Raw genomic sequence first — 67849 nt, 5'->3', positions numbered from 1 at the left:
GAGAGGAAGAAGAGTTCTTTCCTATTCTCGGCATTCTTTCCCCAATCTGGCTGCAGGCTGCCAAGCATCTTTGCTTTTTACCTTGGACACTTCTCCCCCTGCAGAGAACCTGAGGTAGCTTTGGAGGAGGCCTGTGACACTAGTATAGGAGAAGGTGGGAGCCAGAGCAGAATAAAAGGAGATCTGCATTGTTGGTGGGAATTTGTCAAATCCCAAAAAACCAGTAGTGGACTACCCCTAAGTTTGAATGAGAAACCAACTCTAGTCTTCCTACCTATCCAGTTTTCTTCCAGGACTCCTCTTTTCATTCTGGCTCCAGCCATCCTTGTTCCTCCCAGAATGTGCCTTCCTCCAGAATTTGTCTCGTTTGCCTGCAGTGCTCAAACTTAGCCTTTTAGAATCTCCACTTTCCTTGAATTTCAGCTCATAGGCCATTTTTGGAAAGAGGCCACACAGCTGCTAATGATTTCTCTTCTAAGGTTACCTTCCATTTACTTTGTACAGATCTTTTGTAGGCCTATTAATGCACACATATCTCTATTAGAATGTGAGCTTCTTGAAGGCAAGAACTTTTTTTTTTTTTTCTATCAGCCAATAAACACGTATTAAGTGACAGCCGAGTACCAGGCCTCTTAAGTAATGGAGATATAAAGTAAGAGTCCCTACTCTAAAGGAGTTTACGGTCTAATGGAGGAGACAACATAAAAACTATGCACAGACCATATATGAGATAAATTTGAAATATTAAACAGAAGGAAGGTCATATAATTAAGGACAACTGGAAGAAGTTTCCCATAGAACATGGCCTCTAAAATTTTTTCTACTCAAGACCTCTTTCTGCCCCAGAAATTTTAAAGTGGAGCCCAGGGATATAAAATTGATATACAAATCAAAACTTTGCTGAAGATAGATCATAATTTTGTGATTCCCACAATCAATTACAGAATTAAAAAAGGTTTTGTCACAGTAGTGGGATTTTAGCTGAAAATAAAAAGAAGTCAGGAGATAAAGAGGAGTAGGGAGAATATCTCAGAGATGAGAGAAAGGCATTGAAAATGCATGAACTCAGGACACGGAATATCTTATTCATGAAACAGCCATGCCAGTGTTGTTGGGTTGCTGACCATGTTGTAGGGTATAAGGCATAAGAAGACTAGAAAGATGTAGGGGGGGCAGGTTAGGAAGAGCTTTGAATAGCAAACAGGATTTTATATTTGATGCTGAAAGTGATTTGGAGTCCGACAATTTACTTAATATCTCCAGCACTTAGCACAATTCTTGGTATGATGTTTTGAGCCCTGTCTCTGGAGCAGAAATCCCTCATGCTTTGACCTGTATATATCACATGGCTATTTGAGAGCATCTTGAACAGTAATTAGGATTGCTGCTTCAGGGCAATTTGTAAGCCCACTCTAGCTTGGGAGTCCTATCTGTTGATCTGCAAGGAGGAGGTACATGGAAGAATCAACTCAGAACATGGAAGTTGCCCTTAGAGATAACCACTGACCCAGGATAAGGAAGCTGGTTGGAACAAAGACTGATGCTAACTTTGTTACCCGTTATATAAACTGACTTTTCAGGAAGTGATCTTTGCCAGATCAATGATGTTGGGGGAGGGCTGCCTTGTAGGTTGATGGGTGGGATGAAAAACCATGATCCCAATTGTAAAAGTCCTAGGAAAACCAGTCCCATTTTATTCAATTGTTAGTCTGTATTCCCAGGATTCAAAAAATTGACATTCTCCCAGCATTTGTTCATCCTAATTCACTTTTCTGCCATTCTTCGAGATTTGCAAACTCCTTCAAGATTCTTGAACAAGTAGCTTGTTCTTCTTGGGAATCCCAGGTAAGCAAGTGGAGATTCTTTTGAGGTTTAATGGCAGATTGAAGATTAGAAGCCATCTATCAAATTCAAGACTTGTCTAAACACCATTTAGACAAGCACTCTATGCCAAAAGTTTTCTCACCCACTCTTAAAATTCCTCATGAAGAATGAAAAGACCACCACTGTCAGATTTTTGAGGGGTTGTCAGATGAAAAATGGACGAACCTATGTGGCAAAAACTAGGTGCAGTAGACAGAAGACAATGAAGTAGATTAGTCTTTAAGGAAAGAGAAAATCTTTCAGGGCTGCCCCCAAAGGAATAGGCTCTTCTCTAGGCCCATGTGGGTTCCTATGCAAAAGAGGAAGTCTTCAGAGCTAAGGCTGCCCACTTCCAGATGACACAGAGGCCAGACCAGAGTCTCCAAAGTCCCTTCCAATTTGAGATTCTGTGATCCTTTGCGGGTGTACATGGGACACTGGTAAATGATGGAGAGGTTTACCTTAAAGGCAAACCAGAGCAGTAAGCAGAAGTTTCAAGGCACTGTGTCATCCCAAGGATGAACTTCTTTGGCATGGGAGCTATTCCAAAGTTAGCATGGGTTGTCTTGGGTGGTAGGTAGTTTCCTTTTGCCTTAAGTCTTCAGGTAGTGGTAGAAAATCACTGATTGAGGGTTTCTTCTCAAGAATAGTTGGTTTTAGAACTCAAAGTTGGGATTCTGTTATCTCAGAGACTCCCTCCAGTTTATTCTAGAAGCCTATAAATCTATAGGGCCCCAGAGCGGAAGCTGAAGGTTAGCTCTGGGCACCTCTTTCAGAATACAAACATGCTAACTCTTAAGTGGTTGTCTTATCACAGATGCAAGGCAGAAGAGAAGGAAGAGGGGGACTTACAGACTAGATCATTCCCCTTCCACGGGGGGTAGTATCTTGTCCCGATCACCAGTTGTCACAACCACTTCCAACCAGCCAGTCATTCCAGTTACATTCATGCCCAGAGTCTTTGGTCCTTTTCCTCCTCTCTCCGATGAGCAGGTTGGTTTCTGCTATTCTCTGCTTTTATTCTTTGCTAGGGACAGAATAACAATCCATAAAATTCTTGGCAGTCGGACATATGTATTAAGATTATCCCTGATAGGTATAAAATGCAAAAGAGCTGCATTTGGGTCCAAAAAGACCAACTGCACAAATATATACACCATGAGGGAAGAGATGACCATACCAGCTGAAAATGGGATTGGTTGGGGGGGAGTCTTAGTGGATTAAAGGTTCACTATTTCCCCAGTTGATAAATGATCAAAGGATATGAACAGACAATTTTTAGATGAAGAAACTAAAACCATCTATAATCAGTATTGATTAGAGAAATGCAAATTAAAACAACTTTGAGGTACCACCTCACACCTATCAGATTGGCTGAGATGACAGGGAAAGATGATAAATGTGGGAAAACTCGGATACTAATACATTGTTGGTAGAGTTGTGAAATGATCGAGGGAGCAATTTGGAGGGTTATCAAACTCTGCATATCCTTTGATCCAGCAGTGCCATTACTGGGTCTGTATCCCAAAGATCATAGAAGAGGGAAAAGTATCCCACATGTGCAAAAATGTTTGTAGTTCTTTTTGTGGAGGCAAGGAAAATGCCCATCAGTTGGGGACTAGCTAAGTTATGGTATATGAAAGTAAGAGAATATTATTGTTCTATAAATGATGAACTGATTTTTAGAAAGGCTTAGATATACATGGACTGATGCTGAGTGAAGCAAGCAAAAGCAGGAAAACGTACATGGCAACAGCAAGATTGTGCAATGATCAACTAAAATAGACTGCTGCTTCTAGCAGTTCGTTGATCCAAGGCAATCCCAACAAACTTTGGATGGAAAATTCCATCCACATCCAGAGAGAGAACTATGGAGATTGAATGTAGATTTTTTTTTTCCCCCTGAGCCTGGGGTTAAGTGACTTGCCCAGGGTCACACAGTTAGGAAGTGTTAAGTGTCTGAGACAGGATTTGAACTCGGGTCCTCCTGAATTCAGGGCTGGTGCTCTATCCACTGCACCACCTAGCTGCCCCTGTAGATTTTTTTTTTCCTTCTGGAACACGAATGGCCATGGAGCCCATCACTCCACTTTTTCATATGAAACAAGCCCAGAGAGAAAGGAAAAGCAAGTCAGTGGCAGAAGAGGCTGTGCCTCCAGTGTCCCAATGACTCAGAGGTCACTGCATTACTGCCCCCTTTAATGTGAACTTTCTTAAGTTCCATTTTGTTTCTCCTTTCTTCCTTTCTTGGGGGCAGCTAGGTGGCGCAGTGGACAGAGCATCAGCCTAGAATTCAGGAGGACCCGAGTTTAAATCGTCTCAGACACTTAACACTTCCTAGCTGTGTGACCCTGGGCAAGTCACTTAACCCCAGTCTCAGGGGGGAAAAAAAATCTCCTTTCTTCCTTTCTTGTTCAATGAAACTGCTTAGGCAGAGTCACTATTCTGAACAATCCAGTCAACCAAACAGTACTGCTAGAAGGCCCAGAAAGGTCAGGAAATCTCTTTTGTTTCCAACAGACAGAGACATTGGCTGGTCCAACCTCTGAAGTGAAGGTCATGCAGCTAAACTGGACAGGACTGTCACCAGCACCTAAGAGGTAGAGGCATGGGGGAGCCCAGGACCCTAGAAAGAGCCAAGGAACAGGGGGAACAAGCTCTAGTTCTGAGGTAGAGGGGAGAGTCTGGGGAACTAGCACTCTGGACCAAATTGAACTAACATCAGAGCTAGAAGCGTGAGAACAGAGAAGATCAGAGCGAGATGGAACTTGGAATATCAGAATTAAGAGGGATCTGAGCACATAGAATGTCAGAGCTGGGAGGGGCCTTAGAACAGGGGATGTCGGAAGTCAGAGCAACATCTTGTGGTCTAATTCCCTTGTTTGGCCTACAAGGAAACGGGACCAGTTAGGAGAAGACAGGAAGGAATGGGGGGAGGGGGGCTCCTGATCAGCCTGGATAGCTAAATCTACCTCCCTTCCCTAGTCTTTTGTCTTTCAACAGAATGGTTGATCTGACTCCCTTGGTGCTGAACCCTGGTGGTTTTCATTCTTCCCGGCTCTCTGGAACTCCTGCCCACAAGCTCCAGTGCTCTGGCTTTCCCTGGTAAGCCCACCTCAAGGTGCAGGGCCCAGCCAGCGAGCTGCCCAGGCCAGAGTGTCCGGCCGCCTCAGAGCCCTGGCCACCAGTCTTGGCGCCTAAGAGACCCTGGAGGCCACGCAGCCCCTCCTCCCCCTTGATGCCCCCCAGAGGGCTGCCTCCAGGTGTCAATCGAAGCCTTTCTGTCCATGTGAGGCAGGCCAGGCCTCCCCACACCTTCCGCCCAGATGCTCCCCTCCGGGCCTGTGCCCCATGCTAAACGGGAGCCCTTCTTTGAGCAGGTCTCCCGGCCTGAATCCCACCACCGATCCTGAGGGCTCGACCACAACAGTGGGGAACGCCTCTGTCTTCACCCCCCCTGTGCTGCTCAAGTTCCAGCCAGTGCAGAGGCCTCAGGAGGATCCAGAGAGTGACTGTGACAGCAAGAGCTTGGATTCTCCCAGGAGTGCCCCTCAATGACGTCCCTTTATCACTCTGAACTCAAGAATGAATAAAGCTCTCCATGGAACCCACTGCCTGTCATTTGCCCATGAAGGCCCGTATTTCTTCCTGGGCTTCAGAGAGGGCAGGGGCTCCCCTTTGGGGCTTGCTCCCTGCAGTAAGACATGAGGGGAACTCTGAAAATGTCCCAGGGAGGTCTGGGAGGGTGGAAAGAGCCCGGGCCTAGGTGGGGCCCTCTCTGCCAGACTCGGGGCACCCTCTGTCAAGTGTATGTGGAGGGGATGGGAGAGGGAGGAGAGGAGCAAACTCTCAATGTCCCAGGGAGCTCTCTGGTGACTTTGGCGACCTCAAAGATCTCTCGAAGCACTAAATCTGTGAGCCTGTTTCTCTTTGAGGAAGACCTGCCCACTCCAGCTGCTTAAAAGGAGCACCGCTCCGGCTTCTGTGGTGCCGAGCACGGGGACTTGTCAGGAGCGGAGAGGGCATCCTGCTGGCCAGCAGCGGCAGCCGAGCCATCCCGGTGAGTGGAGGCCCCAGCCCGGGTTCTGGCCACCTGCTCCGCTCTGCCTTTCTTTCCCAGAGGTGAAGAGAAGTGATCCTGAGATGGTGCTTCCTAGTCTTGGCAGCCACCTTGTGAACCAAAGAGCTCCTGTAGCTCGCTCAGCAGGAGGTAGTCTCTGAATTAATTTGCTGGAGGAGATGGCACTCTCAGGCGGTCGAGCCCTAGTCTTAACTGGCTTGCTATAAGATGCTCTAGGTCTGAAGTAAAAGGGAAATTGGCCTGCTCAGTAGTCCTACAGGATTTTGTAGCTTGATCCTGGAAGTATCAATCTTCTGGGAAAACCTAATAGGGATTATGGGGTATTGATATTTGAAGTATTAATGCACATTGATGAATTTTCTGTGGGCGTTTCTTTTGGGTCAATAAATAGTCCTGCTATTCCTGAGCTGAGTTATATATCGAGCATCTTTCTAAAAGAGACCTTTACAGGGTGAACTGATACACGAAGGGGAACAAGCTTGCATTAAAAAAAAAAAAAATATATATATATATATATATATATATATATATATATATATATTTTAATGTTTATTTATAATTTTAGTTGCAAATTCTCTTCTGCTACCTTTTGAGAAAGCAAACAATGAAATGCCAGTTTTATACATAAAGCCATGCAAAATATTTTCATGTTGACAATGTTGCACCAAAAAATACCCAACAAAATAAAATGAAAAAAAAAAAATCTGCTTCAATCTATGCTCATCAGCTCTCTCTCTGGAGGCAGAAGTATTTTTCAACATGGATCCTTTGGATTTGTGATGGATCACTGTATTGGTCAGAGTAATCATGTCTCTAAACTGCTGATCATGATCATAATGTTGCTATTACACAAGGTAGATTCTCCTGGTTCTGCTCATTTCACTTTGTACCGCGTCTTTTACATTTTAATGTAAATTTAAATTTAATTACATTAAATTTTACATTTAAAAATGTATTTTACAATTGTTCATCCAAGAATATTCTATTACTTTGTATACAGTATGTTTCACTTTGCTTCAGTTTTATGAGGGACTTTCCAGATTTTTTTTTTTTTCTGAGAGCATCCTGCTCATCATTTCTCATAGAAAAATATTTCATGAATATCACGTACCACAATTTATTCAGCTTTTCCCCAACTGATGGGTATCACCTTGATTTCCTTTTTTTTTTTTTTTTTTTGCCCTGAGGAGAGCTGCAACAAATATTTTTGCAAATATAAGTCCTTTTCCTTTTTTTGTTTTTTTAAAAAAATCTCTTTTGGTATTTATATTTAGAAGAGGTATTGTTAGATCAAAGGATAAGCATGAAGTTACAATCCTTTGGGCATAGATCATAGCTTTAGACCATTTATCAATTGGGGTATGGCTCTTATTTTTTTATAAATTTGACTCAGTTCCTTCTATATTTGAGAAATAAGGCCTTTTCAGAGGAACTTGGTTTAAAATTTTTTACAATTACTATTGCTAATTATTTCCCCTCATTTATTCTATTCTCTTTCTCCTTTTACCCTGTCCTCAAAAGTGTTTTGCTACTGACCAATCTCTCCCGTAATATGCTACTGTCTCTTTTATCACCCTTGCTCCTTCCCTTTTCCCCTTAATCCCTTCCTATTTTTCTTCAGGATAAGAGAGATTTCTATTCCCACATTGAATGTGTATATCATTTCCTCTTTGAGCCAATTCTGATAAGAGTAAGGTTTACTCACTCACCTTCCTTTCCCCTCTTTCCTTCCAGTATAAAAGTTTTTTATTGTTTCTTTTTTATGGTAAATAACTTAAACCATTCCACTTCTTTCTTTCCCTTTCTCTCACCCTAATTTCATTATTTTTTAGATATTATCCTTCATATTCACCTTATACCTATGTTCTCATACCATATATACTACTTCGAACAACAATAATAATGAAAAAGTTCTAATGAGTTACAAGTATCCTCCTCCTATGTAGGGATGTTAACAGATAAACCTTATTAAGTCCCTTATGAGATCCCTTTCCTGATCATCTCTTTATGCTTCTGCATTTGAATTCTGTATTTTAAAATCAAATTTTCTATTCAGCTCTGGCCTTTTTACCACAAATGCTTGAAAATCCTTTATTTCATTGAATTGTCATCTTTTTCCCTTAAAAATGATACTCAGTTTTGCTGGGTAGATGATTCTTGGTTGTAATCCTAGCTCCATTGCTTTCTAGAATATCATATTCCAAGCCCTCTGGCCCTTTAATGTAGAAGCTGCTAAATCTTGTGTTATTGTGATTGTGGCTCTACTATACTTGAGTTGTTCTTTTCTGGATGCTTGTAATATTTTCTCTTTCACCTGGAAGTTCTAGATTTTGGCTATAATATTCCTGGGAGTTTTCATTTTGGGATTTCTTTCACGATGTAATCAGTGGATTCTTTCAATTCCTATTTTACCCTCTGATTCTAGAATATCAGGGCAGTTTTCTTTTATAATTTCTTGAAAGATGATATCCAGTGCCCATCAACTGGAGAATGGCTGAGTAAATTGTGGTATATGAATGTTATGGAATATTATTGTTCTGTAAGAAATGATCAACAGGATGAATACAGAGAGGTTTGGGGAGAACTTACATGAACTGATGCTGAGGGAAATGAGCAGAACCAGATCATTATATACTTCAACAACAATACTATATGAGGATCAATTCTGATGGAAATGGCTCTCTTCAATAATGAGAGGATCCAAATCAGTTCCAATTGGTCAGTGATGAACAGAACCAGCAACACCCAGCGAAATAACACTGGGAAATGAGTGTGGGCCATAACATAGCATTTACACTTTCTGTTATTGTTTTCTTGCATTTTTGTTTTTCTTCCCAGGTTATTTTTACCTTCTTTCTAAATCCGATTTTTCTTGTGCAACAAGACAACTATATAAATATGAACAAATATATTATATTTAACATATACTTTAATGTATTTAACATGTATGCGATTGCCTGCCATCTAGGGGAAGGAGTGGAGAGAAGGAGGGGAAAAGTTGGAACATATGTTTTTACAAGGGTCAATGTTGAAAAATTACCCATGCATATGTTCTAAAAAGCTATTTAAAAAATAAAAAGAAAGATGATATCCAGGCTCTGTTTTTTGGTCATTACTTTCGGATAGACCAACAATTTCAAAATTATTTCTCTTTAATCTGTATTCCAGGTCAGTTGTTTTTCCAATGAGATATTTCACATTTTTTTATATTTTTGATTTTTTTGGTTTTGCTTTATTATATCTTGATTTCTCACCAAGTCATTAGTTTCTATTTGCTCAATTCTATTTTTTTTATTAAAGCTTTTTATTTTCAAAAACATATGCGTGGATAATTTTTCAACATTGACCCCTGCAAAAGCTTGTGTTCCCTCTTCCCTCCACTAGATGGCAAGAAATCCAATATATGTTAAATATGGTAAAAATGTTAAATCTAATACAGGCATACATATTTATACAATTATCTTGCTGCACAAGAATAATCAGATCAAAAAGGGAAAAAATGATAAAACAAAATGCAAGCAAATAGAAAGAATGAAAATACTATGTTGTGATCCACAGTCAGTGCCCACAGTCCTCTCTCTGGGTGGAGATCATTGTTGGAAAGAGTCATGTCCATCAGAATTAATCATCATAAAATATTGCTGTTGCCATGTACAATGATCTCTTGGTTCTGCTCATTTCACTCAGCATCAGTCATATAAGTCCAGGCCTCTCTGAAATCATCCTGCTGATCCTTTCTTATAGAATAATAATAATATTCCATAACATTCACATACCATGATTTATTCAGTCATTCTCCAATTGATGGGTATCCACTCAGTTTCCAGTTCCTTGACACTACAAAAAGGGCCGCCACAAACATTTTTGTACATGTGGGTCCCTTTCCCTCCTTTGGGATCTCTTTGGGATCCAGGCCCAGTAGAAACACTGCTGGATCAAAGAGTATACCATTTTGATAGCCCTTTGGGCATAGTTCCAAATTGCTCTCCAGAATGGTTGGATCAGTTCACAATTCCATCAATAATGTATCAGTGTCCCACTTTTCCTGCATCCCCTCCAACATTCGTCATCTTTTCCTGTCATTTTAGCCAATCTGAGGGGTGTGCAGTGGGACCTCAAAGTTGTCTTAATTGCACTTCTCTGATTAATACTGATTTAGAGCACTTTTTCATATGACTAGAAATGATTTTTTCATCTGAAAATTGTCAGTTCACATCCTTTGACCATTTTTCAGTTGGAAAATTGCTTGATTCTTAAATCAATTTCAATTTTTAAGGAATTATTTTCCTCAGTGAGCTTTTGAACCTCCTTTCCCATTTGGCCATTTAGCCAATTTTGCTTTTAATGGCATTCTTCTCCTTGTTAGCTTTTTGTATTTCCTTTTGCACCATTCTGAATTCTTTTCCTAATTTTTCCTTTTTATCTCTTGATTTTCACAATCCCTTTTGACCTTTTCCATAATCTGAGATCAATTCTTAAATTTCCTCGATGCTTTGGATGTAGGAGCTTCAACTCTGTTATCTTCTGTGTGTTTTCATCTTCCTTGTCATCATTGTAACTTCCTATGGTTAGAAAATTTTTTTGGCAACTCATTTTCCTAGGCTATTACTTGGCTTTTAAATCTTTATTGAAGTGGGGCTCTTTTTCAGGGTAGAGGATGCACTGTCTCGAGCTGTTTTCAGAGATTCTTTCTGACCACAAACCCTCTTTTCTGCCCTGGAATTATTAGGAGTGTCCCCACTCCGCTGTAACTGTAAGACCTGGGGTGCTTTGCTAGTGTTGGGTCTGGGGCTAGAACTGGGATTGTGTGCTGGACTCTAATCCTGGTGTGTGAGACCTTTTCTGCTGACCTTCTAAATTGTCTTCATCTGGAAAATGTTCGACTGTCTTTTTGAGTGTTCTGATGCTCTAAAATTTATTCAATCATTATTTAAAGGAATTTGGAGCAATTTGCGGGACATGTTGGGTGAGTTTCTGCCTTTACTCTGCCACCTTGGCTCTACCTCCCAATATTTCCTGTAAAGCAATAATATTCCACACGATTTGCTTAGTTGTTCCCCGATTGATGGGCATCCCCTCAATGGCTAATTCTTGCCACCACAAAGGGAGCTGTTATAAACAGTTTTGTACTTTCGATGAGCTCTTTGGGATACAAACCCAATAATAACACTGCTGGATCAAAGGGTATGTGTTAGGATTCTGACAAGGTACTAAGACAGTGGAATTAACAGAGACAATAGTTCTCTCCTTCAGCATAGCTCAGTATGATTGACCTGATCCTACAAGGAACTTGAAACAAGGCACTAAGTGGAACTGAGGAGACAGTGGTTAAATCCAATTTAGCATTGATTTAATTCTACAGCAAATAATGGTTTCCTAGTGATTGAATGATTGATGTATAATCAGTGAGGGGCATAGAAGGAGGAGACTGCAGGGCCAGGAAGGACAAGCCCGCTACAAGCTCATGCGGAGGGAGCTGGAGGCTGACGCTGGCAGAGGCAAAGGACTGGCGGCAGGAGCTCTCGGAACCAAGGACAGAGACGGGCCCCAGAAAGCTAACCGGGCCCCGGAGAAGAGACAAGACTTGGAAGGAGACAGTAACGGATCTGGACGTTAACTCCTGGCTGCATTTGGGGTAATTACTCTGAACTGAAAGGAAGGCTGCCTCCAGAAGCCCCCCAAGAAACCTGCTCCCAGAGAACACATTTTAGAGAAGAACATCACAGGTATTCAGTCTTTTTAGTCCTTTGGGCCTAGGAATAAGCACCTACTTTGTGCAGTGTAAGTTCTGGGGAAGAAAAGGCAAAAAGCGTCCCCCAGCGTAAAGGGGAGACCACGTGCAAACTAGATGTGGAAGGGATGAATTAGAGGGAACACAAAACTGGTGACATTCAGGGAGTGAAGGAGAGGAAGCAAAAGTGAGAAGGGGGGCGGTGCCCGGTGTGGGGGCAGGGAATGTGTGTCGGGCCAAAGTCCCCTTCAAGGAAGGGATGGAGGGCGGTGGCGCCGCTTTCCTTAATGGGGAGAATTTCTTTAACCGGTGGGTGGATGAAAGCATAAGGAGACAGGAAAAGTTGGGCAGGTTGGCGCATTCCATCCTGGAGGCAGTAGGGAGCCACTGGAGCTATAGAGGGAGGGAGGGAGGCGCGGCTGGACCCCCTTTTTCACTCTTTCCGAAAATCACTTTGAAAACATTAGATGGGCTGGAGGGGGAGGGGCTGGAGGCCCTCTGGGCTAGGACACTGCTCCAGGGGGGCTCAGCGGGGGCCGGGGGAGGGAGCCAGCCGCAGAGTCGGCAAGGCGGCGGAAATGCGGTCCCCGACAGTGAGTGGGGAGTCCCGGGCCGCTGGGCGGGCGGGGGAGGAACGGGCGAGAGGGGGCCGGCTCCGGGGCAGCGACCGCATGGTACACAGTCGGCGCTTAATAAAGCCTCGTCCGTCGACTTCTTGGTTGAAATCCGACTGGACACTTCCCAAAGCAGCCCGAGTCGCCACCGGCCTCTCCCCCACCAGCCTCTCCCTGGAGCCCAGCGCCATACCCCGGTCCAGCTCCTTTCCTGGAGCGTTGGCCCCGCCTCCCCAGGGTTGGGCCGCTCTCCTGCGCATGCGCCTCCGCCTCCGCCTCCCTCAGCTCAGGGCTAGGCTGGAGTGCGCCGGAACCGGCTCTCGAGCATGCGCGGGGGGGCGGGGCTCGGCGGACAGCCTTTGTGGGGAGCGCCGGAAGTGCTCTTGGTGAGCCGGAAGTACCCGGCTGAGGCGATGGCGGCCCCCTGAGCTGCATCCGGAGCCAAAGCCGGGAGCCCGAGTGGGAGCGGGAGCGGTGAGCACGGAGGCGGGGCGGGGTCCGGGGGCGGGGCGCCAGGGAGAAGGGGGAGGATGGGCCGGGCGAGCCCCGGGCTGGAGGGGGCGGTCCGGGGGTACCCCGGAGCCTGCTGCCGGGTCCGAAGGAGGCCCCTCAGCCCTCTCCCCGGGAAACTGAGGCAGGGCGGGGGAGGGGCCAGGCCTTACCCCTGCGGGCCTCCTCCGCAGGGTCCGAGCCAGCATCCGCGTCCGGCCCGAGCCCCCGCCGCGACCATGAAGACGGTGCTGATGGTGGCCGAGAAGCCGTCCCTGGCTCAGGCCATCGCCAAGATCCTGTCCAGAGGTGAGGGCCCTCGGACCGGCTGGGAGGAGGAGGCGGGGGCGCAGCCGGCGGTGATGCAGTGTGGCCCGGGCCGGGGCTCTGCCTCCCTGACCCCTGTCCTGCCAGTGGTGTTCCCCCCAGTGTGGCCCTGGCCGGGGCTCGGCCTCCCTGACCCCTGTCCTGCCAGTGGTGTTCCCCCCAGTGTGGCCCTGGCCGGGGCTCGGCCTCCCTGACCCCTGTCCTGCCAGTGGTGTTCCCCCCAGTGTGGCCCGGCCGGGGCTCGGCCTCCCTGACCCCTGTCCTGCCAGTGGTGTTCCCCCCAGTGTGGCCCTGGCCGGGGCTCGGCCTCCCTGACCCCTGTCCCGCCAGTGGTGTTCCCCCCAGTGTGGCCCGGCCGGGGCTCGGCCTCCCAGACCCGCATCCCGCCGGTGGTGTTCCTCCCAGTGTGGCCCTGGCCGGGGCTCGGCCTCCCAGACCCCTGTCCTGCCAGTGGTGTTCCCCCCAGTGTGGCCCTGGCTGGGGCTCGGCCTCCCCGACCCGCATCCCGCTGGTGGTGTTCCCCCCAGTGTGGCCCGGCCGGGGCTTGGCCTCCCAGACCCGCATCCCGCTGGTGGTGTTCCCCCCAGTGTGGCCCCGGCCAGGGCCGGCTGCTGACGCCCTTCAGAGCTGCCCAGGGTAGCTAGTGGCTGCCTCTTGTCCCGTGACTTCCCTCCGTGGCTGGGCCAGGGCTGCTCGGGCCTGCGTCCGGTTCCTGGAGTAGGTCAGGGCCGGGCCGAGGGCAGACTCTGGGCCTTTGGCGGGCCGTGGGCCCCCTCGCGCCAGCTTCTCCGAGGCGCCGCACCCCGGGGCCACTGGGCATGGCGTCGGGTACCAGGGGCCTGGCAGACCCGCCGGCCTCAGGACACCGCCTGGGACCCCCGCTGCCCCCTTCCGGCCGTGGCGCTGCGGGCCGGTGCCTGGGCCGGGCAGATGTGGAGCCGGAGCTGTTGGCTCCGGGACCCTCAGGCTCTGGGCGCTGGCATGGCGGGCTCTCTGTGGGCCGGGCTTGTTTCTGAGCGGGGCCTTTGGGGCGGCGCGGGGTCAGAGCGAGGCTCGGGCCTCCCCGCCTCCTCCGTCACCGGCACCGTCTTGTCCTCCAGGGAACATGTCCTCGCGCAAGGGTCTCAATGGAGCGTGCTCCGTGCACGAGTACACCGGCTCCTTCAGCGGGCAGACCGTGCGCTTCAAGATGACGTCCGTCTGTGGCCACGTCATGACCTTGGATTTCACTGGTGAGGCCCCGTCGGGCGTCCGGCCTGGGCTTGGTGCTGGAGGAGGGGCGTCCACTGGGCGCCCCAAAGGCTCCCTGGAAGAACGGGGTCCCCAGCTTGAGCCTGGCACACCGGCCAGGGCACGCTGGCGGTCCTGAGGGGGCAGTGGTGGCAAAGGGGCCGAAGGGCTGCGAGGACAGACGGGGACGCCTCTGACCCGGGCCTGGCCATCCCAGCTCCTGCCGGGCCCCGGGCTCCCCAGGCTGCCCTGCCTGCTCGCGGCCGTCACCCTGGACACGTAGGGAGCTCGCCGGTCCTTCCCTTAGCCCAGCCAGACTGGCCCAGAGAGGCCTGTCCCGGGCCTTCTCCCCCACCCTGGCAAGGAGGTCAAGGAAAGCCTGGCGGGCGGGGGCGGCGCCTCTGCCTGGGGACAAATACCCGGGGCCAGTGCTCCGGGCTGGCGGGTGTGGGGCCCACGTGGGAGGAGGGTGATGGCGAGGATGCCCTCGGGTGCCCACGGGGGCTGGGACTTCTCCCTCCACGATCTCCCTCGTCTCTCACTGTTAACGTGTGGCCTAAGTTATCGTTACTTTTGTTAGCTGTCTGCAAAGCACTTTACAGGTGTTACCGCATTGGATTCTCACAACATCCCTGGGGGGTAGAGGCTGTTTTTATCCCCATTTTATAGTTGAGGAAACTGAGGCAGGCAGAGATCAGTGACTTGCTCAGTGTCTGAGGCCGGTTTGATCCTTCTGAATTGCCGCCGTGGACACGAGCCGCCCTCCTAGGGACGTCAGCTCGTCCCCCTCCATGCTGGGGTTGGACTGAGTGACGGTAACAGCCCCCGCTTACGGGGCGCCCGGATATTTCTGGAGGCTTTTTACCCAAATGCCGGTTTTATCGTTATTCCGAGGCTGGAGGAGGGAGTTGTGGGTGACGGGGCCGCCCCGCCTCCTGCACTTGTCTCTCCGGTGGCCGGCAGAGGCGGCCTCACGTGGCGCCATTTTGGCTTTCAGGGAAGTATAACCACTGGGACCGCGTGGACCCGGCGGAGCTCTTCAGCAAAGCCCCCACGGAGAAGAAGGAGGCCAACCCGAAGCTGAGCATGGTGAAGTTCCTCCAGGTACGTGGCGGCTGAAGGGCCGTCGTGATTGGCAGGACTGAGGCTTACCTGGGGCAGCTGGCCTTCGGGGCGTGGACGGGCCTGTCAGAGCTGGGTTCCTAGTGCAGGTCACCTGTTGCAAGCTTGGTGCTCTTTCCACTGGTCCACACTGCCCCGCGCCTCCCTGCCGAGGTCCTGGGCTGGCCCCTGGGCCACCCAGGCTCAAGCCCCCTTCCTCCTTGGAGCTGCATGGGCCCGCCATGTCCGGGTCTGTTTTTGTGTAGTCCCGGGTTGGGCTGCCCCCAAAGTCCAGACTCAGGGCCTCTCACCCCCTCCCTCCGGGAGCAGGAGCCCCCCCACCACACAGACCACGGGGTGCCCGGCTCCTTAAGGGAGCAGCCCGCAGGCCCGGCCCTGGCTCATCTCCCTTGTGGACCGCTTCCCTTGGCCTCATTCTCTGTCACGTAGAGAGAGGATGGGTTTTGCTTGGCCCTGGGGGAGGCCATAGTGCACAGGCTGGGTGACTGAATGGTCAGGAAGTGTAGAGGGGGCGGCCCGGAGGCTGCTTCCCCACCCTCCTCTCCGTCCCCTCACCCACCATGGGGCCTGCCTGAGGAGGGAAGTGCAGCTCTCGTGGTGAGGAAACTGAGGTCCAGAGAACAGAGGAAGGCTCAGAGGTCCCATGGCCTCAGTGTTGGGCCGGGACCCCAGCTGGCTTATTGAGGGATGGCCTGGATTTGAGATCCCAGGCTGGCCTGTGGTTCTCGGGCCCATTCTTGGGGAATCATTGCTGGGAGCCCGAATCTGATGGGACCTCGGTCCAGGCTCGGTGCCCGCTTCTCCTAGAGCTGCCTTGTCGAGCTTTCCAGCCCCGAGCCATCCACGTGAGCAGCAGAGCCAAAGCCGGCCCGGTGGGTGCTGGGAAAAGCTGCTTTGGCTTGAGAGACCTGTCAGTGATGTCTGGTTTCCTTGCTAGGTGGAAGGGAGAAGCTGTGACTACATCGTGCTCTGGCTGGACTGTGATAAAGAAGGGGAGAATATCTGCTTTGAGGTGCGTGTCCCCAGGTGCCGGGGCCAAGCCTGTGCTCCCTGGTGCGGGGTCCTGGGAGAGGCTGGGGAGGGGGTGCTGCAGCCTCTGAGCTGCCTCCAGACCACCCGGAGAGCAGGTAAGTCTTCCAGGCTCGGGCAAGCGCGAATTTTGCTTGTTGGTGAATCCCAATAAGGCAGGAAGAGGTTCCAGACCCACAGATGCCGATGGATTTGTCCTCAGCAGACATAGGTGGCAGTAGTGGGCCGGGCTGACTGGGAGGCAGAGTGACATCTCTTAAGCCTCTCCTGGAGTCCGGGCACGGCGCCAAGCTCTGGGAACATAAATAGAGGTAAAACCCCCAGTCTGCTGGGTGACAGCTCAGGGCACACCAGGCATTTGGGAGAACTTCGAACCCCTGGGGCGCCCCAGCATGGAAGGGGCTGCTCTTGGAGGCCATCGCTGGGAGTGCTCAGCCACAGAAGAAAGGTCTGGGCCGGACCAGACATCCAAGAGTCGGACTCTGTTAAGTGCCCGCCCGTTCCTTACCAAGGGGGCCCCGGGCCCCTCATGGGGAACAGCCTCAACTGTGCTTCCTCTCGTCTCCTGAGGCCCATCGTTCAGCCGAAGCCGCCCCCTCTTCTGCGTTACCAGGGGTCTCTCTTTTTAGAAAATCAGTTTTTATTCGTGCATCCTGTTTCTCACACCAGAGTTCCCCCCCGAATCCCTCCCACTCCTGCTCTCTGACAGCCATCCCATATAATAAACAGGATTGTTGAAAAACCATTTTGCAAAAAGGATCAAGTCGGTCTGACTGATGAATTCGTTGACACAGTCCGGCGCTCCAGGCGGGGCTCCATGCTTGTGGGCTCCGAGTATCTCCCCCAATCCCTCTCGAGCCAGGCTTGTTCTCCAGTGTGAGGACGGTCGCTGGTGGTTCTCAGGTGGCTTTTTCTGTTTCCATTGGTGTTTCCTTAGTTCTGCCTCCACTCATAGAGACCTCTTGCTGCTTCCCGTGTCCGTCCCTCCTTACGGCACAGGAATAGTCCGTCGCGTTCATGCGCCACGCTCTGCTTTTCCTTGGTCAGTGGGTGTCCACCACAGTTTGTGAGCTGTCTTACACACTTAATTTGCATTCTGCCACTCGCTTCAATGTGGTTGTGCTGCTTTACAGCTCCACCAACAATGTACCAGTGGGCCTACTGGCCCACCTTTGGTCATCTTGGCCAGGGGGCGAGGGGAAGCCCCTCTTACTCTTTGCAGTTTGGAGCAGCCTTTTACTCAGTTGGCTTGTGATGGTCTCAGTCTCTCCCTTCTCATCTCCAGTAGCATCTGATTTTGTCGGCCATCTTCTCTCTGGGATCGCCCCCCTTTTATAAATTCATTTTGAAGTCAAACACAGAGTGCCAAAAAGCATTTCCATTTTTGTAGCACAAAAAGCCCCCTCCCGAAGACGGCAAGCCATCTGCTCTAGTTTAACCGTGTGCGATTCTTCTGACCCCAGTCATGTGGTGCATAAAAAGTCAGGTCAAAAGGGGAAAGAGAAAAATGAAGAAAAACCCCGAGCACAGAGCAGCTGAAAACGCCGCACTCCCAGCCCCGTTGGGGCTCCACGACTCTCTCCTTCCCGAGCCCTTCGGAATTGCCCTGAGTCACCTCATTGCGGGGGGCAGCCACTTCTGTCCCAGTTGGTCATCATGTGATCTTGTTACCGTGTGCGATGTGCTTTTGGTTCTGAGCTTCTCTAAGAACCCGGTGGTCTGGGATCTGGGCCTGGGCTCCGGGAGACCAGCCCTGCCTCAGACAGCTCATTTCACATGGGCCTGCCTCAGTTTTCTTCACTGTAAGATGGGGGTTCCCAGTGGCCGTTTCCCACAGGGGTTGTGAGGATCCAATGAGACTGTTGTAAAAGACCCTTAGCTCAGTGCCTGGCATCCAGTAGGTGCTTGGTAAGTGCTCATTCCCTTCCCTCTTGCCCTCTGAGAGCTGCCAAAGGCCTCGTTGTCCTTCTCGCTCTGACCTGCTGAGTTCTGAAGCCGCCGCCTCCCTTCTCTTTGCTGAGGAAGCTGCCTCCTCCCACCTTTGGGTGATGTGGGCGTCTCCCTCCCGTAGGTGCTCGATGCCGTCCTGCCCGTCATGAACAAGCCTCGGGGCACCGAGAAGACGGTGTTCAGAGCGCGCTTCAGCTCCATCACGGACACGGACATCTGTAACGCCATGGGCCGCCTGGGCGAGCCCGACCACAACGAGGCCCTCTCCGTGGATGCGCGGCAGGAGCTCGACCTGCGGATCGGCTGCGCCTTCACCAGGTGCCTGGCCCGGAGCTTGCTGCAGGGGGGCTTCCCCCCGGGGTCCCCTTCCTCTGGACCTCACGGGGCTGAGCGCGGGGTGGGCTGGGGGTGGGCCAGTATGGGGCCTTCAGTTTGTTTCTGTCACCACAGCCAGTGCATGCCCCTCCCGGACGTTCTCTCCTTTCCCCCAGGGCCCCCGACAAGGCTTCATGGCATCAAGGGCCAGGGGTGACCATGGGTGGGCCCAGTTGGCACTCTTCTCCTGGAGGAAGAAGCTTTTCTAGTCTCCTCTGGGTTGTGGCCTCTGACTAGGAGGCTGCGCGAGCGTGACGCGTTCCGGGTTCCTTGCCACTCGTGGCGTCCCCTCTGTGCCCAGCCAGGACGTTCTCTCTACTCAGACTGTCCCCAAGCCGTGGGCCTGCTCGGCCTTCCCTGGCCTGCAGCCCCGCTGGTTTGGCTGTGGACCTGGTCGTTGTCACTGCTCTTAGGCTTCTTGTCCCCCCTCCCCATTCCCCAGCAGGGGAAACTGGGCCAGAGACCCACAGAAACCATTGTCTTCTTCCTTCCCACGTGACCCTGGCTCCTTGAGTCACTGGGAGGGGGTTGCTCACTGCCCAGGGGTACCCACTCATCGGGGCCTGGAGTCCAGGGTCTTGAATCCGTGGGGCGTCACGGTGAGGGCCTTGAGCTCACACAGCTTGTGGGTGGCCACGAGCGGCCGTGGCTCAGGTGGCAGTGGATGAGGGAAGCAGCGGCTGTAGGGCTCTCTCTTTTTCTCCGTAGGTTTCAGACCAAGTATTTCCAGGGCAAGTACGGCAACCTGGACAGCTCTCTCATCTCCTTTGGGCCCTGTCAGACCCCCACGCTGGGTTTCTGCGTGGAAAGACACGACAAGATCCAGTCATTCAAGCCAGAGCTGTACTGGGTGCTCCAGGCCAAGGTTCGGCCTTCTTGTTCCTCTTTCCAGGTTCCCTCTGGGGCTGCTCAGGCGCATCTAGCCTGGAACGTGCCCCTCCCAGACTCGGGGCCAGGCCCTGAGCTGGTGTCTTGTCCTTGGCTTTGTGTGGCCACGAATTCCCAGGGGAGCTGGGGCCTGCCGTCCAGGAGGTCAGATGAAAAAGCCGTCGGGGTGTAGGGCGGGCCAGGCCGAGCGCTGCTGGGCCATACGCCCTCCTTTTAGCCGAGACCTTTTTGGGTTATTGCTCTTTTGTCCTTAACTCCGCCTCCTGCCTCCCCTCTGGGAGCCAGGCCGTCGGCAAAGCTGCTCCTGCTCGCCTGCCCTGGCAGCGGAGGCAGCCTTCTGCCCCATGCCAGTCTCTGCCCATGGCCATCTCCAGGGAGGCCTCCACCCCTCCCCCGGGGTGACTCTCGGTTCTCTCTACCACAGATCAACCCCGACAAGGAGAGTTCGGTCCTTTTGGACTGGGACCGGGTGAGAGTGTTTGACCGGGAGATTGCGCAGATGTTCCTCAACATCACCAGGACAGAGAAGGAAGCCAAGGTGGGCGCATGGGTGTGTCAGGCGATCAGTGCTGCGGCAGGGCGCTGCCGGCTAGACCGCAGGCCTTGTCCCAGCATACAGTGAGAACTATGTGGTGGGCAGTCCTGGCAGTCAGCTGGGGGGGCAAGCCCTGTGCTGAGTGCGGGGGATGCAGAGAAAAAGGGCAGAAGGTCCCTGCTCCCCGGAAGGCCCTGGTCTGGTGCGGAGAGGACAGGCAGACACCACGGGCAACCCCAGTGGAAGGGCCCCACCTCCCAGTGCTCACACCTGCCAGCATCGGCGCCCCCTCCTGCCCAGCTGTGTGGGCTTCTGGTCACACATTCGGGCTGGAGCCGGCCGACTCAGCCTCACATACGGGAGGAGCTTTGCCTAACATCTCGCTGCCCTGAGCGGTCACCTGGGCTGGCGGGATCACTGGGGCGCTCGCACACTCACACACAGCGCTGTTGCACGCTCACACGCACAGTGGTCTGTGTTCTTGCACACGAAGCTATCTCAAACGTGCTCGCGCTCACGGCCGTGTAGAGATGCTCACACTCATCTGCTCTCACACACAGTCTCTGCTCCCACATGTGCTCACACTGCTGCCATGCACGCACATGCACAGCGCTCACGCACACACGTGCTCGCCCACACTCTCCCGCGCTCTCCCTCCCACTCTGGGCCTGCTTTTCGGTCGGCGCCCCTGCCTCGCCCCTCGCTGCTGCCGGTCCTTGGCCCTGTGTGTCATTGCTTCAGTGGCCCCCGGGACACGGGCTCCACTAGCCTTGGCGTTCTCCGTGAATTTTGTCCAAAGAGGAGCCCGCGGGCCCTGCGAGGTGGCCTCTGCCCGTTGTCCTGGCAGCCCGTGGGCTCGTCCTGTTGGGGCACTGCCCAGTGAGGGTCGTGCATTTGTGGGGTCATAGAAGCAGCTGAAAGGTGCTCCGCCAGAGGCCTCTCATATAGAGGAGAAAGCAGTGGACTGGGGCCTCATCAGGCCCTGAGCCGCTGCTCTTCTGGGAAGGGTCCGGAGGAAGAGGGGGCCGGCGGATCATCCGGAATGAGTGCCCCCGCCTCTGTAATCAGGGCCCAGAGAGCTGGGGGCTCCCTCCGGGGCTCTGACCCCAGCTCAGTGTTCGAGCGATATGAGGCAGCTCCCCGCGCCGAGACGGGCCGGCACTCTGCCTCACTGGGGCTGTGGAAGGCGCTGACGTGCCCCTCCCCCCCACCGCGCCACCTACAGGACTCTGAGGACCTCTGTGTAGAGGCTCGTGAGCTGGGCTGGGGTGGATGAGGCTGGGCCGGCCTCCCCTCGCAGCCTCCGTGACGGGCAGAGGCTTTGTCCTGTCTTCCAGGTGGAAGGGACGAGCCGAAAGGAGAAGGCCAAGCAGAGGCCGCTGGCCCTGAACACGGTGGAGATGCTGCGCGTGGCCAGCTCCTCTCTGGGTAGGTGAGCAGGGGAGGCTCTCGGGGGCTCATCCTCGGCACTTGGCAGCTGCCCACCCGGGCCTCGGCTCCCATGTCGCGGAGAGGGTGCGCTGAGCCAGAGCTCCTCACGAGCCCCGGAGTCCACGGCCCTGTGCTCACAAGAACGCGGGGGCGCTGGCTTTGCACGAGCTCTCCTGGCCTACAGGCCGCTCTCAGGCGCCCACTCTGGGGCACTCTGGGGGGCATGTCTTTTGCCAGCTGCCGGCGTGAAACGTAGCGAGGGCGTGCGGCCATGTGCACACTCGCCGATTGGCGCTTGTCTGGGTTCCTTAGCTGGCTGAGAGGCGGTGGGACAGACTTCCCACCGGGGAGAAAGCCATGGTTGGGGTCTTGGGCAGTGAGAGGCCCCGGGTGCGAGTCTGCCCTTTGCTGCTCGCCAGCCAGGCCCACGCTCCCAGTGCCTCTGAGGGAGCCCCGGCGTGCTGGGGTTGGATTTGGTGGTGGGGACTCTGGGCTCAGATCCAGGTCCTCCCCGCCCCCCCCTCCCCCCAGTCAGTGAATCGCCGGCCTCGGTGGGCCCTCACAGCTCCACGCTGATGCCCGTGTGACCCCTTGTAGGAATGGGGCCCCAGCATGCCATGCAGATAGCGGAGAGGCTCTACACCCAGGGCTACATCAGCTACCCTCGGACGGAGACCACCCACTACCCAGAAAACTTCGATCTCAAGGGGTCCCTGAAGCAGCAAGCCAACCACCCCTACTGGGCCCAGACGGTGAGTTTTCCTTCCTCCAGCTTCCTTGTGGGCTGGGTGGCTGTGTCCTGCCCGGCCCCAAGGCCCGAACACAGACAGACATCTGTGGGTGCTATCCATGCGCCCCCGCCATCCTCGTGCCTTTCCCTCCTCTTCCTCAGGTGAAGCAGCTGTTGGCAGATGGGATCAACCGGCCGCGTAAGGGCCACGACGCGGGGGACCACCCTCCCATCACTCCCATGAGGTCTGCCACGGAGGCAGAGCTAGGTGGGTGTGCCCCCTCCGGGCCGCATCTTCCCCTAGGGTCCCGGCCCCCATCTCTCCCGACCCCGGCACGGAGCTCCCCCACTGCTGGCCCAGAGCCGCAGATCGGAGGCACGGGAGCCGGTGGTCGAGGGCGAGGAGCGACGGCCCGGGCGGTTCAGAAGGTCTGTGACGATCGTCCAGGGGAGTGTGGTCAGGGACGTGGGTGGGGGTCTGGGAAGGGCGTGCATTTGGCTGTTTCCGGGGGGGCTCCGGCCTCTTGGGGCCAGCTGCAGCGTGCTGCCTGGGGCTCCCCTCTCTGCCTTGGGACTGCTCCAGGCCTGGTGAGAGCTCGCACCGGGGCGCATTGTGTGGATCGCTGCCTCGGGGAGGGGCAGAGCGGGCTCTCAGGCCAGGCTGGGGCACGGCGTGACCCACGTTGTGTGACGCGGCCCGTGGCTCGTTACAGGGGGTGACGCCTGGAGGCTCTACGAGTACATCACGCGCCACTTCATCGCCACCGTCAGCTACGACTGCAAGTACCTCCAGAACACCATCTCCTTCCAGATCGGGCCGGAGCGCTTTACCTGCTCGGGGAAGACCCTCATCTCCCCAGGTGAGAGCGGAGGCCTTCCCCTCCCCCAGGACAGCAGGGCACGGCCCCCAGACTGCAGCCCCGCGCCACTGCCCCCAGATTATGGCCCCGTGCCCCGGCCGACCTCCTGCTGCTGGGCCTGGCTTCTCCCAGGAGCCCTCCCTGCCTCTGGGAGGCTGAGGTGAGGCTCACCACCTCATGGTGGAACCGGAGGCTCTGGACGGCTGGTTGCTTTGGAAGGAAAAGCGGGTCTTCCCCAGCCAGGCCCTGCGCACATCAGCCACTGTCCCACTTGGGGCAGCCTGGGACAAGTAGGAGGGGGTCACCCTCCGAGCCAGGAGGCCCGGACAAGGAGCCCTACCTGATGGGGGCGGGCTCCTCTCCTACGGGGTGCTGGGTGCTTTCCCGATCCCTGGGGTACGGCTCCCCCAGATGGTCAGCCTCCCCTGTGTGGCAGATGCTTGTTCCTCAGATCACTCTGCGTCCCCTCCACTTTATGCAAATCTGAGATCACAGAGCCCCGGGGTCCCCCCCAGCATTACAAGGCAGACGTCCCCAAGTCCCGTCTCCCGCCCCCTCCTAGAAGCCCTCCCGCTCCGGGGAGCTCCCTCCTTCCAGTGGGGCGTCCCGCCTCAGCTTCCGAAAGACCTCCTCTTCCAGGGTTCACCGAGATCATGCCCTGGCAGAGCATCCCCCCCGAAGAGAGCCTGCCCACCTGCCAGAAGGGGGACACCTTTGCCCTCAGCGAAGTGAAAATGCTGGAGAAGCAGACCAGCCCTCCCGACTACCTGACCGAGGCCGAGCTCATTACGCTGATGGAGAGGCATGGGATCGGTGGGTGCCCCAGGGGCACGGGGCCTGGCAGACGGGGGGCACAGGGCCTGGCAGAGCGGGGAGGAGGCACAGGGCCTAGAGGGGGGAGGCGAGGAGCACCGTGGCCCCTCGGGGGAGACACAGCCGAAACAGAGCCTGGCATGTGTTTCAGGCACGGACGCCAGCATCCCTGTGCACATCAACAACATCTGCCAGCGGAATTACGTCACCGTGGAGAGCGGGCGCAGGCTGAGGCCTACCAACCTGGGCATCGTCCTGGTCCATGGCTACTACAAAATAGGTGGGAGCGGAGCGTCTGGGGAGGGCCCAAGGGGGGTACAACAGGGCCAGGGGTCAGAGAGTGCTGGGCCTCAGACCTGGGGGAACACAGGCTTTCGGGGCAGGAGAGGCCGGGGAGGCTGAATGTTGGCTCAGGACGATTGTCGGACCCCGGGCTCAGGGAAGTTCCTTTGGGAGGGGACAGTGGGCCCACGTCCAGGCTCTGGCCAAGCTCTCCCAGACCCAGCGTCACTCGCCCCCTCCCGGCTACTCATCTCTGAGCTTTCTCCCGCGCTCCCGGCCCGGCTTCCCAGTGTCTCTCCCCCAAGGTTCTCAGCAGTCTTTGCTGCCTGGAATGCCCTCCCTCATTGGGCCTCCCCGGCCTCCTTCGGGTCTCAGCCAAACTCCCGCCTTGTCCAGGCAGCCTTCCATCCCTCCGGTCTCTGGGTCCTCGCGGCTTGTTCTCTGGGCATCTGCACACTGTCTCCCCAATTAAGCGGGGGCTGTTTTCTCCCCTTTGTCTCCTCTACCTTAGCATGGTGCCTGGTATACAGCAGGCGTTGAATCAGTGCTCACTAACTTGTCTTTACTTGCCACCTGGGGGGGGGGGGGGCGCGGCACAAATGGCCAACTAGGGAGATTGGCAACAACCAGGGCGGTTGGTCACTCAGCAAGCACTCAGTCCTTGACCCGTGCCCGAGGGCAGGGCCGGCCAAACAGGGAAGGTCAGGGCTGTGCCTGAGGGAAGGGTGGGGGCCCCAAGGGGGCACACAAGGCAGATGGGAGACCAGTGGTGGGGGAGGCTGTGAGGAAGTGTCTTTGGTCCTAGAGGCCTGGGGCGCTGATGGGGCCCTGATTGGGCGGGGAGCTCACACAGCGCTTCCCTGAAGGGGAGTGTGTGGGATGGACTCTGGCCGGGAGAATGGCACCGAGAGCGGCAAGAAGGGCCGGGGGCCTGGGCTGAGGCGGCAGCTCAGGGAGGGAGAAATGAGAGGGAGAGGGAGCCCCCCAGTAGGGTGCCAGGGGCAGAATCCCTGGGAGGCCGGGCACAGGCAGGGCCCGGGGCAGGAAGAGGGCAAAGGGGCACCTTTGGGGGCTAAAGCCAGAACCGGGGCCTGCGTCTGGCTGGATGAGGCGAGCCCCCAGGCCCTGACCACGCTACCGAGGAGGGCGAAGAGGGAAAGGGGGGGGGGAGTGAGTGGGACGGAGCCTTGGCCATGCCTCATGGTCTGTGGTGTGACCTAGAGGAGGACGTGGAAGAGTCTGGGCCAGAGGGCTAAGAGCGGGGTGCCCAGCGGGGGCACAGCTCCTGGCCAGCTGCTTGTGTCCCCAAGAGTTGGCCCAGCCGGGGGCCCTCCTGGGAGGAGCCGTTTCCTCTGAGATGCCGAGAAGAGGTCAAAGGCCTGTGTGCGAGGGTTGGTTGGGGCGGCCCTTCTGGGAGCAGCCGGTGCTGGGTACCAGGTGCTCGGATGGCTGGAAGGCCACGTTAGCTCGCAGCCAGCTCTGTGCACAGTGGGCAGGGGCTTCGCTGGGGTTGCTGTGAGCTCCTCGGCACCAGACTTGAGGCAGGGCGGCTCTGGGAGGGGACAGAAAGGCGGGACTGCCTGGGGGGTCTGTCCCCATGAGTGCTGCCCCGAGAGAGGGTCGTGAGTCTGGGCCAGGGCTCTCCCTGCTCAAGGGGCCCACGGAAGGCTCCTTCCCCGGGCCGGGGGGGGGTGCTCCTGGCTCAGAGACGGGCGGGGGCTCGGCCGCTGACACCGCTCTCCTGCGCGTCCTGGCCAGATGCGGAGCTGGTGCTCCCGACGATCCGCAGCGCCGTGGAGAAGCAGCTCAGCCTGATCGCCCTGGGCAAGGCCGACTACCACCAGGTGCTGGAGCACACGCTGAACATCTTTAAGAGGAAGTTCCACTACTTTGTGGACTCCATTGCTGGTGAGCACCCCCCTCCCCTGAACCCTGCCGGGCCGGCCTCGTCCCAGGGCTGGGAGATCTACCAAGCAGCCGCCTCCTCCGGCCTGGCGCCAGGGGCTGACCCGCCCCCGTGGGGATGAGGGCCGAGGTCCCCTAGCTCCGTCCACACCCCCTCCTCCTTCCCCACTCTCAGGGCTGCCCCCCAGCCCTCCTCTCGGGGGAGCCCTCCCCACAAAGAGGGCCTTCACTAAGGGCACAGAGCCTGCCCAGCCCCAGGTCACCTGACCGACTTTATGGAGCTGTGCCTTGACCTGGATGAGCTTGGGGATCAGGGCGGGCTTCCTGGAGGAGGCAGCAGTTGAGTGGGGCTTTTAAGAATGGCATTTGACCAGCTCTTCATTATCAGACGCCTGTTGTATACAATCGCCACCCTCTGGCCTCGGTCTGGCAGGCTCCCCTGGCATGCAGGGCTTTGGGCGGGTGATGGGGCCTTCTCTGTGTTCCACCTCTTCAGTCCGTTGGCTTTCTTGGTCCCTGTGCCCACTCTGGCCCCAGTTGCTTGGGTTCCCATGTTTCCCACACTTGTCGATACCAGGCCACTTCTCTGGCAGCCCCTCCTTGGTGTCTGGGTCCCATCCTGGGTGGCGGGCGGGGTGGGGGCATGCAGGTGGGGCCGGCCTGATGACCGACCTTGCCTTCCTCATCCCTAGGCATGGACGAATTGATGGAAGTGTCCTTCTCGCCCCTCGCTGCCACTGGCAAACCTCTCTCCCGGTGCGGGAAGTGCCATCGCTTCATGAAGTACATCCAGGTAAAGTACCTGTGCCCGGCCCCCTAAGACCTGTGCGGGATGGGGGGGGGGGAGTCTTGGGAAATGATCTGGAGGAGAGCCCGCCAGCCTCACTGCCGTCCCCAGGGGAGACATGGAGTTGGGGGATGTGGCCTGAGAACAAGTCCCGGGCTCTGGGGGGTGCTGGTCGTACATGGAGAAGCGGTCAGGGCTGGGGAATTGGGCTGCCCCCCCCACCCCCGGCCCTCACGCCTTCACTCTCTGTGCCCACTGCCCATAGGCCAAGCCCAGCCGCCTGCACTGTTCCCACTGTGACGAGACCTACACCCTGCCCCAGAACGGCACCATCAAGCTCTACAAGGAGCTGCGCTGCCCGCTGGACGACTTCGAGCTCGTCCTCTGGTCCTCAGGCTCTCGGGGCAAGAGCTACCCCTTGTGCCCGTACTGCTACAACCACCCACCCTTCAGGGACATGAAGAAAGGTAGGGCTTCAGCCGGCTCAAATGTCCTGTGCCCACGGCTGCCCTGATGTGGGTGCATGGACTGAATGTCCTGTGCCCGACTGCTCGAGGGAGGCCGCATCGGGAGGGCTGGGGCCGGGCCCTGCAGGCGGCCGAGCCCAGAGTGAGCCTCGGTGCGACGGAATGGATGCCTCTGCCTCGTGGGCGCCCTCTGTGTGCAGTGTGTTTAGGGGGGTCTGTCTCATCACTGTACTGGGGGAAAGTCTGAAGCTCTGTTCCACGCCACTTAACCCACTAGTGAGAGTGTGCAGGAGCAGCCTCCATATCCTCATCTATGAAGCGGGAATCATAAATCACGGCCACAAGAGTTGCTTTAACCGCAAAAGAGACTTCTGTTCTCTTCTAAGGGTCCAGCAAACATTCAGTAAGCGCCTACTCTGTGCGCGAGACCCCAATGGGGAAGCCAGGAGCTGCTGGCAGGAAGCCGACCTTTGAACTCCTTGACTGGCCCCGGTGGGGGGAATCCTGTCATGGAGCCTCTGGCAAGGCCCAAATGAGGCTCAGCCACGAGCACCATGCCAGGCCCTGCAGGGACGGAAAACAGAGCCGACCCCTGGGTCTAGACCCCCTGTGTGTACCTAGGGGCGTGCAGAATAAATAGCAGGGAGCTTTGGGGCAGAAGTGGCACCAGGGAAGGTTCCCAGGGCTGAGATTTCCAAAGGCAGAGGTGCACAGAGGCGGGCAGGATGGGCCGGGGGTGGCCTCGGGGAGCCACTGAAGCTCTTGAGGGGGAGCGCAGGGCCGCTGGCTGTTGCAGGGGCGAGTCTCAGGCAGGGATCTGGATTCCGATTCTTATCAGTTCCTGGATTCTCTTTGAAAACAACCCCCCCCTCCTGCCATTGATCCATTGGTCCTAATGGCTAAGAAGGGCTCTTCCCTGAGGGTTGGAAGACCCATGGAGGAGCCCTGATCTCCTGCTTTGGGCCGGTTCCAAAGTGGGGGAGAGGATGTGGGGAGGAGGGAGTGGATCGTGGCTGGCTCACAGCCCCCTGATGAGGTGTCCTCTCCTTGCAGGGGGGGCCCAGGCAGCTCCTGGGGTTCACGGCCTCCTGAGGAGGTCTCTTCTCTGTAGGGGAGGTGCCGGCCAGGTTCTGGGGCTCACGGTTTCCTCTTACGTCTCCTTCCCGCAGGGATGGGCTGCAACGAGTGCACACACCCCTCCTGCCAGCACTCGCTCAGCCTGCTGGGCATCGGCCAGTGCGTGGAGTGTGAGAGCGGGGTGCTGGTGCTGGACCCCACCTCGGGCCCCAAGTGGAAGATGGCCTGCAACAAGTGCAGCGTGGTGGTCCACTTCTTCGAGAACGCGCACCGGGTCCGCGTCTCGGGGGACACCTGCGAGGCGTGCGAGGCCGCCCTGGTGGACGTGGACTTCAACAAAGCCAAGTCCCCACTGCCGGGCGACGAGACGCAGCACACGGGCTGTGTCTTCTGCGACCCCGTGTTCCAGGAGCTGGTGGAGCTGAAGCATGCGGCCCCCTGCCACCCCATGCACCGCAGCGGCCCGGGAAAGAGGCAGGGGCGGGGGCGAGCCAGGGGCCGCCGCCCTGCGGGGAGACTCAACCCCCGGCGGCCCAAGGACAAGATGGCGGCCCTGGCGGCCTACTTTGTATGATGCCCCCGCCGAGGACACCTTTGCAAGCCATTAAAGCTTTGTTTCGCTTCTTCCGAGGGAGGATCGTCGCCATCTTTGTTGTGGATGGCTGAGGTCGGCCCGAGGAGCCGGCGGCCTCCTCGCCTCTTCTCTTCTCCTGTGCTCCTCGTCCCGCCAGCCTCCATCCCGGATGATGCTGGGCCTCAGGGAGGGCAGGGACAGGGCTGGCCACGGTTCTGAGGTGGAGCCTTTCTTGGCTGAGCCTGGGCAAGAGCCCACCCAATGTTCCAGGGCACCTGTTTGGTTTTTTTTTTTTTAACAGTAGCTTTTTATTTTCAAAATAGATGCAAAGCTAGTTTTCACCCTTGCAAAACATTGTTCCAGATCTTTCTCCCTCCCTGCCCCCCACTCCCAGACGGCAAATAATGCAGTAGAGGTAAAATGTGTGCAATTCTCCATATGTGTTTCCACATTTATGTCGCATGAGAAAAATCGGATCGAAAAGGGAAAAAAATGAGAAAGGAAAAAAAGCAAACAAACAAACAACAAAAAGAGTGAGATGCTATATTGTGGTCCACACTCAGTCCCCACAGGCCTCTCTCTGGTGTAGTTGGCTCTCCATCCCTGAACAAGTGGAACTGGTTTGAATCATGTCATTGTCAGAGAGCCACGCCCATCAGGATTGTCATATACTCTTCTTATTGCGTGTACCATGATCCCCTGGTCCTGCTCCCTTCCCTCAGCATCAGTTCCTGTGAGTCTCTCCAGGCCTCTCTGTATTCCTCCTGCTGGTCGTTTCTTACAGAACAATAATATTCCACAACCTTCATATACCATAATTTACCCAACCATCCTCCAACAAATGGACATTGATTCATTTTCCAGTTTCTGGCCACTACAAAGAGGGTGTCACAAACATTTTGGCACATACGGGTCCCTTTCCCTTCTTTAGTATTTCCTTGGGATGTAAGCCCAGTTGTAGCCCTGCTGGATCAAAGGGTATGCACAGCTCGATCACTTTTGGGGCATAGTCCCACATTGCTCTCCAGAATGGCCGGATTCTTAAACAACTCCACCAACAATGCATCAGTGCCCCAGTGTTCCCGCGTCCCCTCCAACATTGGGCATTATCTTTTCCTGTCATAGCCAATCTGAGGGGAGTGCGGTGGTACCTCAGAGTTGTCCATTTGCATCTCTCTGATCAATAGTGATTTAGAGCATTTTTTCACGTGACTAGAAATGCCCTTCATTTCCCCGCCTGCAAATGGCTCCTATCCTTTGACCGATTATCAGTTGGAGGGCGGCTTGTATCCCTATAAAGGAGTGACTTCTCTCTCTGTTTTAGAGGTGAGGCAGGGCGCCCTGTCCCATGGCATGGCAGGGGGGCGTCAGGGAGTCTCTCCTTTCCCCAGCCTGCACCAGCCAGGCCCAGAGCCCCCCCCCCAAGCTTTGCTGCTCCTATGTGAGGGACTAGATAAAGTGGGGGGGCTTCCATTCGGATGGGGGAGGAGACATCCAGGGAGCGGGCAGATAGGGAGGGGGTGCTGCTGGGGCGGGATGAGGGGGGGCCCCCCAAAGGAGGGGAGGGGGGTGTTGCGGGCTGTTCTGCTCCCTGCCTGCGGAGGAACGAGCGGAGGCCGCGTGATGGGACACGTGCCCGTCTGCCCAACAAAAGCTTGATTATACCTTGGGCGCAGCGTGGGCGGGCTGCCAGCGGAGGGCGGCTGTTCTCCCTTTCCCTCGCCGTGTCAGGAGCCATTGTCCTTCCGCCTGCGCTCGGCTCCCTCCCCCGCTCCCCGCCCCCATTCTCCTCCCTCACTCCCCCATTTTCCCGCCCTCCCCATCCCGCTCCCTTTGCCTCCCTCCCCCTGGGGGGTTCTGGGCCCCTCCCTCGATGCACCCCCAGCGGGGGGCCGCGGTCCCAACTGGCACACTGCTGCAGATCCCTCCAGCGCCCCCGGGAATAGAAACAGACCCCGGCCCCCACAGGTCCCCGAGAGATGGGGGGGTGAGAGAGATCTGACCCCCCAGGGGCTCCCTGGCTGCTCTGCTCACAGGACACCTCGCTTCTGATCCCAGATCAGGGCTTCACTGACAGGACAAATCCTCACGTCCCCAGCCGCCCTGGGCCTCAGTTTCCCCACCGGTAAAAGATTGGATTACTCCCTGAGGTCCCGGATTCTGGGGGCGAGGTTTTCCCAGGCTGTGGAAGACAGGGAGGCCTGAGGCCGGCCTCTGGTGGCCTTTGTTCCCACTTCCTCTGGAGGCCAGGGGAAATGAGCGCTTCCTGCTGTCCCCGCTGACTCAGCCCACCGGCTCCGCTCCAACCTTATTTCCCTCCTGCTTTTTCCTTTGCTTTTAATGGGAAGGGCCCGGGTTCTAATCCTGACCTCCAGATGGGACCCTCCGCCCTCCCCAGCCCGGTCCCGCTCAGTGGGTCGCTGAGGAGCGTGTGCCATGGGCCGGGCACTGGGGGTGCAAAGAAAGCCCGGGCTGACCCCGGCCAAGGCGGCCACGAGCAGCATGGCGGGCGCTGGCCTGGCCGTCCCCGTCCGGGTTCGGCCTCCTGGGAAGGATCCAAGAGGGGCGCACGGAGGTTTTCCGGGGGAAGCTGTGCAAGGAAACGGGCCCGATTTGCCAGAAGCAGAAGCGACAATTGCTGCCTTCAAGACTTTCAAGGTCTCTCGAGGAATTTTGAAAAAGCTGACAATGACAGAGCAAAGCACGGGAAAGAATTTGGCCCTCCCAAAGACGCTGTGAGACAGGGCTGCTGTGTGCCCATTTTACAGATAAGGAAGCTGAGGCCCAAAGCCACCCATGACTTGCCCGGGGTCCCCCCTCAGCTGAAGTAGAAGGAAGGTGCAGAAAGGCAGCTTTAGGGGTGATGGGAGGAGGAGGCTTCTGGCATTCCGGGGAGAGGGGGTGAGCTCCCCATCCTCACAGCGCTTCAGGGAGAGGCTGGAGGCCGGAATCCTAAAGGGCGCCTCAGAGGCCGCTCCCGAGGAAGTCTGGGATTGGGTACCCGCCACACCCCGACCTGCTTGGCTGGGCTTGCTGGGGGGGCCTCGGGGAGCAAAGCATCGCGGGAGACTCGGCCATTGCTGTCATTATTCCTTCTCTTCAACTGCGTTTCTTTTTCCTTTCTCCTCCTCTTCACCCCTTGGGTTGGCTCAGAGCTCCGCGTCCCAGCAGATGGCGCTCTAACTCCAAAGGTGATACTTGCAGCCCCATGGCATTCATTCCTCCGCGCAGCAGTTAGTGGAGGGATGGCTGTCCCCAAGGCGGCCTCGGTCTCCCACTGCTCACCCAATCCCCCTACAACTCGGGCTCCTCGCTTCTAAAAAGGGGCGGGGCTAGCCCACCGCCGGGGACACAGTAGGAGCCTACTATTTGCCCTTCTGACTAGATCTCTCTGCTCTGAATCCTTAAGACCTGGAAGCCACTGAATGGAGGGGGGGGGGAAGAGAGGGGGCAAGAAACAGAAACTCTGCCAGTCCCCGCCCCCACCCCGGCCGCTCAGGACAGTGACTGCCAGCGTCCGGGCCCGGGTGACCAAGCAGAAGGCCGCACCCTGGCCCTCGCAGCCTCTGTTTCTGGGACAATCCTTTGGCCTCTACGGCGGATATTGTGGTGGATGAGCCAGTCTGTGGACTTGGGGAGTCCAGTGGGAGGCTCTCGAGGAGGCCCACACATCCGGGCGCCTGACTGCTTCTCCTGGTGTGAGCGCTCCTCCCTCCAAGCCTCCCCACCCCGCTGAGCCCCTGAATCAGCCAGCCCCGGGCCCGGGTTTCAGCTCAGAGCTGGAGTGGGGGCTTGGGAGTGGAGACATCGGACGGGGAAACATGAGTCAAGGACCAGAGCCATCGGCCGGGTGTGCGGGCACCCTGCCCGCCCGCTGGACCAGGAGCCCGGGAGGCGGACTTCACGAGGCTGGCAGGTGCCACTGTCGCCGGCCGGGGAGTTCAGCAGGGAGGTGCCCTCATTTGGGCCCCCGTAACCCAAGGTCAAGCCTAAAGCTGCCTCTGGGTCACCCCCAGGCCTGAGGCCGGACAGGGGGATGCTCAGAGAGAGGTCACAATCAGCACATGCGCGGAGCGCCCCGCCCGCGGCAGCTCCACCAGAGGGCTCCCATTTGCCAGAGTCCGGGGCGGGTTCAGCCTCCTAAGCTTCCGGCCGTGGTGGGGGGCAAGGGGGGGCGGTCCCTGCCCTCCGGAGCCTCCAGTCCCGCGAGGGAGGGAGAGGCCCAAGGAGCTACATAAGGAGATACATAAGGAGATACACGCCGAGATACATTGTAGCTACCATGTTCCCGGGTTGGAATGTTAGAGATACAAAGTAACTGCGAGCTAACGGGGAGGGAATCCCGGGGGTCTTCACCCTTCTTGACCCTAAGCTCCCGCCCTCAGGGGGAGGAGAGAGGATTTACCCGGGGGAGATGAGGACGCAGTAATTACCACGTTAGAGATACTTTGTAGCTCCAAAGTTACGTAAGGGCGCTGGAACGCCATGTTAGAGATACACTGTAACTCCAAAGTTAGGGATACAATGTGTCTGCAAGAAGAGGGGGGGAGGCCTCCCGCCCGCAGGTCCCGGGGAAGCCTAGAGCGGCGCTCCGCTCCGGGAGGGCAGCAAGGGCAGCGCCCTCAGACTCCTCCTCTCCCCTGCTAAACCCCGCCCCTTGTGGCTCTGGCCCCGCCCCCTCGCTGGCCTGCGCCTGCGCCTTTGCTTCTCCCCGGAAAACGGGAAGTGAAAGAGCAAAGAGTCTGGAGCCTGAGGGGGAAATGGGGCGGGGCCGGGGCGGGGCCGGGGCGCTGAGCTCGGGTGTGCGCGTGCGCGTGCGCTCGGCCAGTCCTGGCGGCGAGCTCAGACCCTGAGAGTGCGGGAGCGCGGGCGCGGTCCCGAGCCAGGTGAGACAGAGCGGGGTGTGGGGGGACTCCTGGGAAGAGTTGTGCCTCGGGGCCCCCGGGGATGGAGCTTTGCGTGCCCGGGGCGGGCGAGCACTCCGGGGGGCCTCGGGGATGGCCGGGGTCCTGCGCCGCTGACCGCCTCGCTGACCCCACCTGCCAGATGGGGCGGGGCGGGAGCGCACGTGGGCGGGGGTCCCCTCAGGCGCTGCCCGCAGCCCTCGGGGCTCCGGGGCTCTGCCCCTCCCCACGTGCCCCGGGCCACTTGAGCAGGTCTCGACCTCGGACCCCGGCTCCCTCCTCCGCCCTGGGGCGTCGCCCCTGCCCCCGCGCGCGGACACCCCCCACATACTCTGCAGGTCGTCCCGGTGTGCAGGGGGCAGCTCTTGGAGCGGCTTCGCCCCCAAAGCTGGCAAGCGGGGCTGGGGCGTGTGACCCCTGACCCCCGAAGACCGAGTCTGGGGGCTTCTCCAAGGGAGGAGGGGCCTCGGGTCCATCTTGGAGCCCTCGGGGTAGAGATGGGTGTGGAGTGAGGAGGAGGGGCAGAGCTGCGGGGAGGGGGGGGCACACGGGGAGGAAAAGGAGGAGGGGGCAAAGCTGAGGGTTGTCCCCCCTCCCTCGTCCAGCGAGGAGCTATTAGGCTAGGAGAGAGGAGAGAGTGGGGTAATTCGCAGTTCCCCTAGAGAAGTGAAGCCTTTTGGGGGAGGCAGATTGTCCACAGTGAAGGCAGTGAGCCTTTCAGGGGCCCACGAGTGATTGGCCGGCGCTGGGCAGCCTCCCCGCCCCTCCCCCAATCCCCCTTGGTACCAGGCTCAGTGTGCTCAGAACTCCCGAGCTCGCTTGATCTGCCAGGCTGAGCCACCCCAGGACCCCCCCAGAGCTTCAGCCCCACGTTTCCAAAGGGGCCACCTCACCCGCTGCTGGCCCTCTCTGCCAAGCGGGCATTCAAAACCCAAAACCCTCCTTTTTTAAAGGAACCAGTCAGACAGAGGATTCTTGCTCAGTCCAGGGGCGGAGCTGGGGTTCCAGGCCGGGTTCGGCTCAGGCTGCCCCAGATCCCCCTCGGACTTTGCCCCGCAGACCTGGAGCCCCGGAGGAGAAAGATTGGCCGGCCCTTTTTTTCCAATTTCTTTTTTTATTATGAATGAAATCATCAGCATGTATAAACCTTATCACTGTAGACAATTTTGGAGAATTATGGACTAACCCATGAATTTCTGAACCATTTTAAGGAGGATATTAAATGTAACGAGATAGTAACAAAACTGCCAGTTTGTATCCCCTCCTGGATTCCCTTTTTTGTTTATTTTGTTTGTATCCCCTCCTCTGTATTTCTGTTTTTGTTTATTTTGTTGCATCCCCTCCTGAATTCCTTTTTTTTTTGTTTATTTTGTTTGTATCCCCTCCTCTGTATTTCTGTTTTTGTTTATTTTGTTTGCATCCCCTCCTGAATTCCTTTTTTTTTTTTGTTTATTTTGTTTGTATCCCCTCCTCTGTATTTCTGTTTTTGTTTATTTTGTTTGCATCCCCTCCTGAATTCCTTTTTTTGTTTATTTTGTTTGTATCCCCTCCTCTGTATTTCTGTTTTTGTTTATTTTGTTTGCATCCCCTCCTGAATTCCTTTTTTTGTTTGTTTTATTTTGTTTGTATCCCCCTCCTGAATTCCTTTTTTTGTTTATTTTGTTTATTCTTGTTAATATTTTATGGATTTGGCTGCAGTTTCTGTAGAGCATACCTCTGGCTGGCCAGCCATTGTGCTTAGGAGCTGGGCCTCCCAGCAGGCTAGCTCATACACAAACACCCCTGCTAGAAGCTTCTTTTGTAGTGGGGATGATAACAAATCCCCAAAGAAATGAAGTCAGCAGGAGAAAAGTAGGTGCAAGTCATTTCTGAGGGGCCCAAGGACCCTGGAGACCCAGGGGTGAGGGGGATGATCTTGCTTCATCTCTGCTTTGAAGGAAGCAAGGGGAAATGGGGAGGGAATACTTTCCAGGTCTGGGGACGGATCCTTCGGGACCTTTCCATCCGGTCCCTGCCAACCGATGGCCTCGGACAGCCTCAGCACAGACTGAAATCCTTGTGCTCAGCTTTACAGGAAGCTGTGAGTTGTGTGAGAGGCCAAAGGGGACAGACAGGAGAGGGAGGTGTCATTAGGCCAGTCTGGTTGGCGTGAAGGATAGGGCACAAGCCCACAGAAGGTGCTGGCCCAGGAGGGCATGGGGGACCCTGCAGGAGTGAGAGCAGGAAACAGAGAGGCTGCCTAATGGGACCCACCCCTGTGAAGTCCAAGGGCCTCCAGAATGGAGAGAACTGATGCACAATCTGCCAGCGATCCCAAGTGACTGGACATGATTGGGACCGGCTTACAGCTCTCACATGTTAAAAGCCACCACAGGTGCGGTCTGCCATATGCCGTATCTGGCTCATTTTTGTACCCGTCGTGCTCTCTGCATTTAGTGGGTTTGTGATATTTTGAATTCTAGCTTTCCTAAGCCAGATCTTCCTGAATTAGTGCTCTCTGCCCATGGCCTCCCCATCTCCCTTCCCCAGGCTGGGAGCCATAGTGGTGTCTGAATCCTCCCCACCCACAGCGGTCCGTGGCTGTGCCATGTCCCTTTTGTGCCCACTGCCAACTGTAGTGCGGGCAGACAGGATCTTGGCCTCCTCATGGAGGGCTTTGGTTGTTCACAATAGAAAACCTCAGCTTTGCCTGGTGGGCTCCTCGGCTGCTAGGAAGCTCAGCTCCCTCATCTCTGGGTGGTCTTCGTGGCCTCCGGAGCCCCTCCCAGCCCTTCACCTTTTAGCCTCATCCTTTACAAGGTATTGAAGTGGGCCGAGCTCACGTCCCTTCTAATTTAGAAAAGTTGCCTGGCTGTGCAGTTTCCGGTTCTCTTCGGCCCGCCTTTGTGAACTAACTGGGCCATCCGAGGGCCTCCAGTGCCGATCTGGGGCCAGGGAGTCCAGCCCCCTGTTTTCTTTCTTTCTTTTTTTTTTCTTTTTCTGAGGCTGGGGTTAAGTGACTTGGCCAGGGTCACACAGCCAGGAAGTGTTAAGTGTCTGAGACCAGATTTGAACTTGGGTCCTCCTGAATTCAGGGCTGGTGCTCTACTCACTGCGCCACCTAGCTGCCCCCCCCACAGATGAGGAAATGGAGCCGAGAATTGGGGTGAGGGGCGCAAGGCCTTTCGCTGAATCCAGGCTAGTGAGAGGCAGATTTGGCCATTGGCCCCTCGAGCTTAGGGAGTTGGGCAGAACCATGTGTTGTGGCTCTCTTGGTGAGGTACCCACTGGATCCCCAAATGAGCTGCTCCCCAGTTTTGCAGGCTGGTGAGAAGTTGACAAGAATCCCGGAGGGGCCAGGGCTTTGGTTAAGAAGGCCTCCGAGGTGTCTGCGCAGCCCGGGCGCCCAGGACGGGGCCTCCACGATGGGTTCCGGGACCTTCTGCACTGCTGGGGTTGTGGGGGGGGGGCGGCGCTGGGCAAGCCAGGGCATCCGCCCAAGCCCAGTTCTTCCTGTTTCAGATGGGATGGATGGCCTCCCTCCCTCCCACCCAAGGTAATTGGGAGAAAAGAGCCCATTAATGTCAACTCCTGCAGGAGAAGGGCATTCTGGGGGGACAGTCATTGTCTCAGAGCAGGGGGTTTGGGCTTCTGGTTCTGGGCCCTGAAGGGATTTAGAGTGAATGTCCGGAGAGATTTCTTGACCATGAAAAGTGGCCCAAGAGCCTCCTCTCCCTGCAGAGCGTCAGGCGGCCAGGGAGGGTGATACAGGGGCTTCCCTCCCAATATAAACCTCAAGGCTCCCCAGAAATGTCAGCTCCTCAGCACTGTCCCTTTGTCTCTTAGCATCTCCGGGGGACATTTTGTTTCTTCTCCTGCTGGGCAGGGAGGGGACAGGCTGGCAGTGGTGGGGGGGGGAAGAGGAGGTTCTGGTGCCTTCCCGTCTCCTGCTGCCCAATGCCACCCTGGGATTTAGACAGGGAGCCCCTCTGAGACGTGGCTGTTTACCTGGGGGCCTCCCTCCCAGGGCGCCATCCGCAGAGTTGGGTTGGACCGGCGGGAGCCCAGGAATCAGTCAGGCCCCGGTGGCTTTCTGGCTTCCTTTTGTCCCAGGGCGGCCCAGGCCAGCTCAGCTCATTCCTCACCAGTGATGAGAGATGAAAAGGCCTTCTGTTCTCCCAGGAAAGGGACCAAAGCTGGGCCTGGTTCTGGGGCTCACCGCGCCCTGTGAGGCAACAAGGGCAGACCTGAGAAGGGCCGGGGGCCACGGGACAGACTGGGGGCCATGGGACAGACTGGGGGCCATGGGACAGACCAGGGGCCATGGGACAGACTGGGGGCCATGGGACAGACCAGGGGCCATTGGACAGACCAGGGGCCATGGGACAGACTTGGGGGCCATGGGACAGACCAGGGGCCATGGGACAGGCTAGGGAGTCCATAGGACAGACCGGGGGCCACGGGACAGATCGAAGTGTCACAGGACAAGCGCCATCAGGGCTGCTTCAGAAAGGGTCTCCTCCCCTAAGTAAAACAAGCCCCCCTCGCCCGGGCTCTCTCCCAAGCCTTCCCGGCCAGGCCCCCTGACCTCCAGGGAGGCTCTCCCAGGGAGCAGCTCCCAGGATATGTCCGGTGGAGGTTTCCTGGGGCATGGGGTGGGGGGGGGAGCATGGGGGGACCCAGTCTCTAGCCTCCGTTTATATCCCAGGTTCTTTAGGTTGGGGGCTGGGACCGCGTTTACATCACTGTGCTGAGCCTTTCTGTGGCCAGTCTCGGCGAAGCCCCCAGACCTGTGCGTTTAAAAGCCTCGCTTTGAGGCGCGACCATTGGCCCTGATTTGTCCCGAGCCCCAGTTAGGTGCCTCTGGCAGGGGGGGATGGAGGGGTGCTCAGAGCCAAGGCGAAGGCCGGGATCACTGGGACCCCAGAGTTCCTGGCAGGGAGGAACTGGCCACTCAAAGAAGGGCTTCAAAGGCCAAACTGAGCTGCGGATTGTTCCTGGAGGCCATAGGGAGCCAAGGCGGTTTGTGGAGTGGGGGGAGACATGATCAGACCTGAGCATCAGGGAGTGCCCTGTGGCTGCTGAAGTGGGGCTGGACTGGAGGGGGCGGGGCTGCACCACCATTGGGGGCATCAGGAAGGGGCTACAGAGGGACTCAGCACGGCATCCTCGATGACCTGGGTGACCCCGAGCAGCCCCAGCTGACCTCCGCCTGGCTTTTTGGTGGGCAGTGGCCCATGTGCCGGAAGCCATCATCTCTCCAGAAAGACCACAAGCCGTCTGGCACCCGCTGGGCACCTTTCCGCAAGCCCTTGACGGCCAGGACCCTCCCTTGGGAGCGACCCCCACCTTGGGGGATCCCGACTCTGCCACCACGTGGGCATCCCTGGGCAGTCAGTGCCAGGCAGTGCCCGGGAAGGAAGCTGGGGCTCCTCAAGGGGAGTCACCCTGCCCTCCAAATAATCCAGTGGAAGGTCTGGCGAGCTTTGTCCTAGGAATAGGATCCTGGCAGCGTGTGGGAAAGAGCCCCAGGAGGGGCCCGGAGGCCTTCCAGGCCCTGGAGGCCCAGCAGCTTTGGGGGAGAGCCCGCTGGCGCCCAGCGTGCCCGGGGAGGGATGTGGCGGCAGGGTCCGTGGGTCAGGAGGAAGTGTCGGGGCCGAGGGGCAGATCGCAGGGGAACGTGCGGTAAGTGACGGCGATGGCCCCCCAGGGGCTGCAGGACCTCCTCAGGAAGTTCTGTGACCGCCCACTATGTGCCAGGGCTGCCCTCCAGAGGAACTGGCAAACAACAGGCTAATATAAAACCAGTGCCCGGTATTTGTTCTGGGCCAGGCCCAGTGTGGTTCTTGAGCTGAGATTGGCAGGGATTCTGAAAGGCAAAACTGAGGGGTTCCGGAGTGCCTTCAGAAGGCCCGGGGCAGCAGCGAGAGGTTCCTTCTAGGCCCCTATAAGGTCATGAGTGGGAGACCTGTGCTAGGAATAGTGAGGCTGGTGGGGCTGGACCGGAAGCCGCGTAGGGGAGCCAGAAGTTGGGGGCCGCTCTGCAGAGGGCCCCCCGGGTCCAGGTTCTAGACTATCCCAGATGCAGCCAGAAGCTGTGGAAGTTCTTGAGCGGTGGGCTCTGGATCTTGGGAAGGTCACTTTTCAGAGAACTGTGTGGAGGAAGGAGTAGCTCAAGGAGAGAGCCCATTAGGAAGCGATTGCCGCCATCTTGGCCAGGAATGCTATGGCCTCCAGCCATGTAGGTGGGGTCCTGGAGAGACTCTGCAAGGTTGGGCCCAGGGGTGCCATGGGGGGAGGAGGTGTGGAGGACGGTGCCAGAGAAATAAGTCTGGGAAAGGGGGCGTCAATGACCTCCAGAGTGAGGGAAATTTGGGGGGCAGAGTTTGAGGGGAGTGGCAGCAGGTTCCAGCTGCGCCCGGGGGACCTTGGGCAGAGATGCCCGGAGGCGAGGTGGCGATGAGGGCGTTGACCAAATCTGAGCCCTCTCGGCCAATCCTCACACCCCTGGGAGCTGATGAGGGCACCAAGAGGGTAGAATGAGGGGAGAAAAGGCCAGGGCTGTCGAGGGGTCGGGGGGTAAAGGGCAAAGGAGCCTGGGAAGGAGGGAGGGAGGAGGAGAGCCCCCCAAATAGAGGGGTTCGGGAAGGCGGAGGGGCAGCGTCAGTGAGGGCGGGAGCCAGATTGCCGAGGCTGAAGGAGGCCAGAGAGGAAGGCCCCTGGGGGAGGGGGAGGCAGCTGGGAGAGATAGGCAGGGCTGGCCAGTCTGTCAGCAGAGCATCTTCCCGGCTTTCTTGTGGGAGAGTGGGAGACGCGAGGTCGGCCCAGGAGGCATTGCTCGGCCAGGACATCCCCGCGCCGGCTGGCCCAGCAGGGGTAGAGATCCAGGGGGCCTGGGATCCAGTGCTGCTCCGTGCCCTCAGGGCATGTATTCAGGACCTACTATGTGCTGGCCACGAAGGTGCCGTGGACGCACGAGGCTCACGGTTGGACAGATGCACTCTGAGCCAGCCCCAAATGCCAGCGGGGTAGAGGATCCAGGGGACGCTAGGACTCGGCAGTAAAATGTATTGAGGACCCACTGCGTGCCGGCCACGATGCCGTGTGATCCAGGATGGCGTGGACGTGCTCTACCAGTGTGGTCGGAGCCAGGCCCGAACGCTGATGTGTTTCTAGGCTGGAAGGGTCAGTGTGGTGGGGGCCGGCAGCGGGGTGCCCCCCAGGCCCTTCTGCTTCCGGGGGCTCTGAGGCGGCCACTTCCAGGGGGAGAGCCGGGGCCCCACTTCCCATGACTGACGGGGCCTTCCTCGTTTCTCCCCAGAGAGAAGACTCCCCCAGAGGAGCGATGCTCGCGCCATGACCTCGGCCGCTCCGAAGGAAGGGGGGCCGACGGCCTCCGATGCCGAGGCCGCCCAGAGCTTCTTGGACGCCTTCCTGCAGGAGTTCCCAGGCCCTTTGAACCCCGAAGCGGCGCTGCCCTGGAAGGTGCCGGCAACGCCTCTGAGCCAGGAAGAGGTGGAGGGCGAGCTGACCGAGCTGGCCCTGGGCCTCCTCAGCAGCAGGTAGGCCCTGGGCTGCTTCCTTCCCCTGCCCTGCGGGCACCTCTGGCAGTGCCCGAGCAGACTGACTGCCTTTGGAGAGGAGGGGCCGGGGGCCACCGCTCTGGGCCTCCTGTCCTTGTGTGCAGTGGGACCGGGAAGCTTTTCCCCGGGGTTGCTGGGAGGAGCGGGGAAAGCATTCCCAGAGGGCTGTGACCCCCCCCTCCCTCGGGGGCCCGGCTTCCTCTCCAGCTCCTGCTGGCTGTTTCCTGCTTGGCTGTCTCCCAGCTGCCCACCCGCCTGTGGAGCCCCCAGGCTCTTCTCTGTGGCAGGATGTGAGGGTGGGGCCCGAGGAAATGGGAAGCGGGTGGCCCCCCCGCCAGCTATTGTCTGGGCCCCTCCAAACAGGACGCTGCCCGCAGGAGCCCACTGCGGCCACCTGGGGGGCCTGCAGGAACGGGCCCGTGCCCGCAGGGGAGCCTCTGCCCCCGCTGCCCCCAGCATTCCAGAGGGGGAGGCGTCATCGGCCCGGCAGCGGCCTTGGACCACGTCCCCGACCCCCCCAGGAGCCTCCCCTGCCAAGCTTTCCCCTCTGGAAGGCAGCATGGGGGAGGGGGAGGCGGGCAGAGAACTGAGCCTCCTTTCTCTTTCTCTGGCCCAGTACCACGGTCGGGCTGGGCCAGCTCTCCCAGGTCGCCCTCCTGCCCCCATAAACGTCAATGGCCTCCTCTGTCTCCTCCCTGCCCCCCAGAGCTGACCCTTCCCATCCCCCACTCCCCTCCCATGAAGAATCTGCCTGGAGCCACTTGTGGCCCTCAGTGAGAGACAGGGATTCTGGGTAATTGAGTCATTTTGTCATTGACGCCAAAAGGGAGTCAGTGGCCCTCCCAGTTGTCAAAGACCCTTCGTGGGGGGGGGCGTCCCCTTTCTGTGCTTTTGGAAGAGCCGGGGTTCCTGAGGATGGCTGCGAACCCCAATTGGCTCATGATTAATTAATCGCAGAAGAGAGGCTGGGATGGCCTGATCCTCGGTCAGATCGGGCTCAGAGAGCAGCTTCTGTATCCCCGCCTGACAAAAGGGAAATCGGGTTTTCCCCCAGACCGGGCCGCACAGACCTCGGCCCGGGCTTGGAGCTGCTACTGCCGCCCGAGTGATCCTGGCCTGGGAAACCATCCCAGTGGGCCGGCCCGCGTCGGGCGCCTCCGTCCCAGGGTCCGAGGGCAGTGACGGGGTGGAAGCATCCAGAGTTCCGCCCCAGGGCCATTGCACGGCTGTGGCCCCCCGGCCCCTCCTCCGGAGCCGCCCGCCTGGCGGGTGCCGTGTAAGCCGAGGGCTCCGGTCAGGGCCATAGGCCGGGCCCCGTGCGGGGGTCAGGGGGTCGGGGCTGGGGCTGCGCTCCCTCCCCACGTGACATCTCCTGCCCTCGCCCCCAGGACTGCGCTGCTGCCCCTGGCGTGCTCGCTCACCCGCGAGGCCGTTGCCCAGCTCATGCAGGAGGACCTGGCTGTCTTCAGGCGCTTGCCCAGCCAGGAGAAGGTGGAGCAGGAGGAGGAGGAGGAGGAGGAGGAAGAGGAGGAAGATGGGGTCAGCGGCTCCTGTGAGTATTTTGAATCTGGCCTCGGGGCAGGTTATTGCAGTGCTGTCCCATTTTACAGATGGGGGGAAAGCTCAGAGCTTGAGGCTCCCGGGAGTGGCTGTGGGGAGGCTGAAGGTCCGGCTTCCACCCACCTTCTGCCGCTCTGTCCCAGGGCTTCTGGGGGCCTCCCCTGCTGCCCTTTTGAGGCTGGGGCTGAGCCCCTCCCTCACCTGGCCCCCTCCTCCCACAGCCCCTCCCAGCCTCCTCTTGGTCAGAGGCTCCACAGCAAGGGCGGGCGCTGGCTTCCTTGACCCCCAGAGTGTCCCCCATGAGCCGTCCCCAGCCGCCCGTCACCCGCTGGTTTAAGAAGTTGTGGCTCTGAGGGCAGATCCCTGCCCCCCCGTGCCCCCTCCCACTTGCTCCCAGTGGCCAGACTGGCCCTGGAGACGTGGGTGTCACTGTGTTTCAGCATGTCTGCGCCACTCCCTCTCCTGACCCTTTCCACAGAAGGGAGGGGACTTAGCCAGAGTGTGGGTCAGGACCGAGCCGGCTCAAAGCCCCCGGGCCAGCAGGCTGAGGCTGGTCCAGCCTCCCTCGGAGCCTATTCTATCAGAGCACTCGTGGAGGTAGGGAGGACGAGGACTGGCCCTTGACTCGTCCAGGCGCAGGGTGGCCCTGGCTCGGCCCCAGGCCCCTCAGCCGGGCTCCGTGGGGGAAGCTCTGGGAGAGGCAAAAAGACGGGGCCGCCTTGGGAGTTCCCGGCCAAGCTGGGCGCTCTCATGTGAGGAACCTTGGCAGCCTCTGCCCCGGCACCGGCTGCTCCTGGACGGGGTGCCCGGACTCACAGGGGCCCCTGACAGGGTGGCCCAGGGTCAGTTCCCGGACCTCGTGACCAGCGTTGATCCAGAGCCAGACTTCTTCCGGCCTCCTTCTTCCTGGCCTCCACCTCCTTAGAAGCTGCTTTTGCTCCTTCTTTGCACCCATGGAGAAAAGAACCCGGGAGGCCGGGCATGTGTCCACCTCCCCCATTCACTGGGGGGGGGGTCAGATACCTGACCTTTGACTTGAACTCATCTTTTCTGAGCCCCCCAAACCTTCCTCTCTCGGGTCTCCTTGTCCAGGCCCTGAGCGTTCCCGACCTCCCTTTTGTGTCTGTCCTCTCTTCTTAGGCACCTCTCTGAGCTTAAATCCCATCTCAGTGGGAGGTCAGGCCCCCACTCTGAACCTCCATGTCCTCGTCACCAGGTAAACAGCTTCCCGGGCTTGGTGAGAGACTCTGAGGAAACAGGGAGGAGGGGGAGCGCTGGGGCCGCAGAGCCCTGCCGGTGGCGGCCCCCCTCGCCGTTTCCTGTGCTCAGGTGGCCTTCCTGAGCCTCTGTCTCCCTCCTGGCCCACCTCCACCCGGGAAGTCTCGGATGCGAGGCCTCAGCCTCCTCGTGGAGCGTCTGAAGGCAGTTCCCCCAGTCACGGGTTCATGCTGCCATGGTAGATTGCCATCTTCCCACTGGTTTTCAGCAGTTATTAGGTACCCCCCTTGGTGGGCCCCCAGAGGAAGCCTGCCCAAATGGTCCGGAGGCTCCTCAGCACCCATCTGCTGTGCCAGCTGTGCTTGTCTCCCTGCCAGCTGTGCCCATCTCCTATGCCAGCTGTGCCCATCTCCCTGCCAGCTGTGCCCATCTCCATGCCAGCTGCTTGCATAGTTGAATTGCTTCCTCTTCCTCCTTGACAACCTCAGGGCCTATCCCTGTTCTCTTGGGCTGGCATCCCGAGGCCCTTATGTCCCAGGAGTTCTGGTCGCCCCTTCCAGGGGATCGAGTCCACTGGGGCACAACCTTCCCTTGTCTTTGGGGCCCTGGAGGGTGTAAGATGGCCCAGAGGGGGCCGTTCCTTCCTGTCCCAGGGTGCTCTAGGGGGTGTCTTGGGCCCCACCCAGGCTGCTGCATAAAAAGGGCCAGCACCCGCTAATTGGGCCACAGGGCAGAGGAAAGGCACCTCCCTCTAGGGGCCTTAGAATCCTCCAGGTCAGAACTGGAAGAATCCAACAGAGAATCGGCACTGGAGGAGATCTTGGAGGTCCTAGAGTCTGGCTTCCGCATTTTTGAAAAGAGGAAGGGGGGGGAGGGGAGGGAAAGCATCGTTCTCTCCACCCTGTGCCCATGGACGGCAGCAGTCTTCCTTCTGCTTCTGCTCCTTTCCCTGGTTGCCCCCTCAACCTTTCTCCGTACTCTCTTCCCCCTTTTCAAGCACTAGTTAGCAAGCATTTATTAGACGCCTGCTGCATGCCAGGGTCTAGAGACCAGCCTTGGGAAGCGCTTCCATTGCTACAGAAACAAAAGCAGCCTTGGAGACATAAAGGGCATAAACTCAAGAGAAGCACAAGTGTGGGTAAAGCAAAGGACAGAGTCCAGCACAGTTGGGGGGGGGGGCGAGGGGCGAGGCTCCACAGACAAGTCTGAAATGGGGACAGACAGTGGCACAGAGACTGGGGTGGGAGCAAAGGGCCAGGGCCAGGGGGCTAGGTCCCAGAGACCCTGAAGAAGGGGGGTCAGGAGGATTGCTTTTGTTTGCTTATTGAGGCTGTTGGGGTTAAGTGACCTCCCCAGGGTCACACAGCCAGAAAGTGTTGTAGCTAAGGTCAAATTTGAACTCAGGTCCTCCTGATGTCAGGGCTGGTGCTCTATCCACTGCGCCACCTAGCTGCTCCCCCATTCCCTCGCTCTGCCTGCTCCACCAGCCCCCACCACTGCTGTCATTCTGAGCAAGTGTTCTGGGTCTTCACTCCAGGGAGCCTGGTCCCAAGCTGCAGCTGCCCAGGAAACCCCAAGCTTGCCCGAGGAGGGAAACCCTTTGTGGCCACTCGGCCCAGGCTGGCTGAACCCTCGTCATCTGGGTGGCTTTTTCATTCTTTTCTTCTTCTTCTTTTTTTTTTTTTTTAATAGTTTTTATTTCCCCAAATACACACAAAGATAGTTTGCAGCGTTCACCCTTGCAAAAGTTCCAGATTGTTCTCCCCATCCTCCCCCTCCCCTCTTCAGCACGTAATCCAGCATAGGGCAAACCTGAGCACCTCTTCTGGAGCTATTTCTTATTCGTCTAGCTGCACAAGAAAAATCAAAGGAGGAAAAAACAAGAAGGAAAATAAAATGCAAACAAACGACAGGAAGAGTGAGAATGCTCTTGTGGGCCACTCAGGCCCCTTAGTTCTCTCTCTGGCTGTCAATGGCTCTCTCCGTCACAAGATCTTTGGGATTGACCTCAATCACCTCATTGTTGGAAAGACTCACATCTATCAGAATTGATGTTTGTATAGTCTTGTTGTTGCCGTGTACCATGACTTCCTGGCTCTGCTCGGTTCCCTCAGCGTCGGCTCCTGTCAGTCTCTCCAGGCCTCTCTGAAATTGGTACTTTTTCCATTCTTGATGGCAGCTTGTGACCACCACCCTACACCCCCACCCCCACCCAGCTCCCGTCTAGGTTTCAGCTTCCTGTTCCTGAGCAAACACCCTCCTCCCCGTGAAGCTCCGGGCCTGCCTCTCAGAGTTCCCTGCAGTGCTCGCTGGGGCTGGCTCACCGCACATGGCACAGTAGCGCACCCAGACAAGCCGTCCAGCCACCGTTCCCTTTAACAGACAGTGCCTTGGGCCCAAATCAGAGTCTCAGAACGAGAGTTGGTAGATCCCAGGGTCTTGCAGTGTAGCTGCCATCCCTTATGGGAGTTCTCATGGGCCAACATCAGAGCCTGTCCCTAACAAGCCTCAGTGTCCTCCTCTGTAAAATGGGCACGGTGGGACCTGTTGTAAATCCTCCCCCACCGAGGGATTGTTGAGGCTCAGACGGGCTTGGAGAGTGGGGGAGTTGCAGTGGGAATACTGCGCAGCCCAGCTCTCCGGCACTGGTCTTCTCTGCGCTCCCATGGTGCCCACAGGCCAGGGTTCCTCCCTTTCCATTGTCATTCCTGTGCTTGGGGGGGTGGACAGGCCTTGAGCTCCGACTCCTGCTCTCCCAGCTGGTGACATGGATCCTGCCCCTGCCTCTCTCCAGACTTGTGTGTCAGAGGGCCCCTTCTGGTCCCCTCTGACCTCTGAACCTTGGGACCCTTCCTGCAGGTGGAGCTCAGAGCAGAGCGCCTCTGCTGGTTGCGCTCTGCCTCCCCCCCACTCCCAGTAGTACACATGCCCACTCCCCCGCTGGATTTTCTGCTTCCCACAGTACCCTCGGGGAGCCTCAGCCTGGTGCTCTGCCCACGTTAGGTATAGAACTTTCCTTGGGACAGCCCCAGGATTTTCTTGGAAATGGGATTAAGCAGGGGAAGCAAAATCTGGGCCGTAGAACTTGAAAGTTGGGGCAGACCTTCGAGATCGTCTAGTCTGAGGAAAAGAAACAGGAAGCCCGAGCTCTGAGCTGATGGGCGTGAGACCGTGCCCAGGGCAGACTTTTCCCTGCCTCCCAAACTGAGTGGGCAGAGCCTGGGGCTCTCGCTTCGAGGGCCACCATGAGCTCCCGCTTCTGGGCTCCTACCTCGAAGGCTGCTGTGGGTTCCCAGTTCTGGGCTCCCGCCTCAAGGACCCATCGTGGGCTCCAGCTTCTGGGCTCCTGCCTTGAGGGCCGCCATGGGATCCCGGCCTTCTCCCTGTGGGCCTTTGTTGGCTCAACTGTCGGGGGAGCTGGGAACAGTGCCCGCCGGTGCTGTTCCCAGGGACCATGACCTTCCCTTGTCTCCTCTGCCAGTGCTGGATGCAGAGAGCTTGCAGCGATGCTTCTTCAACAAGCTTTGGGAAGTTTGCAGCCGGTGGCAGAAGCAGATGCCGGCCCCTTCCACGTGCCATTCTTGTTCCTGGCTGACCTCTGTCCACGCCATCCGAAACACCCGCCGCAAGATGGAGGACCGCCACGTCGTGCTTCCCACCTTCAACCAGCTCTTTGGCTTCTGTGTAAGCATCTTGGTGCAGAACCCTTTGTAGCCTTAAGCCCAGGGTGGGGGGTGTCGGGTTCAGCAGAGGCAGGGGACATTTCTTTGCACAGTTAAGGCCGGCTCTGCCCACCGATTCCGGGGGGGGCAGTGGGGTCCCCCTCTCAGCCACAGTCTGTGCTGACTTTCTGCAGGATCCCTTGATAGGAATTGGGCTTGAGGACCACTGGGTGGATGTTCAGTCAATTTGGGGATCAGGGGATCACGGCGCTCTTGCATAACTCTGGAAGGTGCTTTGTAAGGTCATTTCCATCGGGCTGACTCTTTCCGGCCCCATTTGGGGGTCTCCTTGGCAAAGACGTGGCACAGTCGGCCATTTCCTTCTCCGGTTCGTTTTATACATGAAGAACCGAGGCAGATGGAGTAAAGTGACTTGCCCAGGATCACACCGTCAATGCCCGAGGCCAGATTTGAACTCGGGAAGATGAGTCTTCTTGACTCCAGAGCCAGTGCTGTGTCTCCTGCATGTCCGAGTGGCTCTAATATCATCCTTCGTCCTCTCCCCATAGAGTAGCAGAGTGAGAAAGGGCCTGGGACCCCCGGAGCAGAGCAAAGGAAGGCGGGCCATCAGGTGCTGGGATCGAGGCTGTTGCTCTTAGAGGACCCTCCCATTTAGTGTGGGCCAAAATACTCATTTTACTGAGGGAGAAAATGAGGTGGGGGAGATACTGGCCATAGCAGGTTGCAGGGGGGAGTCAGTGATGGATTCTGGGCCAGAACGGGGCCCTCCTGACTCCTACGCTTCTTTTTGACCCAGGGTTCGTCCCTGACGTCCGAGCAGTGGCCAGCCTGTCCCCTGCGGGATGGAGGCTCCCCCAAAGAGACCTTTCCAAAACTGGACTCCCTGTTCTGTGCCAAGGAGCCCTGTGCTGAGGGCGAGGCTGGGAAGGGGCCGCTCAGCAGATCTTTGCCTGTGGTCTCTTTCCCCAGGACCAGCTGGATCGGGCCTACTTTGCCGTCTTTGACGGTCACGGAGGAGTCGATGCCGCCAGCTACGCTGCAGTTCACTTGCACGTCAATGTCGCCCGGCATCCGGAGGTGACCAGAGACCCTGCGGCGGCCCTGAGGGCAGCATTTAAGCAGACAGACGAGATGTTCCTCCGGAAAGCCAGGCGGGAGGTGAGAGCCATTGGGCCTGATTCCCCATAGCCGTCCTAGTACTGTTCTGGCATAGGGAGGATGAGCTGGCGCCCTTTGATTCAGTGACAAGAACGGTTGGTTTGTCTCCCTTGGGGTATTTCATAGCATCGTAGCTGCAAAGGAAGGAGAGCAGGGGATCACTTAGCCCAATCCATGGGGAGGACAAGCAGACTCTCAGGGAGCCGGCTCACTCAGGAAGGTTTGCTGGAGGTCTGCGCCTTCATTTGGTGCTGGAGAGCCCATAGCACGCTCTAAACTCCCATCAGCCACTACCTCTCTGCTCTTGGCAGTTCTGAGATGTTCCAGGGCCAGAGAAGGTGCAGACCTGCTTAGGTGAAAGGAATCTCCTCCTCTGGGAGTGCCCCATTCCCCCAAGTCACAGGCATAGCCCCTGACAGTCCTGTAAGGTCAGGCCTCCTTAATTCACTCAAACTCTCCAGAGTAACCAGTTCTCTTAGCTGCCAGAGCCAACAACCTTTTCTCCATTCCCCAGCCTCTCTGCAGCCTGCTCCGCTGTGCATCACTACCTCCTCCTTGAGCCTTTCTCCTCCCTAGATTTCCAAGACACTCTCCCAGCTCAGCTCCTCTGCCTCTTTTGCTGGATCCTCCTCCAGGTCACGCCCTCTCTACGGGGGAGGTGTCCCCTACAGATCTGTCTTGAGCTCTCTTCTCTGTTCCCTCTGTGCCATTTCATGGGGTGATCTCATCTGCTCCCATGGATTCAATTACCATATCTATGCTGATGACTCAAATCTGCTTTTTTTTTTACCCCAACTTCCCTGCTGATCTCCCATCTTGCATCTCTAACTGGACGTCCAGGAGACAACTTATCTCAATATAAACGAAGCAAAAATCACCATTTTTCTCCTAAACTCTTCCCCTTCTCCTATTTCCCTCCATTTTGGAGGATACCCCACCTCCACCCAGGCCCTTAGTCTCCCAAGCCCAGAAACATCCTGTACTCCATAGTCTTTTAACTCCCACTCCAAGGCCTGTTGATTTCACCCCACCCCCAGCATCTCTTGTCCATTTCACCTTTGTAATTTCTTGTGAATTTCATTCCTGCAACATCTTTGCAGTTTCTCATGGATTTCACCCCTCCTAAACCATCTCTTGTCCATCTCACCTTTGCAAATTCTTGTGGATTTCACCCCCTGCAGCATTTCTTGTCCATTTCACCTTTGTAATTTCTTGTGAATTTCACTCTTGCAACATCTTTGCAGTTTCTCATGGATTTCATCCCTCCTAAACCATCTCTTGTCCATCTCACCTTTGCAAATTCTTGTGGATTTCACCCCCTTGCAGCATTTCTTGTCCATTTCACCTTTGTAATTTCTTGTGAATTTCACTCTTGCAACATCTTTGCAGTTTCTCATGGATTTCATCCCTCCTAAACCATCTCTTGTCCATTTCACCTTTGCAAATTCTTGTGGATTTCACCCCCTTGCAGCATTTCTTGTCCATTTCACCTTTGTAATTTCTTGTGAATTTCACTCTTGCAACATCTTTGCAGTTTCTCATGGATTTCATCCCTCCTAAACCATCTCTTGTCCATTTCATCTTTGTAGTTTCTCATGGTTTTCACTCCCCCCATCTCTTGTCCATTTCACTTTTGGAACCTGTCTCCTCAGTTTCACCTCTACAGATTGCCCCCCTCCTCCTCTGACACTGCCATCCCCTGCCCTCCTCACCTTTCTCCTGGACTATTGCTGGAAGGTCTGCTGCCCCCCGTCTTCCCACTCCGATCCATCCTCCATTCAGCCACCTAAAGGATTTTCCTAAAGTGCAGGTCTGACGATGTCTCTCTGTCTGTTGGTCTCTCTGTCTCTCTGTTTCTGTCTCTTGTCTCTAAACTCCCGTGGTTCCCTAGATTGCTGCTGCTGTTAGTCTTACCTGACAAGAAAGGAGAACAGGACCAGAGAAAGAAGTGATTGACTTACTCATGCTTTACTGCTGGTTAGAGTTGCAAGTGAGCTTGGCACTAAGGCTTTCTGGATTCCCCGCCTATTGCTCTGACCACTAAACAGCCCTGTCCACATTTGATTTTGGGTCATTATAGATCTGGGCTGGGTTGGGATCATGGAAAAACTTGGTGACCCTCAGGAAGGCCCACACGCCATTAGTTTGCGTCCATGGAAGCCTGCCATCCAGACACAGGGAAGGTCTCTGCTCTGCTCAGACTCCCTCCTGAGCCTTGGGCTTGCTTCTGGAAGCCACATTTGAGGAGGGTCATGAGTGGAGCAAGTACAGTAGCTGTTCTCAGGGCCCTCCATGGCCACTGTACCGAGGAGAGGCTCTCTCCAGCTGGAAAGAGGAGGAGAAAGAAGAAAATGTCCACTTGGACTGGTTAGGTCTAGTAGGGAGACTAGAGATGGGGGAAGGCAAGGCTGATTGAAGAGGAAGTCTGTTGGAGGGCACAGGAGAGTGCAGGCGGCGGCCAGGGGCGGGGTCTGCCAAGGCAAGAGGAGGAGAGCACTTCCTCTTACTCTGTGAAGGAGGACACAGTGGGGGGAGTCGGCTGAGTGATGGGAGATGAGGCTCTTGGGGAGAGGCCGCTACTATTTTTGTGAATGGTCTCATGCCGAGAGGCCATAGGAGTCCAAAGGGGGCAGAAGAGTCACTGCTGTGTGGAAGACAGCGTTCCTCCCGGCCCACCTTGTACCTGGCTGGAATCATCACAACTTCCCAGCTCCCGCAGCGCCCCAAGCCTTGACCTCCTTCCTGTCTTCTCTCGCTCCTTACAGAAGCTGCACAGTGGTACCACCGGGGTCTGCGCCTTCCTGGTGGGCCGCACCATCCACGTGGCCTGGCTTGGAGACTCCCAGGTCTTGCTGGTGCAGCAGGGGCGAGCCCTGATGCTGATGGAGCCTCACAAGCCAGAGCGCCAGGTAAGGACCTAGGGCAGGTGACATGCCAGATCATCAGGGTCATGGCTGGAGTCCTTAGTTTGCTGCTCTTAAAATGCGAATAATCACACTGGGACCATCTCACAGGTTGTGAGGAAACCCCTGGGTAAAATGGCGATTGCTGTGGCCTTCCCCCGAGAAGGGTCAGCTGCGCGCTCTGTCCAGTTTAGCCCTCGGGAGTCTCTTCCAGACTTGGTTTGGCTTGGGATGTCTGACATGGGGGTGCTCATGAGCCACAGAGGGAGGACGGGCGCTGGTGTTAGAAGGGCCGTCCAGGTGTCGGGAGATGAGAATCAGGCTTCTCGCCTACTGATGCTGCCTTGGAGCCAAACTCCAGCGCACATTAGGCCCACGGAGAAAATTCACATAACAAACAGAAATTATAGAAGGATGAAGTAAAAGTGAAAATTTTTTTCCTAAGGGCAATTGGGGGTCACTTTTGGGCAGGCCCTTGATGAGTGAGGACCCCAGAAGGCCTGGGGGAGGCCGAGTGGTCAGGCTCAAGAGTGAGGCTGCTGTCCCTCACTCTCTACTTCTCTGGTGCTGTAATGGGAGGGGGCTCTCTTAGTCTTGGGGTGAGCTTCCTGCCCTCATGGATGTTCAGGGGGGCCAGGAGCGCCCTATCAGCAAGTTGTAGGGGAGACTGGTTTCCAAAAGGGGCTGGAGCAGAGGCCTCTGGGAGTCTGCTTTGGTCTTTCTGGGTCCTAGAAGTGAGCCTGGGCAGAACCAAGCTCTGGCCTAACGCTCTCAGATTTCTGCACAGGCTCTCAGCCCCGAGAGTGTCGCCCACCTGGGCCTAGGTCTTCCCCCTTGGGAGGTGGCAGGGCCAGCACCGGGCCAGGCTGAATCTTCCCTGGGGCGGCTTTTGGGCTTTTTGGGAAGCAGTTGGGGTAAAGTGACTTGCTCAGGATCACACAGTTAGGAAGCATTAAATGGCTAAGGCTGCCTTTGAACTTGGCCTCCCCAATCCAGGGCAAGGCTCTAGTCCAGCACCCCCTAGTGGCCCCTCAGAGCCAGGGCTCTATCTGCCACAGTGCACCCTATGGTTGCCTCAGGCCCAGCAGTCGAACCTCAGGGGCCTCCTGGGAGTCAGGAGACCCTGTCTGACCTCCACAAGCTGGCTTGACCACAGAGGACCCTGTGTCCGCCGCTTTGGGAAGGGCGGTGACCTTCCCTGTGTTCTGCTTGATGTCAGACATTGGGGGCAAGGCTGCAGACTGGAAGGTGGCCCCGGGGGCTGTGCCCTGCACCAAGGTCTTAGCTGATGGGGGTGCTCCTCTGAGCCCCGCCCCCGCTGGACAAGGATGGAAGCTCCCCTGGAGCATCAGGGCCCCCAGCCTCCTCTCTGTGGGGGCACTTGGGCCTCTGCACTGGAGACCCTGAAGCGATGCTGGGGGGGGGGGACAGTACTGGCTGCAGCTGTTGTGTGGCCATCGTTGTTAATGAGCTGGAGGTCACACAGATACGGGGAGCTGGGGGGTCTGTCCAACCCCCTGCCCACGAGCTCCTGGGGAAGGAACGGCTTGCCGAATTTGAACCCAAGCCCAGCAGTGGCTCTGGGCCTCTGGGGGTGTCCGGGGCTGGCCGTGTGTGGGCCCTGGTCTGGACCTCACCTCTGAGCCTTGGCAGGAGGGAAGGGTGGGGGTTGGAGGGGAGCCGCGTTCCCGGCGATCCAGAGTTGGGCTCTCTGGCGGCTGGGAGCCGAGCTCCTGGAAGGGGGCCCAGAGCCGGGCCGGCGAGCCCCTCTGCTTCTCTCCTAGGATGAGAAAGAGCGCATAGAAGCTCTGGGCGGCTTTGTGTCCTACGTGGACTGCTGGCGGGTCAATGGCACCCTGGCGGTTTCCAGAGCCATCGGTAAGGAGCCCTGTGGGGGGAGGATGGACACCCAGGGGCCACAGGATGGCCTGGATGCCCCGAGGGCTCACCCCCAGTGGGGGCCGCAGATTTAGAGCCAGGGGAGGTACTCCTGTTTGATGTCCCTGGACATTGGTCATCTATCCCTCTGGAATACCTGCAGGGACAGCAGCCTCACTACCTCCCAAGGCCACCCATCCCCCTTTGGGCTGTGGTGGAGCCCCTTTCTGCTCCTCTTTCTGTCCTGCCCCTCCCCCAGATAGGTGAAGCCCCAGTCCGGGCCCACTCGGCGTGGCCCCAAGGACTTCCTCCTGGACATCACCTCCATCAGGCCCCAGCCCCCTCCTCAGTCCCCTTACTCCTGGGGCCCCTGCACGTCCCCTCTCCTAGGACGGCATCGTCAGGCCACTGTCCTGCAGGGTGCTCCCAGGAGCACTGACCAGGGGCCCCCAGATTTCAGAATCAGAGAGGGAGCCAGACAGGGGAGCTGTGTTGTGTGAGGGCCTTGATTCTGGGGTGCCCATGGGCATCTAGGCTTTGTGTGGGTTGGGCCCACCGTCGTGTGGGAGCGGCCCTTGTTGGGGCAGACTGGCAGACCTGCAGTAGGGACCCGGATGAGCCATCCCACTGATCCTTGGGGGGGGGGGGGGAATGCCTCCGTGGGGGGCAGGGAGAGGATTTTGGTGACCTCCGACTTCCTGGTTCCAGGGGACGCCTTCCAGAAGCCTTACATGTCCAGCGAGGCCGACGTGGCCTCCCACGAGCTCTCGGGCACGGAGGACTATCTCCTCCTGGCCTGTGACGGCTTCTTCGACTCCGTCCCCCCGGAGGAGGTGGCCGGCCTGGTCCGCGGCCTCTTGCTGCAGAGCCCGGGCGGCGCCCCGCGCATCGCGGAGGAGCTGGTGGCGGCCGCCCGAGAGCGGGGCTCGCGTGACAACATCACCGTCCTGGTGGTCTTCCTCAGGGACCCCCAGGAGCTCCTCGGAGATTGAGCTGCTGAGGCAGCAGAACCTGCGGGTGGGAGGCTCGGCCTCTGCCTTCTCAGGGCTCCGGAGGGGGGCCCTGAGAGCTCTTGTGGCCAGGCACCCCTCTTCCTGCCTGGGCCTCCCTGCCTCCCTTCTCCCCACATCCCCACCCTAGGGGTTCCTTAGGAAATGGGGGCCCGGTGGGGCCTGCTCCCTCCAGTGTTATTGACCCTTCCCGAGGTCTCAGGCCCAGCCCCCTTGCCCCCCATCATAGAAACGGCTCCCTTCCGTGCACTTAGGTCAGCGCCCCCTGAGGTGCCAGGAGAGAACCAGCCCCGCATGCATGGCCCAGCTGCCAGCAGGATTACCAAAGATCTCTGTGGGAAGCCCGCCCTCTGGGACCGGGCCTGGGCCTGGGCCTGGGCCGGCTTTCACAGACCAGACACACCAAAGACAAGGGGGGCTGCCCCACGGGCCTCCTTGGCCGCGGGTGGGGGGAGCAGGAGGAGGAAATGGAAAGGGGAGCCCCCTGCCCCCCTCCATGACCCCTCCTGGGCAGTCTGGGGCCTCTGGGGCTCTCTGTTACCAGCCCCTAGTGTCAGGCCACCAGGTGAGGTACCCAAGGGCAGCGCCAGCCCAGCCAGCACCCTGAGCTTGATGGTGGGCAGTGTTATTTGCAGGGTTTCTCAGGATGCCCTTTGCCAGCCCCCAAGTGCCTTGAGCCTTCTCAGAGGGTCTCCAGGCGCAGCCCAAGCTAGGGAGGGGGCCACGTCCAGCCTTGGCAAGGACTCCAAAATGGCCCTGGACACACGGGTGATTTTGCTGGAATAGAAGGCCCCCCCCCTAAATCTGGGGGGGGCCTGCCCCCGGGGAGCCCAGGGGCCTTTTTAGAAATGGCGGGAGCAGTCAGGCCATGCTCTCCCCCCTCACCCTCCTGCTTTGGCCCTTCCTCTGTGCCTTACTTTCCTGTCCTGTGAAATGGGTGGGTTGGTATAGGGGGTCCCAGAAGCCACCCACCGAGCAGGGCCTCTTATCCCAGATCCCTCAGCAGTGGCCTTCGTGCCTCTGGGGGCAGAGGCTCCCACTCCCCTCCTCCAGAGTCTGTCCTCCCGGCCTCCCCTTGGAGGGTCTCTCCGCCTCCGACCCCAAAGCCCAGGCTAAGGGGCCGCTCTGGCTTCTGCCTGGCCTCGGGCCCTCCCTGGAGGTCTGACCAAGCCTGAGGTCTCTGGGAAGACTGAAGCCCTGGGGGGGAGGGCCGCCCCAGAGACAGTCTCCAGCTCTGCTGTGGGCCCTGGTGCCCAGCTCCCCTGCCCTGGCACAGGATGTCAGGCCCAGCGGCTGACCCCGGCTCTTCCACAAGCAGGAGCTCAGCCCCCCCCCCCGGGGGGGGGCGTGAAGATGCTGGAAGGGAGCCCCGGGGCAGTCGGGCAGAGGCCCCTCCTCCCCCCCCAGGCTTCCTGGCTGGTCTTGCCCCAGCCCGGGGCAGAGGGGGCTCCGATGGGCCTTGGCATTATGGGCCCCAAAGCAAGGCGGGAACAACTGACGGGAGCGGCGCCTGAGAAAGGCCTGGGACCCTGGCGGCACTAAGCTTGGGCCTCCGTGGGCGTGCCCCGTTCTCCCATACGGGGCCTCCCCCCCCACAGACTGTGCTCCCTCCCTGCTCGGGGGACCGTCTCCTCCCGTCCCTTTGGAAGGAGAGGAGGGGATCCTGGTCCCCCATTTCAGGGGGGGAGGGGGCGTTTCTGGGACACCCTGAGGGGCCCAGCCCTTGGACGGGGCGGCTCTCTGCCGAGGGGACGAGTCAGTGTTATTACCGTCTGTTTTTAGAATGGGGGGGCCGGGAGCCCCTCCCCAGCTGCAGCTCGGCCCGGGCCTTTCCTGGGGGGAGGGGGAGACATGGCCGGGTGCCGCTCAGCACGGAGCCCCTCCCCTTCCTCGCCCGAGCTCCCGAGAGCCCCTCTGCCTTCGCTGATCTCCCCCCCCCCCCCCCCCGCATCGGCCCCCTCACCCTTCTGTGTGAGATTTGGCCGGGTGGGGAGTCACGTCTCGGGGGCCGGGGGGGGGGGGGGAGGGGGGATAGGAAGAGCGGAGGATGGCTCTGGACGCGGGGAGGGAGAGGGCCTGGGGGGGGCCGGGGGGCCTCATTGGCATTCCTGTGGCCGCCAGGCGCTTCCTGCCTCGGGCCAGGCCCAGCTGTGGCCCCCGGGGGCGGGGGAGGGGCAGAGCGGCGGGTCCCGGCCCGCTACACTGGGAGCATTGTGCCGGCCCCGGCGGGAGGGGCCCGGGGAGGGGGGAGGGGACAGCCCGAGCCCCGGGGCGCTGCCTGGGAGGCGGCGGTCCGGCCCAATGGCCAGCGCCTCCCCGACATCCCGTGAGTCAGTATTCCCAGGGGCGCGGGGCTGCCCCTGGGCCCCAGCCCCTCCCCCCGGGCCGTTTCCCGGAGAGGCGGGAGGGGCTGCTGCTCGTCACTCAGTATTCTTTGCCATAAATCCCCCTTCCTCCCGGGCGCCGCCTGCAGCGACTCTATTTATTGGCTAACGCCGCTTTGCATACATTTGCATACGTGGGGGAGGGGCCCGCTTCTGAGATGCTGCTTTGTTCAGAAGGAGCTTTTCTCCGGGCTCCCGCGTGGGAGGCGGCCCCGGTCCCGCGTGGGGGCTGCTTCGCCCCTTTCCGGGGGAGGGGGAGGTGCCGGTGCCTCGGCCACCTGGAGTATTCTGGCACCAAGTATTAATAAACAGGAGTATCAGTACCCGGGTCCTTGCGTTTCTGGGGGCATGGGGTGGGCTCTTCGCTTAAAGGGACAGAGGAGTGATGTCGGGGGCCTGGGGGCGGCCGCAGGGCCTCCTGGGAAATGGCTGGCTCCCCCATTCTCGGGCGGGTGCGGCACAGACCACCCCAAAAACCGGACCGAGGTTCATCCTTTGTCCAGAGTGGCCATTTTCTTCTCGATTATACAGATGGAGAAACTGAGGCCCGTGGGGGACACTTGGGCTTGAACCGGGGTTCTGAATCAGAGACCAGGAATCCTTAGGGACTTAAAGCACCTACTGTGTGCCAGCCTCGGAAAATGGAGCTAAAAAACAAGCTGCCCTCAAGGAGTCCGTCTATGGGGAGGCTGCACCCCCAGTGGTCACTTCCCTGGAGGATTTGTCTGCAGCTCAAGTGGGGGGACAGCGGGGATCCAGGGGGGCTTTCTGGAGGAGGTGGCATGGGACCCTGAGGCAGGCAAAGAGGGGTCTGGGGTGTGGGCAAACCCGGAGGGGCCCTCCAAGTCTGTACTGAGGGCTGCAAGGCTCAGAAAAGGGGGGCTAGATCGCGGGGGGCCTCCCCCACCAAACTTGGGAATTTGGACTTGATCCTGAGACTAATGGGGGGTCCCAGTGGAGGAGAGCGCCGGGCTGGGACAATTGAATAAGCCTCCGTAGTCAAAAAGCATCTATTAAATGCCTACTGTATACCTAATGGCCTGGAGTTGGTCCAAATATGGCCTCCTGTCTCCCTAGTCAAAAAGCATCTATTAAGTACCTACTGTGTACCAAATAGGCAAGGAGGTGATGCCATAGTGCACAGAGCCCTGGGCCTGGAGTTAGTCCAAATGTGACCTCCTAGCTATCTGCCTAGTCAAAAAGCATCTATTAAGTGACTACTGTGTGCCAAATGGCCTGGAGTAGGTTCAAATGTGGCCTCCTCTCTGTCTCAAAAAAACTCAAATCCAGCCTTAGAAACTTCCTAGCTGTGTGACCCTGGATGGGTCACCTCACCCTCTTTGCCTCAGTTCCCCCAACTGTAAAGTAAGCTGGAGAAGGACATGACAGACCTGTCTGGGGTCTTTGCCAGGAGAGGTCGTCCCCCTCAGGCAGCTGTGACTGTTAAATGACTGAGTGCTGGAGATAGTGTGACCCTGACCTTGTCCCTGCCCTGGAGGGGGGGGAGGGAGGAAGGGGGGGGTTCGAAGCCTAACACAGGACGTGCAAAGGAGGTGAAGACAGAGACGTTGGCCGCATGGGGGAGGGGCGCTGGCCACAAAGGGCGGCCACACAGGACCTGGGCCTTGGCCAGGAGGAGGGAGAGGGCTTTCTGAGGACGGGATGAAGGGAGGCAGCCAAGGGGACCAAGAGGGAGGGAGGAGAGAGGGTCTGCTGGAGCGGGCGGACAGGGCATCCCCCGTTCAGGCGGAGAGGCCGGCCTTGGTGAGCGCAGAGGGCACCTGTGCCTGTGAGGTGGAGAGGGGGAGGCACCTGGTGATGGGAGGCCCAGAGGGAGGCCGGCGGGAAGGAGAAGGTGGGTGAGATACTGAGGGATGAGGGAAAGGATCACCGGGCAGCGGGAGGGCTCAGCTGAGCTTGGATGTCAGGTTTGTGGAAGACCCAGGCAGCAACGGGGCGATTGTTTCTCACTCTGTTCAGAAGCCGCCTTTGGAGGCAGAAGAGGAGGGGGCTAATCCGAGGGTGACCTGCAGAGCAAGATCAGTGCCGGGCGGAGACAGAGCTTCCAGGGAAGGGGACGGGGTCGTGGTCCTGCAGGGGTTCTGATGGGGAGGGAGGGCAACGCAGTCAGTGCCTGGGGGAGGGGTTTGTGGGGGGGGAACCTCAGGGTGGGGGGATGGAGGGCGTGCTCATGACTGAAAGGGGCCACGGGGAAAGGTGCAGTGACTCTGACCAGACCAAGGTCTTCAGGGCTCGTACACTTCTAAGCGAAGCCCTGGCGGCTGCTGATAGACCGAGGGCAGGTCCGAGTGGCTGCACTGCGGAGAAGGCTCATGGACAGTGAGGCAGCGGGGAGCCGGGAGTCGGGGTGCCCCAGGGGTGGCCGCTTTGATAAGGTCAGCCGGTGGGAGGAGTGGAAGGCAGCCACTAATCCCAAGGAAGATGTCCTGGGGAAGGCAGGGGGCCTGGCCCCTGGCTCAGGGTTTCTGCTACAGGGGCCACAACCTCTGAGTGGGGCCGTCACGGGGCTCCCACAGTCCCCCGGGAGGGAGGCTCCGGCTCTCTGTGGGGGAGCAGAAGGGGGCCCTTCCCAGAAGCAGCCTCTCTACCCCGTGCCCCCACACAGGAGTGTCAAGGCAACAGCTGTTCCCAGCCCGTGCGGCTCCTCCCAAGAACTGTTTTCGGAGCCTGTAATTAGAGTGAGTGTGAGGAGACAGCAGAGACAGGGAATATGAAGCAGGCGGGGGTGCCAGAGCACAGGGAGCCTGGACCTCCCCTTCTTTGGAGAGCGCCAAAGGGCCTCCTGCCTCTCTTAACCTGTCCTGGAAACCCTTCAGCCTCCTGAGGAGGCTGGGTGGCTGCAGGGGCCGGCTCTCCTGGGGCTGGCTGCAGGCCCAGGTCCTCCACCAGAGCCAAGGCTGCTCCCCAGAAGCACCAGGAACCAGCAGCCCAGAGCCCCTGGCCCAGGCACAGGCAGTTTCCGATAGGACTGAGTCACCCCAGATCCAGGTCTCTGACCTCCCATTCTCGGCCTTCCAGCCTTGGTGCCTTCTCTAGTCCTTCCCAGACCTAGAACTGTGGCCTCCTATCTGTCTCCCGCCTCCTGCTCCCACCAGCTCCCACCTCCTGGAGCTTCCAGGCTAAAACCGCCCTGAGGTTGGATCTGGAAGGAGGGCCTTCAGCAAACCTTCCTCAGGCACCGATACTAGTGTCTTTCCATCCCACCATATTCTTCCCCATCCCATTGTACAGACCCCATTTCCATTCCCCGCTGCCTGCTTCCTCACTCCTTCTGCCTTAACCTGGCCCCGAACCCTCCGAATGTGTGCACCCCTTCCTCGGTGCTTCCTAGATAACCGATCTGCTTTCATCTTTAATCCTTTCCTTTCTTCCTCCTTCCATCTTCTGGCTGTCACTGAGCCCTGGCTCCCTTGTCCCTGGCCCCCTTCCCCAGACCAGTTACACCGTCACCCATGCTCTGTGACTCCCATTCATGGAGGAATTGGACTCCTCCTTGCTTCCTACCAGACCCCATCCCTCTGGGGCCATGACTCAGGTTCCGCTCCTCCGTTACATCTGTCCCCCGGCCCAGCTCTTGGTGGCTGGTATCCATGGATGCTCGGGACATTCTCCCTTCTTCCTTCATGACTAATGCCTCCTTTAGTCCTTCTCTCCTCCCCAACTCCTGCCCATATTTATTGAGATTCCCTTAGTCACCTTAAACTCCCAGTTCCTAACACTGACTCATTCTCCATGCCCACCTCAGACACAGATCACCACCCCCAGGATCCCATCCCCCTGCTCATGAATTCGGAATACTTTTATGTGGCCGTAATCTTTTACCATTTCATCTGCCTGCTCCTTCCCCCATCTTCTGGTTCCTAATCTAATCCCCTCTCCCTCAATTCTCCCCAGGCCGCCTCTGCATTGTCTCATGTTTCCCCCTTCTTCATCTTGACCCTTTGGGTAAGCCGGTTCAATTCTACACTGCCCCCTTGAACAGTTTTTGTCCATTTAATTTAATCATTAACATTCGATTCTATTATTATTATTCCATTCTGATGACATGATCCTAATTCATTATTCTATTCTGAAGCATTTCTAGATTGGAGAGAAAAATGTCCAAACTGATAAAGTCGTCCCCCCACCTCTGCCACGCTCTCAGAAATCTCTGACAAAGACAATTTGGAGTAAAATCTGTAGGAAACTTGAACGAGGAAAATGTTAGAACAGGATAAAATATAATTTGGGAAGAGCATTCTGCCCCATCAACCATCTGGAAAAGGACTTAATAAGTTTCTCCTAAAACTCCTCCTTTCCTTCTTTATTGCTCCCCCCAGAGGTCAGAGGGCTCCCCCCCACAACCTAACCAGTCCCTTCCGAATGGGGAACAGGAATGATATTGAGTGGGTCACAACTTTAATTTCTTCAGGGCAAGGGCAAGGCAATGATTGTAACTGGACCAGAGGCATTTTGGCCCTAAGTTTGGTCTCCATCCCTAATTGCAGGATTTTTGTTTGTTTGGTTTTTGGGCATTTGGGGTTAAGTGACTTACCCAAGGTCACACAGCTAGCAGAATTGCAGGTCTTAGCTTCTAGTCTTAACCTTTTATATGCTTTCCTACAGAAAAAGTCTGGAGAGGCCATTAAACGAAAGGGCTTTAAGCTTCAGTTGGACTAGAGAGCAGGTTTCTAATATGCTTCCATGCCTCTTTCATAACCTTTGACATCATTGATCATACATTCTCAAAATTCTGCTCATAAACATTTATTGAGCACCTACTGTGTTCCAGATAATGGAAGGGATACACAATAGCTAGCTCTTGAGGAGCTTACAACCTAATAAGGAAAATGACATATGAATAAATATATACAAAGCAAGCCATATTTAGGATAAGTTGGAACCAATGACAGAAAAAGTTTTTGAATTAAGAGGAATTGAGAGAGGCTTCCTAGAGAAGGCCAGATTGTCCTTAGGACTTCAAGAAGCCAGTAGGCAGAGATTCCAAGTAGGAGAGCATTGCAAGCATGGAGACAGCCAGAGAAAATGGCCATTAAGAGGTAAAGGGTCAAAAGGTAAAGGAACAACCAGGATTCCGGTGTCACCGGATCGAAAAGTCTGTGTTCAGAGAGAGGACCGTGGGAGCTAAGTGTGGACCACAACATAGCATTTTCCCTCTTTCTGTTGTCATTTGTTTGCTTTTTGTTTTCTTTCTCAGTTTTTTTTTTCCTTCTAGATCTGATTTTTCTTGTGCAGCAAGAAAACTATATAAATATGTGCACATACATTGCATTTAACATATATTTTAACATATTTAACATGTATCAGACTACCGGCTTCTAGGAGAGGGAGAAGAGAGGGAAATCAGAACACAAAGTTTTGCAAGGGTCAGTGATGAAAAATTATCCATGAATATGTTTTGTAAATAAGAAGCTCTAAAAAAAAATAATACTAAAAGTAAAAAAGAAGAGAAAAATGTGTGTTGAGGGAGGAAAGTGGCAAGGGATGGATTAGGAAGGGCTTTGAATGCTAAGCAGTGCTGTGTATCTGCTCCTGGAGACAGGAGGAAGCTACTGGACTTTCCTGAGTTGAGGGAAGCATGATCAATCGTGGAATGGGGAGGCTCCAGGCCCGCAGACCCCCCAGCGGCACTGGCCACAGTCCAGATGTGGTGGCAGTGCCGGAAGAGAGAAGGGACCAGGTTTGAAAAATGCTGCAAAGGTGACATCAGCAGATGTTGGCACTAGATTGGATGTGGGAGGTAAGAGCATGAGGGGTACCGGAGAGCCTCGGGGCTTAGATGGGGAGAGTTGGGGGAAAGATAATGAGCTCTGTTTTGGACACAGTGAGTGTAAGATATTTACTGAGCATCCAGCTGGGATGGATCTCAAAGGCAGTTGGAGATGAGGTTGGAGGCTGGCAGAGAATCGGAGGCAGGAGAGGTAGATTGGAGACTCATCAGATAAAGACGGGAGCCAGTGATCCCCAAGTGAGATAGCCTAGAGGGAGAAGAGGCCAGAGCCCTGAGGGAGGCTACTACGGTCAGAGGACATGTTCTGGATGAGGATCCAGCAAAGGAGGCAGAGAAGGAGCTGTCGGAGAGGGAGGAGGAGAGCCAGGGCAATGCACTGCCACTTTTCCTCAGTTTTTTTTTTTTTTTTTTACCCAGATCACAGCCACTAATCGTGAGTGTCCACTGAGACTTTCTTGGGCTCTCTCCTCTTCCCCCTCTATTCTATATCCCTTGGATTTCCCCCGGGGTCCAGGTATCATCTTTTTGTTGATGATTCCCAGATCTATTTGTCCAGCCCTTACCTCTTTCTCCACCTCCAGTATCAAATCACCAAGCATCCTTTGGACATCCCAGACTCTAATACTTCTAAAAATAATAATCCTTAGCGATCTCCCCCTCCCAATCCCATAGTCACCCTCCCATGTTTCTGAGGTTCTTACCCCAGGTTCTGAGCTCCCTCCACCATCCAGAGGTGCTGGCCCTGGGCGTCAGCTCTTCCCCCGGCCCCCCAGCTTCCTCAGGGTTCAGCTCCAATCCCATCTTCCTCTGGTACTTCCCTCCCTCCCACATCTCGGGGCTTTGCCTTTACACTTTATCTAGCTTCGATACACAGATACACAGGGATTACTTCTGTTTGCACAATGTATCTCTTACATAGACACAGTAGCGAACATGTGTGGGCTCGGTTTCACCTTCGGAGCCAGACTGGCTCCATCTATTCCTCAGGTACTTTAGCATTCTAAGGCTGGGGATCTCCCTTCTCTATTATCACTGGACTGAACCCACACTGTGTTCTGCTCAATAATGGGGGCCAGTGACGAATGCCCCAGTTCTTCTTAATTATTTACCTTGAGGTAGCTGTTATGAATGGGTATTTACTTCAGAAAAAAAAAAGTCAGGAGGACTTGAGTTCAGATGTGACCTCAGAGACTTAACACTTCCTAGCTGTGTGACCCTGGGCAAGTCACTTGACCCCAATTGCCTCAGCAAATAAATAAATAAATAGATAGATAGATAAATAAGTAAGTAAATAAATAAATAAATAAATGAATGAATGAATGAATGAATAAATAAATAAATAAATAAATAAATAAATGAATGAATGAATAAATGAATAAATGAATAAATAAATAAACAAACAAATAAATAAATAAATAAATAAATAAAGCAAGAACAAACATATAAGCATCTCTCTCCTACATGTACCATCTTGTTTTCTGGAGAGAAATTTAGCTCAGTTCCCACCTAGCACTGGTCCCAGCACATTCGCATTCAGAGTGATGTGACTCCTGCTGCCCCTCAGTTCCCTGTAGGTTTGGGGGTCCCGGAGTCACTTTCTGCTCAGCCTCTAGGATGCCTTGGAAAAGAAAATGGAAGCGAAAGCAGATCCTGCTCTGTCCTCCTTTGCTCATCACCTCCCTTCCTATCTTTTTTCTTCCTCTCTCCCTTTGCCCTTCTAAGAGGGAGGAGTGAGGAGAAAGACTGTTCCAGGACGGTCACAGCATCCAAAGGTTTGGAAGTGGGAGGGACAACAAGAAGACCAATTTGGCTTGAATGGTGAATTTATGGGGGAGCAGAGGAAGGGAGGGATAATGGATTACAACAAGACATTTTGCAAAGGGTTTTAAATGCAAAGAGACCATTTGTGTTTGATTCTAGAAATGATAGGAAGCCACGGAAGCTTCTGGAGCAGGGGAGTGACCATTTGGCAGCCATGGGGAGGACAGATTGCAGAGGGGAGATGCGAGGCAGAGTCACCATTTGGGAGAGGACTGAAATAATCCAGGAGAGAGGAAACAAGACTGAGCAGGGGTGATGGCTCAGGGATCCGAGAGAAGGGTCCAGATGGAAGACATGGAGATTCTGGAGGCAGAAAAGGATCAGAAAAGAGGGATGAGGGCAAAGGAAGAGGCAAGACTGACTCTAGAAGGATGCTGGTGCCATAGAAATCAATATGCCAGTCAAATAGCATTTATTAAGCACCTGCTGTGTATCAAACATTGTGCTAGTGCTGGGGATCCAACTCCTGATCTGTCTTCTCTGCCTGTCCCCCAATCCTGGGGCTCTTTCCTTCCGTATCCTTATTCCTTCCAGGCCCAGCGGGAATCTCAGCTTCTGCCAGAAGCCTTTCCCAACCTCCTTCATCCTGGTCTCTTTCCTCTGCCGATTCTGTCCAGTGTATCCCAGATATATCTTGTTTGTGCATTGATGCTTGCATGTCGTCTCCTCCAACAGACTGGGACCTTGTCAAGGGCAGGGATTTTCTTGGTATCCCTAGCACTTAGCATAAAGCCTGGCACACAGCAGGTGCTTAATAAATGCTTGTTGCCATGAGTTTGCTCTGCTTGAATAGCAATACCTATCAGTGCAGTTATTAAGAGGGATGGCAACATTTGTCACTCACTGAATTTTGAAACTGGAAGCGAATCCTCCCTTTGAGGGGGACTCCTTTGATCACTAGAGGCAACATTTCCATCATTAAATTGTGGATTTTGCCATCCTTTTTGTGGACATGTTAAAGGTTCATAATTTTCTTTGAATTACAGCTGTATGGGGCAACCACATGGTGCAGTGGATAGAGCACTGAGCCTGGAGTCACCAAAGTTCAAATCTGGCCTCAACACTTACTAGCTGTGTGACCCTGGGCAAGTCACTTAACTCCAATTGCCTCACCACCACCCCCCAAAAACAAGAAGGAAAGAAAGAAATATACTCCAGGCCAGCACAGGGAGTTTCTATGATCCATGTTCACTATTTTTTCTCTCTCTTTTGCCAAAGGGCTGAATGGTCTTTGCTATCCCCTACTCCTATGAAAAGTAACCTCCTTAAAGGTCATCCTCAGAATGATTATTAGGACTTCACCTGGGCAGACTGAGCACTCTGGGAAAAAAGCCACCTTTGAAAATTACTGAATGTGGGCATCTAGTTGATACAGTGGATAGAGCACTAGCCCTGAAGACAGGAGGACCTGAGTTCAAATTTGACCTCAATCACTTAATACTTCCTGGCTGTGTGACCCTGGGCAAGTCACTTAACCCCAATTGCCTCAGGGAAAAAAAAAAAGAAAGTTACTGAATATGGGTCATCCTTAAGGTAATTATGAGAAACTGCCCATTATCAGCTTCCTCCTCCCCCTGATAATAAGGGCCAGGAGGGTCTTAAATGTGAGTCAAGATTGAGCTGCCTAAAAAAAATTGAGTTATTAGGCTCCAAAAAGATTGTTTATGCATTAAGTTATGTGTACCTTAAACAATTAACAGACTCAGGAAAAATTATATTTAATAAAGGGCCTTTGAAGAAAAGATTCAAACGTAAATTAATACTAGGTTCTAAATCAAATTATGGAAACAATAGATAATTTGATCAAACAAAATAACAATGATGAGACAGATTTTGAAAGCTAGCCTAAACAGTTTTGAAGGGGGAAATGTATATTTCTTTCTTTCTTTTTTGCTGAGGCAATTGGGGTTAAATGACTTGCCCAGGGTCACACAGCCAGGAAATAGTATGTGACCTAGGTCACATTTGAACTCAGGTCCTCCTGATTTCAGGGCTGGTGCTCTATGCACTGTACCACCTAGCTGCCCCCCCACCTTTTTTTTTTTTTTTTTTTTTTTTTTTTTTTGCTGAGGCAACTGGGGTTAAGTGACTTGGCTAGACTCACACAGCTAGAAGTGTTAAGTGTCTAAGGTCAAATTTGAATGCAGGTCCTCCTGACTTCAGGGCTAGTGCTCTATCCACTATAGCGCCACCTAGCTGCCCCTGAAATATATGTTTCTGTAACAAAAGGGAGATCAATGAACTACTTGAGTATGCAATTAAAAAAAAATAAAAAAGCAACAAATCAAAAAACCTCAACTGTATCCCAAAATAGAAACTACCAAAATCAAAGGATTTGACAAATTTCAATTAAACAAACCCATAGAATTAATAAATAACATTAGGAGCTTCTCCTGTGGACAAGAGAATAAAGCCACAACCCTCATCCGCCTCCCCACAAAGACAGAAGTCACTAGCTAGCTGGTATAACAGCCTCTGGCTGTCCGCAAAGACAGGACACTGGAAGTCCTTTCCTACTTGGGAAAAGAAGAAATTTTTATAAGATTCAGGCTGGAGGGAATAAGGTTTTTGCACACAGCAGGAGTTCTGAGGGATTGTCCACAGGGAACATAAGGTGAGGAGGAGGGAGAGGGTGGTCATCATCCCATGGAAGTAATGCAGCAGCTGGTATTGGGGACATCTGTGGTTCCCTTCTTCAAGGCCAGGAGAGATGATCTCTCCACAGACAACCAAAGCAGTATCAGAAGTCCGTGTGTGTGTGAATGTGTGTGTGTGTGTGTGTGTGTGTGTTTAATTATGAGTGTTGTTGTTCAGTCAAGTCCAAATCCATTTGGGGTTTTCTTGACAAAGATACTG

At 56.4% G+C, this 67849-nt stretch overlaps 3 protein-coding genes across 4 annotated transcripts in view; all 3 read left to right on the top strand.

The window, feature by feature from the left end:
* The window catches only part of LOC141557060 (uncharacterized), an 11572-nt gene extending 6102 nt beyond the window's left edge, over positions 1-5470 (top strand). Inside the window, exons 4-7 of the mRNA XM_074292157.1 lie at positions 2681-2856; positions 4384-4463; positions 4867-4968; positions 5244-5470. Coding sequence (XP_074148258.1) covers positions 2681-2856; positions 4384-4463; positions 4867-4968; positions 5244-5421 — 536 coding nt within the window. The 3' untranslated portion in view covers positions 5422-5470. The remainder of the gene's footprint in view (positions 1-2680; positions 2857-4383; positions 4464-4866; positions 4969-5243) is intronic.
* A 7158-nt stretch (positions 5471-12628) lies between these two features.
* TOP3B (DNA topoisomerase III beta) lies at positions 12629-29597 on the top strand. Its single transcript, XM_074292146.1, has 18 exons — positions 12629-12763; positions 12973-13087; positions 14206-14337; positions 15333-15439; positions 16395-16469; positions 18558-18754; positions 19520-19676; positions 20124-20237; positions 21572-21662; positions 22263-22417; positions 22558-22663; positions 23109-23255; positions 23895-24068; positions 24220-24348; positions 26109-26258; positions 26948-27048; positions 27308-27509; positions 28679-29597. The coding sequence occupies exons 2-18, from the start codon at positions 13018-13020 to the stop codon at positions 29158-29160; spliced, it is 2589 nt and encodes an 862-aa protein (XP_074148247.1). The 5' UTR covers positions 12629-12763; positions 12973-13017; the 3' UTR covers positions 29161-29597.
* Positions 29598-33931: 4334 nt separating this feature from the next.
* On the top strand, positions 33932-57743 carry PPM1F (protein phosphatase, Mg2+/Mn2+ dependent 1F). 2 transcript variants are annotated; one of them, XM_074292135.1, is made up of 8 exons: positions 33932-34046; positions 41365-41605; positions 43015-43178; positions 47886-48088; positions 49057-49245; positions 52011-52154; positions 53933-54026; positions 54735-57743. In XM_074292135.1, the coding sequence occupies exons 2-8, from the start codon at positions 41400-41402 to the stop codon at positions 55016-55018; spliced, it is 1284 nt and encodes a 427-aa protein (XP_074148236.1). In that variant the 5' UTR covers positions 33932-34046; positions 41365-41399; the 3' UTR covers positions 55019-57743. The 2 variants fall into 2 exon arrangements, with proteins under 2 accessions (XP_074148236.1, XP_074148226.1); XM_074292125.1 differs by lacking the exon at positions 33932-34046 and adding an exon at positions 40896-41228.
* Positions 57744-67849: the final 10106 nt, after the last annotated feature.

This window comes from Sminthopsis crassicaudata, chromosome 1 (genome assembly GCF_048593235.1).
Source record: "Sminthopsis crassicaudata isolate SCR6 chromosome 1, ASM4859323v1, whole genome shotgun sequence".
NCBI classification, from domain to species: domain Eukaryota; kingdom Metazoa; phylum Chordata; class Mammalia; order Dasyuromorphia; family Dasyuridae; genus Sminthopsis; species Sminthopsis crassicaudata.
This window is presented reverse-complemented; position numbering and strand designations above follow the sequence as displayed.

Bases quoted from the DNA above. Each gene is read 5' to 3' on its own strand.
- TOP3B (XM_074292146.1), top strand. From the start codon at position 13,018: ATGAAGACGGTGCTGATGGTGGCCGAGAAGCCGTCCCTGGCTCAGGCC. The intron at 20,238-21,571 runs GTGGGCGCATGG...CCTGTCTTCCAG, and splicing joins GGACAGAGAAGGAAGCCAAG to GTGGAAGGGACGAGCCGAAA. The intron at 27,510-28,678 runs GTAGGGCTTCAG...TCCTTCCCGCAG, and splicing joins CTTCAGGGACATGAAGAAAG to GGATGGGCTGCAACGAGTGC.
- PPM1F (XM_074292125.1), top strand. From the start codon at position 41,141: ATGCCGTGTGATCCAGGATGGCGTGGACGTGCTCTACCAGTGTGGTCG. The intron at 41,229-41,364 runs GTCAGTGTGGTG...GTTTCTCCCCAG, and splicing joins TGTGTTTCTAGGCTGGAAGG to AGAGAAGACTCCCCCAGAGG. The intron at 48,089-49,056 runs GTAAGCATCTTG...CTCTTTCCCCAG, and splicing joins ACCAGCTCTTTGGCTTCTGT to GACCAGCTGGATCGGGCCTA.